This window comes from Cyrtonyx montezumae, unplaced genomic scaffold, assembly GCF_038088225.1.
Source record: "Cyrtonyx montezumae isolate F1298 unplaced genomic scaffold, pur_monq_1.0 scaffold_36, whole genome shotgun sequence".
In the NCBI taxonomy this organism is placed as follows: Eukaryota; Metazoa; Chordata; class Aves; order Galliformes; family Odontophoridae; genus Cyrtonyx; species Cyrtonyx montezumae.
Window position 1 is genome coordinate 4,420,214 of NW_027072041.1, and position 72,089 is coordinate 4,492,302.

The following is a 72,089-nucleotide window of genomic DNA, read 5'->3' on the forward strand; positions in this document are numbered from 1 at the left end:
AGCATTTAATATATCTGCCAAAATTAATATATGAATAATTATAGAAAATAATTAAAATAGTGAATAACAATGTGTTTATTTGAGAAATATCTAAAAAGCACTTGAGTAGTATGTATTAAACAGCACAGATAAGTACAAAATGCTTACTTCATTGAACAGGATATAGAAAAATGCTTTACTAACTTAAAGTAATGCGTGTTTCTCAATATTTTCACTCGTATTCATTAACATTAGCTTTCCAGTAGAAATCAGTTACTGACACATTAACTCAAACATCAAATGCAACAAAGCTTTAAGTGTATTGTTCTCACTCCCATCACCTTGACAGTATTCTTCTTTGATCTGTCAGATAAACTGACACTCTACTAACTTTTCTTAAATAAGCTTTATATTTAAGTACTGAATTGTAATCAAATATGCCAATAATTATTAATGACAATAGCTACATTTTATTGGTTGAGTAAAATATAATTTTTTGTTGTAAAAATACAATACAATTTTTATTGTAAAATATAATTCTGAGTTTGTAGTTTTCCCCTTGTTTTCAGATACATTATGAATGTAAGAAGCAATGGTTGCCCTGTCTTTAATATAAATGACATTCCTTGATGTTCATATGCCCAAATTTAATTTTAAAAGGTACTAATAAACTGGCATAACAAGTTTAAAGTGACAAAATCAATTTTGCTCTGTATCAATTCCAATATTCTAAGAAGCAAGCATATTAAGTATTGACTTTTAGTGGCTTTATAATTGATATGATCACTGAAAAATTATCTGAGCAACATTTATCTTCCTTCAGCACTTCTGAGGCAGTAACTGCAGTACTATGTCCACTTCTGTCCTCTCCCGTAGAAGAGAGACACCTAGTGCTTGTTAACATAGTTGGTCCTCCTCTCACCCAAACTGCTTTTGTGTAGTCTTTATCATAAACAGTAGTGAGGAAATAGTCACATGAGATTATCATTGTCACTGATGATAACTCTAAGCACATATACAGGTTTTTATTTTACTTTCATATTCCACCACAACTGCTTTTTTCTCCATATACATTTTCTTCTCTGCTCCCTAACTCTCTTCATTATGCTTCTCACTCTCCACTTCGAAACACGTCTGTATTTAGTGATTTACTTATTTCACCCTTCTCCACTTATCTTTCTGTTCTGTACACTTTTAAGCTAAGGCACTCAAGTAATGAACTTGCCTGTCTTTGACTAACTGGATTTCTAGTAAAACAACAATACATTTTTGGAACAGCTCTTGTTCTTGACCAAATATTTGCTACATGCTGACTTGTTAAAACAATCTGGTTTTAAAGCCCAGCAGATAGCTAAGTACCACACAGATTCTGTCTCACTCTTTCCAAGTGGGATGCGGGAGAGAATCAGAAAGGTAAAAGCAAGAACATTTATGGGTTGAGATAAAGACAGCTCAGTAGGTAAAGTATAAGCTGCACATGCAAGCAAAGCAAAGCAAGGAATTCATTTCTGACTTCACATTAGGTCTCACACTCATGTGTTTGGATTATTCCCTGATATAGAGCAGGGTTACATTGCATGTGAATTTAATACATAATGGGAAATTTCTTAGGATTCTTATTGCACTAATTTTCTGCAATTCAGGATATTGATCAGATTCAATGTATAAGGGCTGTGAAATAACCATGGATATTAATCCTGCTGTTACAGTTTTAGGTTAGAACTATTTATCCTTTATGTCAATTTATAATTTTAACTAATATCAGTTGAATTTTCAACTAACTGAAGTAGATAACAAGACAAGTAACTTGTAGCAAAACTGCAAGTTAAAAAGGTTAAAGAAAATGTTCCAAAATTAACCATTTCTATGTTTTATACAGTTGACCATCTTTTAAATTATGCAACCTGTGGGAGTATCACCATGGGGCTCAGCAAATTCCATAGCATTTGCATTTTCTGTTCCTCCCATTAATGCCTCTGAATCATACTGTCATTACCACTGGATGGTGCTACCACAAGGTGTGAAGAATAGTCCCACAACATGTCAACAATTCGTTGCTAATATCTCAATTTTTCAGAGACTACGACAACTTCTACATATAGCATTACATGGAAGATATCTTGATTGCAGCATCAACAGATCAGGAGGTGAACTTAGTGGCATCTTGTGTTGTGCCGTTTGCTACTGCATCAGGCCTTAAACTTGCTGAAGATAAAATTCAAAAGAACACTCCCCTGGTTATACCTGAGTTGGCAACAGAATATCCAACAGCAGTCCTTGACATTAGGGATGAATATCAGCCATTAAACAACCTGCAGAAACTGTTAGGCACTATAAACTGGACTAGACTGCTAATGGGAATCTACAGAAGACCTCCACACTCTTTTTAAGTTATTGGAGGGAGGCTCAGATTTATTGTTGCCACAGCACTTAACCACAGAAGCTAGGACAGCCCTGGATACAGCTATAACTAACATGACTCAGTAACAGGCACATTACTGACTATTAAATCAGCCCATTAGTCTTTTTGTCATTAATTCTCCATTCCAGTCATATGGATTGCTAGCACAATGAGCTGCAAGTGACTCCAACCCATTAGCACTAGAATCGCTATTCCTTCCTCACAAGTATACAAAGATTGTTACTACAGCAATAGACATGATAGCAATGATTGTGTAGAAGGGGCAGGAACAGTTGATGGCATTAGATGACAGTAAGCCTAATATTATTTATCTACCTATAGATCTGAAACAGTTGGGCTTTTTATTTTGACACTCGCTGCTACTGCAGTGTGCCCTTGCTGGGATTCCAGGGCGGATCAGTATTCACTTGCCAGCCCACAGGTTCCTACAGTCCCTCAGTTTCTTATACTTGTTGCCAATTTCCAAACTATCATTAACCCCACTTGTCGGTGCTCTCACTGTCTTTACAGATGGGTCAGGCAGATCTGTCCTCACAGTTATTGTGTCAAAAAACAATACTGATGCACGGGATAGTGATGTGTATACTGACACCAGCTAGCCACAGATTGTTGAGCTGACAGCAGTACTTGGTGTTTTTGAACACTGGTCAGAACCTGTTAACATAGTAACGGATTCTGGTTATGTTGCAGGCATTTTAATGAGGCTCGAACATTCGTGTCTGAAATAAACAAATAATCCAGCTTCTTTAAGCTTCTCCTGTGCTTAAAGTTGTTCCTAGAACACCGCTCACACCCCTATTTATTCAGCACATTTGCTCCCACTCCTTTCTCCCTGGCCCTGGCCCTGGCCCTATTTCACAGGGCAATGCGGAAACTGATCACCTGGAAAGGACAGTGGTTATTCCTGATCAATTTGCACAAGCATGTTTATCTCACTATTTCTATGATCAAAATGCAAAAGCGTTGCAGCACTCCTTTCAATTAACTGCTGATCAAGCTAGGCAGATTACACAGTCTTGCCCAGAGAGGACTTCCATCCTCCTCAACAGGTTCTAACCCTCAAGAGCTAAATTCCTTAGAAATTTTGCAAACATATGTAACACATTTGGTAAAATTTGGAAAATTCTGTAATGTTCATGTTTCAATTGTTATCTTTTCCACCTGTATTTTTGCATTTATTTACACCGGAAAAAAGGCAAAGGATGTTTGTAGACACCTTTAATCAGCCTTTGCGATCCTTTGGGTCCCAAAGACAAGTAAATGATGGGCCAGGCTAGGTGGACCATGCAACCCACCCTTTCTTTCAGCAGTGAGGTATTTGACATCTAATGGGCATACACCATTCTCCCATTGGGCCAGGTCATTATTGAACAAGTCCATGGCATCCTAAATATATACGCTTCAAAAACAAAAAATGAGAATATGAGTATGACTCCTGAGGAAAGGATAGCCAAAGAATGCTATGTTCTTCAGTTTTTAAATTGCTGGATGAAGATGGTCCTCCAATTCACAGACACTTCAATTGTAGTGCTTGTAATTGGTTAAAGAAATGGCTCATGTTATGGTGAAGAGTTTAAATACTAATCAATGGGAAGGACCTTACCCCCTAATAACTTGGGGTTGAGGTTATGCTTGTATTTCAACAAGAACTGGTCCAAGATGGGTTCCAGCTCAATGGGTCCAGCCATCCGTCTCCTCAACTGCTGTGATGTGATCTCAGTACTTGACGCAGTGGTTTGGATTCAAGCTCAACCAAAAAACAGCATATGGGTCACCCTAGCTAGCAGAATGGGGCAAGATGCACTTTGTCTATTGCCCTCCTCACTGAAAAACCCATTCTCAACATGCCTGGTGGGGACACCCCTAGACAACCCATTCCTGACTCCGTATTGAGTGTTCAAATTTGAGGGACATGGTTAATCAGTGGAGATAATGGTCGCCCTACCTTCAGCAAAGCATCCTTGAGCCACAAGAACTGGACCTGTTAGAGTCTGTTAAAATGAACTACTGTACATATTTCAGTTATAGTGGACAGAATCGATCGTTAATCCAGTGTGCTAATTCTAGCCTGGTTGTTTATAGTAATCATTCTGCTTGGTGTAACAGTACATCACCTAATATTTCAAGATCTGCTAACCATTTACTTAGTCTGCCAGCAGGCATCTTTCTTATTTGTAGGGACAGGTCATGGCCTGGTATCCCCACCCATATTTGTGGAGGACTGTGTAATTTAGGAAGGTTAACCTTATTAACACCTAACACCTCAATGACTGCTCATCACTGTAGATGCTCAAGGCACAATACTCATGCTTTTCAATCAGAATGTGATGATAATGTGAAGTTCTGAAGCCCTGGGGAAATAAGGCAGCATCCTTCTTGGTCCCTGCTTTAGCTTCAGCTAAAGCTTTAAAAATGCTTAACGAACATAGCTAAGCAATCTAATGCAACCTCTCTGGTTTTAAGTGAGCTGTTACTTGACATAGACTCTGTTAGGCATGCCACCCTGCAAAATCTAGCTGGCAAGATGGATGCCAAGACTTTGAGTTATGTGCTGTATGAATTTGTTGGATCATTCAGAATCAATACATAAAAGTATTCAGGATTTGAAAAATGAGGTAAAGAAATTATGGCTTGATGATGATGGATAGAATATTTTTAGAGGTCTCTTTGGAGGTTTTGCAGGGTGGATTCAAAGTCTGTTAAAGCTAGGAATTGTGTGCTTAGTAGCTTTTCTTTGCATCCTGATTTGTACTCCTTGTTTGCTACAGTGTATATGAAGAATGACAGATAATGCTATCTATTGTGTGTTTTTTATAAACAAAGAAGGGGAGATGTGAGAGTATTGCCTATGGGCTCAGCACATTCTGTAGCTTCCGTGAGATGGAATATATACTTAAGTCGATTACTTTCCTTGAAAAATACAGGACTATATTTGTGCATAAAAGACAGGTAACTCCTCTGCTACCTCACAAAAGAATAAATGACTAACTCTCCCTTCCCCACCCTGCTCCTCACCATCCCTCTCTTCCCTCTCCCTCAGTCTTTAAATATTCCTATTGATTATAGATCAAGAAACAAATTATCTCTCATGAGACAAGTAAACTTTCTTAAAATAGATGTTATTTCCTTTCATTTTCTTAGACCATCTAAGGTTTTATCACAAGTTATTAGGAAACTGTATTAAATCAAGAGAAAAAAAATTAAAACCAGTACCACTGAGAAGTGTTGTATGGGACATTTGATGCTGAGCAGAGCAACAACCTATTTTAGGAATAGATGTATATTTGGCTTCAGGAAGGAACTAAAAATATTCTCTTAGGCTCATGGGGAATTATTCAGATTTAATTCCAGAACTGAAAGTTATGATAGTTGACTTTCCTGGAGACTATCCCTATTTAGCATGGAGGGGAATTCAGATGCAAAATATATTCCCCTAAGTTGTTTCTAGAAATTTTTGTTTTATTTCAATGTTTATAGAAGATATCCTTACTGAAGAAATAATCACAAATTGAGGGGCCACTGTTCAAAATGCTAGAGAATGTGAATCACTTTAATATCCAGATCTTAGATATGCCTATACAGGTATCAAATACTGGAAAAAAAATCTCAGGAAAATACATAAATATAGTTCTTGTTGTGGGCTTGAAAACATACGTGACAGAATAACTTGAAGGTTTTAATGGATTGTCATATGCTAGGAGTACAACAGCTCAGAAGAAGCAGTCTAGCTGGTTTCTAGAGTGTAAGATACCTTCCCTCTGCAGCTGGTGAGGGAGCATTCTAGGGGAACTGCCCTGCTAGACCTGCTGTTCACAAACAGAAGGTCTGGAGGGAGATATGGAAGTTAGGGGCTGTCTTTGACAGAGTGACCATGAAATGGTAGAGCTCTCAATTCTTGGTGGATCCAGGATGGAGGACTGCAAAACTTCTTCCTTAGACTTCCAGAGGACGGACTTCAAATTGTTCGGAAGACTAGCAGGGGAAGGTCCCATGGGATTCAGTCTTGGAGAGTAAAGGGGTCCAGGATGGCTGGTTACTCTAATGTTTTTATAATACTTTAGCTCTAATATTTTTATAACATTTTAGTTTGAAAGACTTTGTTGATATAATGAACAAATAACTGATTAATTGGAACACGAAACTCAATAAGATATACAGATTTATAGAATAACAAAATCACAGAATTGCAGGGATTGGAAGGGACCTCAAGAGATAAGTGAATTAAACTCCCCTGCCAAAGTGGGCACTCTACAATAGGTCACAATGGTAGCTGCCTGTCCAGATTGGTCTTGAGTGCCTTAGCATACTATTTGTTTTGTTTTGTTTTGTTTTGTTTTCCGTTTAGATAATTGAAAGGTACTTTTATAACATAAATATTTTTAAAAACAACCTATAATGCTGGCAAATATATTTAGTAATATCTGATGCTGGCTTGTGTTTTCTAAGACCTTTTCTTTTTGCTTATTAATGTTAAAAAGTCAGATATCAAAAGCTCACTCTGGATTACTATTTTGCACTGGAGCACGGTGCTGCTGAGATATTCATAGTATTCCTCCTCAACTAATCTTCAGAATGATGAGTTAATTGGCAAGGTCAGAAATGACTACACAGAATTACACTATTGTGAAAGTATATGCAGCAATTTATTGTACAAAACAATCCTATTTCGCTTGAAAATTGGCTAAAATAAGAGTATAAAAAAACAACTTCCAAACTTGCATGGATATTAAATGATTTCTGAAAATATACATCCACATCTTCTCAGTGGCTTCTTAGTGTGAGAAGCAAAACTATCTAATATAACTTTTTTTTCTTTAACTCTTGATCTCAACATTATGGGAGGCCAATGACTTAAATCTGTCAATTTACAATGGTTGTTCGAGAACAAAGATTTTTTCAGAATAATTCTAAAGGTTTGACAAACTCAATACATAATGAAATTCAGAAGTGACAGTGGAGGATCATGTCTTTAACTCCAAATATTTACATTTTCAGAACAGTGCTCTAGGTCTTAAGCAGAGTGGTTTAGCTATACTGTTGTTACTTACTGTTGCAAGGTCACATAAAGCAGTATGAAGTGCTACATTTCATGCAGCACATACTAAAATTTCTAGGCTTTTAAAAATGTTTTAATGTAGTCTTTCTGAACTTTCCATTTCAAAGCAGTTCCATACAGCAAACAATAAAAACCTTCCTGGAAATATTTGAGTTTTAAGAATCCTGAGATGTAGCTCTGACTTTAATATGATAGGAAGAAAGAATAGCACAAAATTCCTTTGCAGTCTCCCTAGTCTTTCCTGTTTCTGTTACTATTCTGATTAAGGGCATTTTAGACACTACTCCTTGCCTTGGATTGCATTTGACATCTGTATTTGTTTGAAAATAGCTGTGCCTATAGATGCTTTCACAGCATGAATAATTTCATAGAGTAAAAACAGATGTAGGAAGAGGTGGACAGAATTTTCAAGATCTTTTTATGAACTGTGGTTCCCAATTTGTCACAGAATGCTGGTATTTGTGTACGAATACTTTGTATTTTACAGGAAATTTTACAACTGAGCAACTTATGGAAAAGGCTGAAAGAATCTGCAGTTCCTTGTGGTTTGTAAAACCAAGATTTACTTCTTTGTGTCTATTTGCCTTTGTGAAAATTTCCCAGTGGTTGACATTAAGGTGTATAAGTCTGTATCAGTTTCCTTCCTGTTAATTTAAGACATGGTTTGATTTTCTTGTGAACTGAATTCAGAACTCCCTTACCAAGGACATCTTGCCAAAGACATAAAATCCCAAATGTCCTCAGATTTTTTCTAAAAAACATAAGTGATGGAATTCCTAGGACATTTTGCTGTTCTCAGTAGCCTACTTCCTCTCAATTTGATGATGTCACACTGAAGTGTCAATTAAAGATGACATACACAAATAATTTAGGGTTACAAAGAGATAAAAGAAAAAGTAACAAAATGAGAGGTCAGAGCTTGGTAGTTAAGGAGGTAGTAAATGAAGATGATTTATGGAGAAAAATTAGAACAGATAGAAATGGAAAACCTTGATTAATTCACTCATATGGGCACATTCTGCTTACATACAACATTGTGATCCCTCTGTAGAATTGAACAACACAATGTTAAGCATATTACATGAATTGTTTGACAAATTGTTCAGCTAAAAATGATGGACTCCTTCTAACACTGAAAGGTAAGTTTAACAACAGATAACAATTGAACATTTTTTTCTTCAATTTTCTAGGATTCCCCACATGTGGTAAAGGACAGTTAATGTAATGCACACTGCAGAATGTAACGTTAAAGAACTTGAAGTAACCTTGGTTATCTTCAGTAGTAGCGATTAGTACCTTTTTTAATCAAAAACAGTTTTAAAACATGGGAAGTAATATTCAATGATCAGGAAAAGAAGAAAACACATGGGGTCAAGAAAACTGAATGAATTTCTTTCTTCAACAGTCTGAGGAAGCTTAGATAAGACAGTATCATTTTCATCACTGTTCACTTTCAGTCCTAGAGAGCAGCGGATATGATCTATTCCTCAGTCCCAGTAATTTGTATACTAGATAGAGGTCTGTTCACAAGGAACAAACTTAGCTGAGACTGCTCATAGCATCCTATTTCCTAACACCAACAGAATCTCCTGCAGACCCTGCAAGAAGAGTTTTTGACCCCTTGTTCCAAAGCCAGAAGAAAACTAATTTCCTGTTGCATCTTTCCCACTTGAGCTGGGCAGATGTGGAAAAAAAACCCTGAAAGTAGTTCACTCCAATTTGCAGGTGGGTGCAGGTCCCAAAATGGGTTCTATGAATTCCTCATCACAGTTTGTCCTCTTCACAGCTCCTTCCTGTGAGTTATTTCTATAGAGAAAAATCAGATTTGTGTTCAAGAAAGAATCCATTAACAAAATCAAGGCAAAATTGGAATCCAGAAATATTGTATTTCCTTAGATTGCCTGAGATAAATGATAAAGGTGGAAAAAAATTGCATCCAGAACCTCTTCTCTTCTTGATACCTCAAAACCTCAATAGCATTAGAAAACATTGAAACACTTCTGGTTATAAAATATACTAATTGAAATTAATCTATACTGCAATATCAGCTGCTGTAATGGTGTAACAATTTTTGTATTGTCTCACTACTGAGAGAGAATAATGTGTAATAGGAGCATGAATTCATAAACTACAATAACAGTTAAATGATATTAATTTATTCTTTTCCTTCTTCTAAGCATGTTTTGTGGGATATCACCTCAACCTGATATATTATATAGATTAAGTAGACCTTAGGGTACATGATATATTTGTTTCTCAGTGTGAAACCCCAATAGCTTCATCATCATACGCATGAGCATAGAAATCAAACTTTGTATAACATTCTACACTGAATCATGAACATACATTAGACATAGTAATTCCCAGTTAATTTAATAACAGAGGTTTGTCAAAAATTATGAATTTTTGACTGAGGTGGGGTCCCTGGAAGACATGTAGGGAAACTCTTCTAGTACGCCTAAGAGAAATATCAGTTTGTCTTAAGAAAACAAAGACCAAAAAATGTTAACATAAATTAAAACTCATGTTCATTGTAGTAATAAAAATATCCACACACATTAAAACATACTCATTATAGCAACAAAAATATATTTAGTCATATATGTATATACGTATTTTTATAAGAATATATACATCTCACTGCAAATGTGCATACATATATGGCGTATGTATTTATGTTAACATAGGATGGATATGTCTCCCTCATAAAACACAATTTTTCTATTCAGTAGTACTTGAGGGAGAAAGGGTTTGGGGATAAATTTTTTAACCCTAAAGCTCAAGCCTTTTCTCTTTTCTCCTTCCATCTTTTCTGACATAGATAACAAGCCATGAACATGTCTCTAAGAACTCTCCAGGTAGCTGACAGCAAGTGCTTTCAAGTTGCTCTGTTCATGTCCTAGAGCTGGCATATGACTTTTCTCGTCTCTCCTGTCACCTGAACACCAATTTTTGCTTTTTCATTCTGATGAATTTCAACCACCTGTGAATAAGACTTTGCCCTTCTGGGATCTTCCCAATTACCCCACCTCCTTCTGCCCCTCCCATTTTATAGCAAACCTCTCAGAGCTATTTGAAGCCATTGACACACTATTTCAGTACATATTCACTTCTCTGCACAGAAAATCTCTTTGGATCAGGTGTAAAACCCATTGCTTCCTTTTTATATCAAAGAGAATTCTTAAACTCTGAAGAATCTCTGCAATTTCTAAAGTCAGGTCAGAAAAAAAATTCACTGGTTTCTGTAGAAAGTCAAAATGTAAAAGTGTAAGCCCTTCTTGGATGTTCTGGATGTGGTTATCCTATATGTTTTAAAGCTATGTAATATCTAATAATGCAAAGGACAGAATATATTTGTATATATATATGTATATAAAATGTTACTCTGAAGGAACTTCTATTTTAGAGAGGGAGAGATAAAAATTTTTTTGGTAAATAAACACAGGAAATTATGTTAACACTTTAATTTGTACAGTTTATGTTTTGCTTCTTTTGATAGGTGTAAAATAAACCTTTCACAGAATCAAACACAGTATTGTAGGGATTGAAAGAGAACAGTGGAAATCCTCTACTAAATCCACTACTAAAGCAGGTTCCCTACCATGTGTTACACAGGTAGGCATTCAGGTGGGTTTTGAGCATCTCCAGAGAGTCCACAACCTCCCTGAGCAGCATGTTCCAGTGCCATGTCACCCACTCAGTAAAGTTCTTTCTCATGTTCAGATGGAACTTCCTGTATTGCACCTTGTGCCCACTACCCCCTGTCCTGTTGCTAAGCACCACTGACAATAGCCTGGCCACGCCCTCTTTACATCTTCCCTTTAAATATTAATAGACATTGATGAGATCCATTTTGAGACTTTACCAGGCTAGACTGTCCCAGATACCTCAGCCTTTCCTGATATGGAAGGTGCTACAGAGCTCTAATCATCATTGTGACCCTTCACAGGACTCTCTAGGAGATCACCATCTGTCTTGAACTGAGGAGCCCAGGTCTGGACAAAGTACTCCAGATGCGGCCACAACAGAGCAGAATAGTGTGGAAAGATCACTTCGGTCAAACTGCTGGCCACTCTCTCAGTAATCTAGCCCATTATGATGGCTGTTCTCAGGACTTCTTTTATACATAAAGGTCAGAAAGAGAAATAGATACTAAAATTTTGTTAATAGTGATAAGAAGCAGAGTATTATAGCAAAATGATATATGTTAGGTGTATCATAGTATTAAATATAAATCAATAAGTGTAAGTGGATGATAAATTATGGATCAAGTCATGAACTCTGTTTATAATCACTTGCATTTATTCAAGAAATAAGCACTATTGAGGCTAGTAAATTTACTCATACAAATAACTAGTGTTTTACTCAGTTACATTCATAAATTATGGACATCTAACGTCTAAATCCTCCCTCTATATTTGGTATAAAATTGTTGTGCTTTAGCCAAAATAAATGATTATTGGTATGTTTTTAGCAGAGATGGTAAAACCCTTCTAAAACCAAGATGGCAATAACTGGCATGTAACATAGAATTCATAGAATTAAAAAGCAGTATAAGGTTTTATTTTATTTTATGATAAAAATAATACTTATTTCTAATAGCAACTTTGTTTTCACAGACACTTGATACAATTTTCAGTCTGGTATCTTTAGCTCACCCTAAACTATAGCTAATATAAATACTGCTTATGGCAGGAAGCCTGACTTCTACTACTTTTTACATCTAGCAATATGCACATTTTTATTTTCTCTGAGTTTCCTAGCCTAACCTGATTTTACACATGAACAAATTCCTTGCCATCACAACCAGTATCTTCAATACAAGGTTCCAGTACAACACCTGCACTAGAGTCCTTCTCAATGGAGGAATATGTAATGCAGTTTGTGGAATATAAATGTAAAGAATGCACAATGTATAGACTGAATTAAAAAGGTGGGAAAGAAGAAGTTTTCCTCCAGGGATGAAATGGTTTGTTGGAATTCGTGAGTCGTTCTGTATGTAGCTAGAGGTGTTGAGCATTGACATTAAAGCACAGATGCTTTCAGCTTGCTTTCAACACTTGATCTTTCCTTTATTTTGTTCATATCTCTAATAAAAAAGGCAGCAGGAGTTTTACTGTTTCTTGACTAGCAGCAGAGGAAACAGAAATATTACAACTCCTGCTCTTCATGTGGTAGTCAATTTGAAATACCTGATGAATTTCATGTATTCATTCATCTGGGAGTCTAGCCTGCCTTCAACAATTTCTCATTCTTTTCAGTTAATTACCTTCCATGAACAGCTGTGATTGTGTCATGGTTCTATGATGTCTTGTATTCTACTTCATATCATCATATACTGCACTGGGAGTTAAAGAGTTAATGAGTTCTGTTGTCAGTAGTTCCAGGTATACCTGTCTCAGAAGAGAAAAACTACATACCCCAGAGGACTTATCATTACTTTTTCCATTTTCCACTCAGAGGGAAAAATAAAACCATTGGCAAGTCACAAGATCCTTGCTCTTTTCCTTTTCAGAGAAACTGAAGTTAATAAATCAAATAAAATGAAAGAGTGTGTCCAAAATCCAAAGGCCTTACTCTTACACTGAAGGCAAGGCAACTGGGGGGCTCACACACTGCTGGGATGATCTGAAAGTGAAAAAAACAGAGGGATCTTGTGACTTCTCAATGCAAGTTGTGAGTATCGTTAAGCTGTACTGAAGATACCTCACACAGATGTTTGGAAGCAGTACATCCTAGAAAAGATGCTAAATATACATAGAGCATTAGGAAGGATGTGTGTGTGATAAATGGACTTTCTATCTTAGTCTAAGATTTAGAATCCTATTCAGATCATCAGGATTCTCTAGCAACTGGTGAAATGATAGATAAATTGCATGAAATCTACCTGAAAATGAGTGAAAGGCACTCCAGGGCTTTAGTTTCATGAAGGAGTCAGAAGTGTAAGTAAAATAAAATCTGTGGAATGAAGGATTTTAAGACTCTTACCGTAAGATTTGTGATGAGGAGATGTCCAGATAAAAGCATTTAGACAGAAAATGTTTTGGTTATGTGTTGTGATGGCTACAGCACTGCCCATCTGAGCTACCTTTGATGAGCAGAGACATTATTAATGAGTATCTTATAGCAGGCCACATGTCATTCATAGTACTCTGAAAAGTCTACTGGAGGTGATGTTGCATCCTTGCACTTGGGGAGGGAATAATTTAGTTCTGTTATGCTTAATCTATGCTTTCACTCCAAATCACTTACTAATGAAATTTATAAATTTTCATGGTTGTTAAATCAGAATACTTCATTGCCATGCTTTTATGATTTTTGTTATTAGGATTCCACATCATAACATCATGTAGTACATTAGGAGTTAAAGAGTTAATGCTCCAGCTCCTTGGATCATTAATAGTTCTGGGTATACCTGTCTCAACTGCTATGTACCCCAGAGAACTTTGTGTTGCTTTGCATTTTTCCATTTTCATAATAGAGGGAAAGATAAAAACTGTTCACGTGTCATGAGACCCAGCAGCAGGTGCTCTGTAGCTATCTCACCTTCAGCGTTAGCATAAGGCCTTTGGTTTTCGGTTGCTCTCATTTTTTTTCTCTCATGCTCATTTTATTTGATTCATTAGCTTCAATTGCAATTATATTGTTTTATGCTGTGTTATTTTGCATTCCAATATCTTATTTAGTAAATTAGCTTTCCTCCTCAGATTGTTGCCACTGTTTTGCTTTTAGACCCATCTCCCTGTCCTTTTTCCCTTTTTCCCTTCCCCTTTGCTGGGCCATGGGTCCATTGCTTCCCCGCCTCAATCATCATGGTATAAAGCCAAACCAGCCCATAAAATGTTGATATACATTTTAATTTAAAAAGTCAAGTAAAAAAAGAATTAGGAAAAGGAAGATTAAAGAATATGGCTACAAATTTAATTTGTTTCTCTTGTGACTATATAAACTACATTTATTAAAAAAATTTCTCATTCCCCTTTGCTGCTTTGGACACTCCAAGCATGAAAAGCTTGCTATGGTAGCAGACTGGTAGGCTTTATCATTTGGAAAATTGTCCATATTTGGGTTGAATTGCTAGGATCTTTCTCTTCATCTTTAGCCTTCCAATACAGTATTTTAGAAAAGACAGTAGACTTATTTCACTTTTATACATATACAGTTTTATACTTGCAGGTGTAGTGTGTTATGACAGAAAAAAAACCCAACCCTTTTCTAAAACAGTTTTGAATGTAATCCTTGAAGCATATAAGCAAGAACAGGCTTTCAGACAAGTCTAGTAAGATAACTGACTCAGATTTTGGGGTATCTATTGCTTGGGGCATCATAACGTTATGGACTTTGTGTGTTGATTTATGTAGAAGATGCAGGGCTTCATGATCCTTTGGAATTTTGATGGTAGTGTCAGTAGAAATATTACATCAGTAACAATAGAAAAGTTACAATACATTTAGTGTAACTGTCAGTGACAAAAATGTGTTCCAAAATAATATGGTAATTGTTTGATAAACATTCAAGTAAATAAATTCCCTATATTCCAAGTTAAGTAATATATTGATCTGCAGCAATTTTTTTTCTTTCAGAAATCATTGTAAAGGTTTCTGAGAATACACCAGAAATTATGTTCATTGATGGGATGTTTCCCCAAAGTGAATAGTATTTTAATCTTGACAGTGACATCTTTGCTGGATCTTTCTAAAGCAAGTTATTTGCTATGATATAATATCTTATGTTTGCTTTTTAATCTCAGAGTGATTAATATATTTGAATAATAACATTTCTGAGATAGTTTGATAGCATCTAAATTTAATTTGTACTTGGACATCTTCAAATCTGAGCACATAAGATTGTAAAACTATAAGATTTAGATGAAACTATCATATTTTGTTAATATATGAGGACCACCTGTGATTCCATTCAAATTCAATTGAGGATTTGCCTTTTTCTCAAATGAGATAAAAATTCTGTTTGTATTGTTTACAAATGTAGTCTATTGAGACAACTGCATCTATTGAGACAACTGTCTAATTCCTCCTTCTATCAAGTTGTCTTTTTTTTTTTTAAAGAAACAACAAACCTCAAGTTGTTGACTAGAGACCAACACAATAATTTATACTATTTTTCCTGATAGCAGTGTATAAAAATGAATGTTAGGGTTGTTTTCTTGTACGTCACAGCCACTAAATAACAAAAGATATAGTGGAACACAGTGACTTTTTTATTGGTTAACTTCACAGAAACAAAATTTTAAGATGATGTTCTTGTGTACCATTATTTTTCTTCTTGAAATAAAATGTAGTGGTTAAGTAAAGCCTAATATTGAATTCAGTTACAGCTAACAATTAGAAATTAAGGGTTATCAGCTGGTGACTCTTTTTTGTTTGATGTACTGTCTTTGAAAAGATGACTTGAACCATAGAATATTCATTTGATAAAAAATAATTACATAAGTGAAGGCAGTGATTATTACTTCAAGTTCTAGTAGCTAGTTTGTTTTGAAAGGAATTACACAGCTATTTACTGTAATTATAATAGTGTGTGTCATTTCCTTTGCAATCTCCTTAGTGTTCAGATTATTATGATTGGGACAATATATCTCAACTGTCCAGTAGGTAGCACATCTGAACTATTTTCATCATTTCTAGATGAAGAATGAAATGTTGAACTGGAGTCAAGTTTTGACTCTAATGAGTTGTGCTTACACACCAAATTTTACACACAAAATTTGCAGTACAAATAATTCTGGTAGTATGCAGTTTAAGGGATTTGATGAAGTATAAGTAAGAAAGATTCTATAATAAGTTTAAAACTTCATGACACTGTGTTAGAGTAGATGGGAAAATGTTTCTCTGGGAGCCCTGATAATGAAGTTCCTTTCAACATTAATGTTTACAGTTCCTGTTTTATTATTTATGGGATAACTCATAGGAAGATCCCCATAGGGAAAATACTGTTAACTTGAATAATTATTCATCATGAAATTCCTATTAATTCTTAACACTTAGTACAGAGGGTACAATAAACATGGTGTATCTATTAGGCTGACTTTAAAATCATGCAGGCTAGAGTAATGAAGAGAACATTTAATAACAATAAGTAGGTTAACAATAACATTCAGTCATTGGGACTGTTGTCATCCCAAGCTATTGTAACCTGTATAAGAGAGAGATGGGACTAGATTCACAATTTCAAGTTCTGGGGTAATTCTATTGACTTTATGGTCCCTTCAGGCCAATAAATTATTAGTGAGCTATGAACAAATGAAAAAGGCCCAGAACACTATAAAAGTCACTCCAGTTGAGAGGGTATATTAGCTGTCATTCACCTGGAAATGATTATGCTGTAAAGACAGGCAATGGGATTAGAACATTTGGTCTCTCTTTTTCTCATGAATCTTTCTGGCCAGAACACCTTTATTTTATTTCTGTAGATGATCTCCTTTGATTTCCATTTGATAAGCACAAATGTTTTATTCAGGCTCATTAAAGTGAAAGTATCCAATCTCTTATCTTAAAAATGCGTGGTTGTATACATACATGTGTACAGCCTTTGAGAACAGTATGCATAAAGATATCTCCCTCAAAGCATTTTTATAGCTGTAGTTCTCTACCTTTGTAAGGCTGGAACTGGAGGATCTTTCAAAATTACTAAAAAATTGTTAAGTAAATGGAATTATATGTCTAATTCACTATGGCCTTGACAGGCCCATGCACCATAATATTTTATGAATTTTATCTCTTAAATATGCTTATCTGTTCTCCCTAGACATTTCTGCACTCACTGCAAATTCTGCACCTCTTTTCTCAGATGTCTAACATTGTTATAGAATTGTTTTCTGTCTGGAGACAGAAATGAAGACAGATAATGGAGATTATCATACTAATGATTTTGATTAATTTTTCTTTTTTTTTTTTTTTTATAAGTTTGAAAGACACATTTATTTATTTATTTATTTATTTTTGTAATGATTCCTTTCTTATCTCTCCTTGTACTTGCTATGTGGATTAATATGGTCAAACATTGTGGTAATTGTAGTGATCCTGTCCAAAGTTACAATTTAGCACATAAGCAAATTTTCTTCTCACTCCTCAAGATCTAGTTAAATACCAGTGAATTTGTCCACTAGCCTTTTCCTTCAAAGGATGCTCAATCTTTCACGTGCTTAGTACACGTGAAATTTCAGTGTACCTTTCTCTTTATTATTTCTCATCTTATCCAGACCCTATTAGTCTCTGAGTTAAGGGTCAAACCTGATATCTGAAGACACTCGTATGCTGTGAGCTTCCATTATCGTTAATGAATGGACATGGCCATGACTTAATAACTAACTGCTTTGAGAAGTGGTCCTGGCTGCGTTCTGGTCTGCTCTGTTAGGCACATGGGTTTAGTAGAATCATAGAATGCCTCAGATTGGAAGAGACCTTGAAGATCCTTGAGTTCCAAGCCTCCTGCCTCAAACAGGGTTACCAGCATCTAATATAAATCAAGATGCCCAGGGTCCCATTCAACCCTGAAAACTTTCATGGACAGGCCATCTGCAACCTCTCTGGGCAACCTGTTACAGCATTCCAGCATCTCACTACCCAGTCAGTGAAAAACTTCCCTCTGACATCTAATCTAAATCTTACCTCCTTTAGTGTGAAACCATTTCTTCTTGTACTATCACTATCTACCCCTGTAAAAAAATGATTTCTCTCCTTATCTCCCTTTAAATACTGAAACACTGTAATGAGATGTTCCCTCAGCCTTCTCTTCTCCAGACTGAAAAGCCCAGCTCCTTCAGTCTGGTTTCACAGGAGAAGTGTTCCAGCCCTCTGATCATCCTCGTGGCCCTCCTCTGGACCTACTTCAGAATCTCAACATCTTTCCTGTGTTGCAAGCCCTAGGTCTGGACACAGCAGTTCAGATGGGACCTCACAATGGCAAAGAGGCACAGTCACCTCCCTTGCCCTGCTGGTCTCCCCTCTTCTGTTAAAACACAGGATACTGTTGTCTTCCTGGTCTCCAACTGCACATTGTTGGTTCATATAAAATTTTTCATCAAGAAGGACCCCTAGGTCCTTCTCAGCAAATCTACTCACAGAGTACTTCCCCCTGTTTGTTAATATACCTGGGATTACTCTAAAACAAGGGCAAACCTTTCACTTTGCTTTGTTGAACATCATTAGGTTCACATATGCCCATCTTTTGAGTTTATCAAGGTCACTCTGGATGGCATTCCATCCTTCTGCCTTATCAATTGCACCACTCATCCAGATATCATCAGAAAAATGACTGAGAGTGTACTCAATTTATGTAACTGATAAAGAGTATAAATTCCAAGACTGACCTCTGGTGGAAACTGCTCATCACTGGCTTCCACCTGGACATAGAACCAATGACCTTGATCCTTGATGAGCTGTAACCTTACATCCAGTTCCTTATCCACTGAATAGTTCATCGTGCAAATCCATATTTCTCTAATTTAGTGATAAGGATGTGGTGAGGGACCATATCAAAGGTCTTTCTTAAACCCAAGTAGGTGACATCAATTGCTTTCCCATTGTCCACCAGTGCTCTCACTCCATCATAGAAGGCCACTAGAATAAATAGACAACCTTCCCTTGGTAAACACATACTGGCTGTCTCAAATCACCTGTTCTTCACTCATTTGCCTTAAACATGTATTCCAGGAGGATCTTTTTCTTTATCTGCCCAGGTTCAGACATGAGGCTTACAGGCCTGTACTTCCCTGAGTCTTTCCTCCTTCCCTTCTTTTAAAAGGTAGTGATGTTTTCATTTTTTGCAGTCACTGTGAGCTTCACTTGACAGCCATGACTTTTCAAACATGATGGAGAGTGGTTCAGTGACCACATTAATCATCTCCCTTAGGACTATGGGATGCATGTTGTCCACCCCTACGAACTTGTACACCTTCAATTTCATAAGGAAGTCTTGAATTTTCTCTGACTTTGTTTTAAAGTAGGGGGAACTTTTCTCCCCCAGTTCCCACCAAGAGTTTCAGGGATGTGAGGAATATGAAAATTCTGTCTGTCAGTGAAGACTAAGGCAAAGAACTCACTGAATACCTCAGCCAGCTCTATATCTGCTGTAGCCAGTTCTCGTTTCTCATTTACCAGTGTAAGCATATTATCCTTGTCTTCCCTCTTCTGAACAGTGTACCTACAGAATACCTTCTTGTTTTTAACATCTCTCAACGGGTTCAATTCTTTCTGTGCCTTGGCTTTCCTAATTCCATCTCTGCATGTCCAGACAGCATCCCTGTGTTCTTCCCAGACTACACATCCTTGTTTTCACTGCCTAAACATGTCTTTCTCATCCTCCATTTGACCAGCAGTTCCTTGCTAAACCATTATGGTTTCCTTCCTCTTTTGCTTCTTTTCCTGTACTGAGTTACAGAGAGCTTTCATGCTCTCAGGAAGGCATTTTTACTGAGTAGCCAGCTTCACTTCATTTCTTTGTCTCAGAGACATTCTTTACATAACTAAAAAAATGTGAAAAACTGCAAATGATGCACTGATGTGTTTGAATGTCAATAAAACAATTGCATAAAACCAAACCTTATCATTTTCCTTGGACAACTTTCTAGAGCAGGAGAGTGCTATAATTTGGTACCATAGCATGGTTTAAATTTGTTTTGTTGCATCTGCTGTGCCATCCCAGACCCAGAAGTGTGTGCATGTGAACTTAATGAGATTCAACAAGGCCAAATGTAAGTAAGGTGTTGCACTTGGGTTGGAACTATCCCAGATAGCAGAGGAATCTGAAGCACAAACACAGGTTTGGGCAGAGAATGGATTGAGAGAAGCCCTGACAAGAGTTTGGGAGTGCTGGCTGATAAAAGACTCAACATGAGCTGGCAATGTGCTCTTAAAAACCAGAACACCAACCATATCTTGGATTGCATCAAGGAAAGTGTGACCAGCATGCTGAAAGAGGTAATTCTACCCCTCAACTCTGCTTTTATGAGACCCTACCAGGGTTATTGCATCCATTTATAGGGATCCCAGTACAAGGAGGATATGGAGCTGTTGTATCAGGTCCAGAGTGAATGCCACAAAGACTATCAGAATGCTGAGCACACCCCTGTGGGAAAAGGTTGAGTGAGTTTGGTCTGTTCAGCTTGGAGAAGAGAAGGCTCCAGGAAGGACCTTATAGCAGCCTTCCAGCACCTAAAGGGAGCCTAGAGAAAAACTGGGAAGGGATTTTTTGTAAGGGCATGTAATTACAGGATTAGAGGAAATTGACTTAAACTGGAAGAGTGTAGATTTAAACTAGATATTAGGAAGAAATTCTTTACTGCGAGGGTGGTGAGACACTGGAACATGTTACTCAGTAAGGTCATGGATGCCTCTGGAGGCATTCAAGGCCAGGCTGTATGGGGTTTGAGAAACCTGGTCTAGTGGGAGATATCCCTGCCTATAGCAGGGGGTATTGATCTAAATGATCTTTACAGTCCTTTCCAATCCAAACCATTCTATGATCCTATGATACTACAATATACATATAGACTAGGAGAAAAACTCAGCCCTGCTTAGAAGGATTTGTGGGTCCTGGTGCACAAAAAATCCTGATGTAAGCCAAAAGTGTGTATTTGCAGTACAGAAAGCTAATACTACGTTGTGATGCATCAAAAGAGAGATAGCCAGCAGGGAGAGGGGATTGATTGTCCCCCTCAGGTCAGCTGTTATGAGGCCTCATCTAAACTATTGTGTCCAGGTCTGCAGCCTCCAGTACAGAGGGATGTGGAGCTGTTGGAGTGGGTCCAGAGGAGAACCATGAAGATAATCAAAGAGCTTTAGAACCTCTCCTATGAAGAAAGCTTAAGAGTGTTCATCTTGTTTAGCTTGGAAAAGAGAAGGCTACGTTTCATTGTGGCTTTAACACTTAACATCAGAAGGGAGACAGAATTTTTATGTGACCTGATAGTGATAGGAAAAGGGGGAATGGTTTAAAATTAAAAGAGTAGATATTTAGATTGGAGATTAGGAAAAAATGTTTTGCTCAGAAGTTGGTGAGGCACTGTCACTGGCTACCTGGAAAGTGGTGGATGCCCCAGTCCTGGAGGCATTCAGTGACAAGTTGGATGGGGTTTGGAGCAGAAATCTATAATTCTACGACTCTCAAATAACTATTTCAGTCCCAAGAAAATCATCAGCAATGTCTATTTAGCCTCCCTAACTTCCCTGTACTCATAGGTGAGTTCTGCCACTGAGTGGCAGCTCAGGTGACAGGAGAAAAAACTTCAGTTTCTTTTATCCCGCTGCACTTTTGTCACAGATAGATTTTCAGGAATTATCTACTGAAATTTTCCTAATGTTGACAAGCTTGTAAACCAATAAGAGAGCTGCTATGTTTCTAGGGCAAAACGTTTTCCTTTGTATCCTTTCTCCAGGCTCCACATTCCTCTTACCTGTTCTTGCTTGCTGCTTACACTCATAAGACCTTCTTCCATCCTGTCTTGTTCCGTGAAATTCGGAATGTTCTAATAGGGGTGATAACATTAATATAAAACGTCCTTCTCTCCAGACTTCTTTGTGTCCTCTTCTCAGAGCTGTTTTGTCCTAACAAAAATTTAAGTCATTGAGTTCTACTTGAACAGTGCAAAACCAGTTTGGAGTCAATGATCTTAACAGTACAAAACAATTTTTGTGTTATTCACTATGTTATATTCTAGCACCTGCTATTATCTTCACAATACAGAATTTTCATTATAAAATATATATATTTATATATTCTCACAAAGCAATGGAGTTTTTCAGTGTTTATTTTGATTATTGTCATTAGTTTTTTCTTTTAGTTTGTATTTTTAATACAAATATCTGCTGCCAAAATATATTGTCATCCTTGGTGTCATACAGTGTAATAAACATGAGGCCTAAAGCACCATCTTTTCCCTTCTAGTTGTAGTTCCAGTTTACACTCTTGGAATCTAGCAGTTCAAATGCTCTTTTGATCTTGCCTACACCTTGCTCCTGGAAAAAAAGTTGGGAAAAAAAAAGCCACTATTCAGGTGATTGGGAATTCTCATTTGCATTTAAATGGTCTCTTTTCTAGTTGGTCTGCTTATGTTTCCCTGAAGTGGTACAATCTAAAGCAATTATTGTTCAGCTATGTCTTTAAAGCTGCACTGATCATTTAAAGAATATAATTTTAATGTAACAATAATTCTGATTGCTTGCAAACGTAATTTCTCTACAGCCAGCTTTCAACTGGTCTCCCTGACAGGTTTAGAGTTATAATTTACCTTCTTGTAAATTATCTCTACAAAGAATAATATTACTGTTAATGCCTCATATCTTTTTGCAGTGATGTGGTCATTTTGTGCAAGTATATTTCTGTTCATGAGCTGCTTACAGACAAATTTGAACTGACTGTGTTTGTCTATTTATTGTCATTTCATCTTCAAATTGTTTAAGTCAGGTGAAAGTTTTTTGTCCCCTTGATTATATGACACACTTTATGTAGAGGAAAAAAGTACTTGTAATATTAATTTCAAAGCTGTTATATTTTTTTTTTCTTGGAGATACTCCATTATTACTGTATATGACCATTAATAATCTAAGAGTGACTAATAGGTAACTCGACAACATCCCACAGAGTGAGCTGTAAATATAGATTAAGGAGAAGGAGGAAAAAAAAGAAAAAAACAGACACTTTGAGATCCCAAGCAGTTTTTCATAATAATTACAAAACCTTATCAGTTGATTTCCCTATACATGTTGTTTCAGTACTTAACTACTCAGGGAAGTTATTCCATGGTAAACTGGGGTGCAAATTTACAGTACACTGGTTACTCTGCATTAACTCCCTGTGAGGAAACAGCGTGAGGCAACTTATTCCACTTTAAAAGTACCTCACATAAAGGTGCTTTTAGTATGGAGGAGTTAGTGGACTGTAAATTCTAACTCAAGCTTATTAACATTAGGCTGTCTGAATAGACAAGTCCTTATTTGTCTGTCATTAATTTTCAGACATCTCAGCACATCATTGTTGTTCTTCTACAGTCACAGTTATGAACTTTTTAGGTTCAGGTTTGTGTCTGTGCAATGACTGATATATTACTTGACTACTGATGGTCACTTACATCCCTCACTGTGATCCTCATATGCTGCACAGTAACAGCAGTGGGCTTCACCTATACACTAGATATAATAAGGAATATGCTTGCAAATGTGCTTCACTAAAATCAGTGACAGTTAGATACGAAGTACTTTTGATATTTTTGACATGGGAATTTGAGAGTTAACACCTTTATAAATTGAGCCAAAATTATGAACCAAAAAAAAAAAAAATCATGAACTCCTCCAAAGTTTTGAGAAAGTTGACACTGTAACTCATGCCTTTCTCAAAATGTAGATCGTGTAGAGCACACATATGCTTCTGAAGACAGTGGATGATTGTGGTGACAGTCAGTGATTGGATTTGTCTTATTATTTCTGAAAGAGATTTGGTATCTCTGTAGACAGGAAGTCCATTGAGAGTGATTGGGAATCATTTACCACTGATTACCATGACTATTTTTTGAACAAATAATGAGCTGTGTGAAAGACAAGTACAGCAGGTATAGATTTTCCAGCACTAACACATTGAACATTCTCAATTCTCTTCCCTCTTCATAATTGAATGGATTGTAAATCCACCATAAAGTCTGTCAGTACATGAAAGTAAAGAAAAAAAACCTGTATATAGTTTGGAATTTTTTTTCATGATCATCTTTTGACAAAACCTGGGAAATAGTGAAAGAAAATAATTCTCATTTTTTCCTTCAAATGAATGGGACATACTAAATATATAGAAATATATTTAGTATTTTTATATACATATAATATTTACATATTTAATCATCCCTCAGATGGGAAGATTAAAGTAGGTACTGCATGAGAACTGATTTTAAGATATATTGAAGTTTTATAGGAAATAATAAAGCAAAGGGTTCACTTGCTGAAAATTTCATATTTTTTTCCTGAGTTATAGAGTTAACTAAGTATTAAATACCAAAATCTTCTCAACTATTAATTTTTTTTATTCATTACATTCTTTCCTTTCTTCTGATTAACTGTTTGTAAAGCTTCCTATATGAAGTAAGAAAAATTAAACTAATATATTACAGGACATTGTAATTAAATCCAGGAAAGACACATGCTTCAAGCCATCACAGATCCTGACTCATTGTTTGTAGCTGAAAAGAATCATATAGGCTTTGTGTTTTTGTGATATCCTAAGGAGATAGCTAATAAGAAATAACATTCATATTGGTACCCTGCTTAGAATCACTTTAGTTTTCAGAGAATGCTCTGGGCTCGACAGCTCAGGAAAAGGGCAGGAACAGAGAAAGAGTGTAATATAAGTCTGAACACTGCTTTGCTGGTTCTTTTTTCCTTCTCAGTATCTAAGTAAAAATACATTATCATAGATCTTTTAAACCCAGACCAGACATTTGAACTGTCATTTTCACCTCTGATTTCCATCAAGGTTCACAAACCTTTTTATAGACACTCAGTAATGTATCCTGTATATCAAGATCCAAAAAAAAAAGGCTCGCTCAGTGTTTCTGTTCTATGGTAGTGAGAGGCAGCGCGCTGGACACTTTGTAGTCCACAACTAGGGAGTTCAAAAGCACTAACAAAGGACTTCTATGCAGCCAATACTTTTTTTCTGTTACTTTCATTCTGAGCAAAATGTATTCAGCTAACAAAGAATGGGAAATAGTGGTCTTAAAACAATTTTAATGCCAGAAGCTGGATTTTTGGTGGTATAATGAACTGATGTCCTGTAAAAGGTTGAAAATAATTAGATCAGAGAAAGCATTTGATAGTTAGGAAGAATGAAACCAAACTGTATTTATGCATGCTTTTTCTCTAATAGAACTGCCCGGTTACTTTAATATAATACATAGGTAAGGTCTACTGCATGAGGAAAACTGATTCCTATTCAATCCATACAAATGCCACAAAAACGGAGAACTACAGTTTAGATAGGCCATTGGAAAACTGAGGTGAAAACATCCATTCAACGAGCAAGGACATGAATATGCTCAAGTTATTAGTATTTGCACAAAAGCTTTGTATGAGAGATTTGAGGACTTATAGGTTCATAGGTTCATTAGGCTGGAAAGGACCTACAAGATCATCTAGTCCAACCATCCTCCTATCACCATCCCCACCCACTGAACTACTAAATCAAATCCTTTAGCACCTCATCTAAATGCTTCTTGAACAGCGCTAGGGATGGTGCCTCAACCACCTCCCTAGGCAGGCCATTCCAGTGCCTGACCACTCTACTTCAGAACTTACCAATCTCCTGATGGTTTATTCTCCAGTTGAAATCCAAACCCTGGTGGTAAATGAAAGATACTAGTGATATAGAACTGATAATTATAATTAAAAATAAGCTATATGTTAAACACATTTAACAGTTTCTTATTAGTAAATATGTCAGTCAATAGTTATTTTAAAAGCCGAGTTCTTCTCCTCAGTAAAGAGATAAGCAGTTATATAGATGTTCTGCATTTTCTTATTTCCCAAGCCCTTTCTTGAATAGCGGTGGTCATTTCCACAGATTTTGATCTAAAAGCCTTAAAACTCTGACAGATTGCTGCTCTGCACTATCTCGTATTAAAAAGTGCCTTGTAGGAATAGTCAGAATTAAGCTTGAGAATTGGGTTTGCCAGTCTTTATACTATCATCACTTAGACCTAACAGTATATTTTTAATACTTGGTTATGAACACGCTAGAATTCCTTAGAGAATAATCCAGCTGACTCATTATAGCATGTGCAGTCCGTTTGGAATGAATCATATTAATGGAAGCTTCAGTCTTGAATTTCAAAGGATTCGTAGATCCCTGTTTTTGTGAAGGGGAAATATCAAAGAGAAGATATTAGAGATTAGAAATGAGGTGAAAGAACAACACTGCAAGATAAAAAGTAAATTTGAAACATTACGCATGGTTTGACTTGCTTATTCTTGCTTATTACTGATGGCTATTGCCATCTGAGAAAGGTGTTATACATTGGTCATAGTCATTTTGTATATCTCTATTTAAAATAATGAATGCTTTTCATATTCACAGCTGTTTTTCATTCACTACTGGCCTGTCCATGGACAAATGTCATATAAGGATGCACTTCTTGAGTATTCCATTCAAAAATTTTCAACCAGTAGAGGACAGTGTTTTCAAAAATATCACAAGTGACCACACTTAGTTGACCAGATAATGATACTTTTCAGAATCACCTTTTCCAAAAATGGCTAAAATTTTAATACAGACTCCACATGATCAGAGGCAGCATGGATGAGCTTCTTGGCTAAATGTAGTCTTTTCAGAAAGTCTCCAAATTTCTGGCTGGTTAAAAAGCTTCCTCATCTCACTCATCTCCATCATCTCATTCAATGCAATGAAATTCTTCTTTGAATATTTTTGTCATGTTTTTTTCCTGCCTGATTTGAAACCAAAAGGACTAATTAGATGGTTCTTTTTTCTTTCATAAAAATCAGAACTCACATTTAATAATAATTAAAAATAAAATTGAGGTGCGTGCTGCAAATGATGAAATCTGAAAGAGAAAAGAAGTAGATAGAAGGGGGATAAAAACCCACAGGAAAATTACAGCAAAGAGATTAGAATTAAAATCCGCATGAAGTTCAAAAATACAACAGTTTTCTTTGTTTAAAAGCAAGCCTAAATTAAACATAAAACATTTCCTTTCTTCCTTCCTTCCTTCCTTCCTTCCTTCCTTCCTTCCTTCCTTCCTTCCTTCCTTCCTTCCTTCCTTCCTTCCTTCCTTCCTTCCTTCCTTCCTTCCTTCCTTCCTTCCTTCCTTCCTTCCTTCCTTCCTTCCTTCCTTCCTTCCTTCCTTCCTTCCGAGTTCCTTCCGAGTTCCTTCCTTCCTTCCTTCCTTCCTTCCTTCCTTCCTTCCTTCCTTCCTTCCTTCCTTCCTTCCTTCCTTCCTTCCTTCCTTCCTTCCTTCCGAGTTCCTTCCTTCCTTCCTTCCTTCCTTCCTTCCTTCCTTCCTTCCTTCCTTCCTTCCTTCCTTCCTTCCTTCCTTCCTTCCTTCCGAGTTCCTTCCTTCCGAGTTCCTTCCTTCCGAGTTCCTTCCTTCCGAGTTCCTTCCTTCCTTCCTTCCTTCCTTCCTTCCTTCCTTCCTTCCTTCCTTCCTTCCTTCCTTCCTTCCTTCCTTCCTTCCTTCCGAGTTCCTTCCTTCCGAGTTCCTTCCGAGTTCCTTCCGAGTTCCTTCCGAGTTCCTTCCTTCCTTCCGAGTTCCTTCCTTCCGAGTTCCTTCCTTCCTTCCTTCCTTCCTTCCTTCCTTCCTTCCTTCCTTCCTTCCTTCCTTCCTTCCTTCCTTCCTTCCTTCCTTCCTTCCTTCCTTCCTTCCTTCCTTCCTTCCGAGTTCCTTCCTTCCGAGTTCCTTCCGAGTTCCTTCCGAGTTCCTTCCTTCCTTCCGAGTTCCTTCCTTCCGAGTTCCTTCCTTCCTTCCTTCCTTCCTTCCTTCCTTCCTTCCTTCCTTCCTTCCTTCCTTCCTTCCTTCCTTCCTTCCTTCCTTCCTTCCTTCCTTCCTTCCTTCCTTCCTTCCTTCCTTCCTTCCTTCCTTCCTTCCTTCCTTCCTTCCTTCCTTCCTTCCTTCCTTCCTTCCTTCCTTCCTTCCTTCCTTCCTTCCTTCCTTCCTTCCTTCCTTCCTTCCTTCCTTCCGAGTTCCTTCCTTCGGAGTTCCTTCCTTCCTTCCTTCCTTCCTTCCTTCCTTCCTTCCTTCCTTCCTTCCTTCCTTCCTTCCTTCCTTCCTTCCTTCCTTCCTTCCTTCCTTCCTTCCTTCCTTCCTTCCTTCCTTCCTTCCTTCCTTCCTTCCTTCCTTCCGAGTTCCTTCCTTCCTTCCTTCCTTCCTTCCTTCCTTCCTTCCGAGTTCCTTCCTTCCTTCCTTCCTTCCTTCCTTCCTTCCTTCCTTCCTTCCTTCCTTCCTTCCTTCCTTCCTTCCTTCCTTCCTTCCTTCCGAGTTCCTTCCTTCCGAGTTCCTTCCTTCCGAGTTCCTTCCTTCCGAGTTCCTTCCTTCCTTCCTTCCTTCCTTCCTTCCTTCCTTCCTTCCGAGTTCCTTCCTTCCTTCCTTCCTTCCTTCCTTCCTTCCTTCCTTCCTTCCTTCCTTCCTTCCTTCCTTCCTTCCTTCCTTCCTTCCTTCCTTCCTTCCTTCCTTCCTTCCTTCCTTCCTTCCTTCCTTCCTTCCTTCCTTCCTTCCTTCCTTCCTTCCTTCCTTCCTTCCTTCCTTCCTTCCTTCCTTCCTTCCTTCCTTCCTTCCTTCCTTCCTTCCTTCCTTCCTTCCTTCCTTCCTTCCTTCCTTCCTTCCTTCCGAATTCCTTCCTTCCGAATTCCTTCCTTCCTTCCTTCCTTCCTTCCTTCCTTCCTTCCTTCCTTCCTTCCTTCCTTCCTTCCTTCCTTCCTTCCTTCCTTCCTTCCTTCCTTCCTTCCTTCCTTCCTTCCTTCCTTCCTTCCTTCCTTCCTTCCTTCCTTCCTTCCTTCCTTCCTTCCTTCCTTCCTTCCTTCCTTCCTTCCTTCCTTCCTTCCTTCCTTCCTTCCTTCCTTCCTTCCTTCCTTCCTTCCTTCCTTCCTTCCTTCCTTCCTTCCTTCCTTCCTTCCTTCCTTCCTTCCTTCCGAATTCCTTCCTTCCGAATTCCTTCCTTCCGAATTCCTTCCTTCTGAGTTCCGAGTTCCTTCCGAGTTCCTTCCTTCCTTCCTTCCGAATTCCTTCCTTCCTTCTTTCCTTCCTTTTCCTTCCTCCCCTTTCCCTCCTTCCTTCCCTTCCCTCCTTCCCTTCCTCCTTCCCTTCTTTCCTCCCTTTCTATTTAAAAAGGAGAAAAAACTAAATGTCTTCTAGGACGTTGTCAAGAGCTTTTTGTGATCTGGTGCTACCAGAGCATAAATTATGTGTTTGACCTGTGTGATCTTCTGGCAAGTCAGTTGGGTTTCCAAGTTTGAATGTTAACATTATTAATTTATTGTATTAGGTTGAAAATTGAGTTGAAAAAAACACAGAGTGATCACCTCAAATGCTTTTCACAGCTTAGACACTTGAAAATAATTTGAAAAAATATATTTTTATTTTATTGTTTAAGAGTTAAAAACAGACTCCTGTTTGTGGAAACAAGAAAGCAATCCTACATGAAGACTATTTGTTCAAGTTAATGCTTTCTGCTTCAGACATGCATGTTCCTCATGTTTACAGTTCATTCCATATGGTCACATGATAAGAAACAGAGTCCCCTCAATACAGTCTGTCCATTGTAACCAGGCCTACGTAGTTAGAACCATTTTTTAAGTCTTATGATTTAAGTCTTCAGTTTATATTGGCAATTTGTCAAAGGGATCAGTTTTATTATCATATAAAGGAATTGAAAGTTTGAGGCTTCATTGGGAAGTATAACTGTTTCTCCACAAATTTTTCAAGCCATCCTGAAAGTGAGATTACAGTGACCGTACGATTTAACATGATCGTCTTTTTAATTATTGTGTAAAGCTATTTGCATAAGAGAACAGTGCAGTAATGAAAAGATTAGACATAAGTGATGAAAACTTGAGAGTGCTACACATTAAATCTATACAGTAATATTTCTCATCAAGTGTTTTAACTGATTTTATTTTTCTCCCTTCTTTTTTCTCATTTATATCAGGCAATTATTGTGCAGAAAGACACTTCTAATTAGATCAGGAATTTAAGATTTAGCAATTGAATAATATCAATAAAAAGTAATAAAAAAATAATAATTAAAAAAGTATTTTCCTGTGACTAATTTCCCTGCTTATGTTTACTTGTTCTTTTTTTGGGGGGATTTTATATTTCTAGAATTGAAACTGAATAATGTAGAAAATGACTGGGCTTCTCTCAGTTAATTATTTTTTTTTTTTTTTGTGAGATGTTCTGTAATAGGACCTGACTAAACATTTTTAAGCTTGGTTCTGAATTTCTCATTTTTTAAAACATATTCTGAAACACATACTTTTGTTATCTGCATCTAACCTTGGCAAAATAATTTTTTAAAAAATATTACCAAAACATAGCATGCTGGAAATGCTTATATCCAAAAAATCAAACTTACTTTTATCATGATTGATAATAGAAAATGTTCCAAATGTACATATCTCAAATATGACACCTTACCATCATACAGGGAGCTGAAAAAGCATTAGTACTCAGCACTACAATCCTGACTTATGACATCTGGCATTTCTATAAGTAACCACAAGGATTTAAGGGGGATTACTCTATGAGCAAATGCTGCTCAGTGTGCAAGATGCCTATAGAAATTAGAAATTAAGCTCTGTCTTGCATAATTGTTTCTTGAGAACATTTCCTATGCCACTTCCAGCTTCAGTTTTTAACATTTAAACATACCCTCTTTTAACTGTTAGCAAAAAGGAGCCCTCTTTAAAAGTGTATCTATCTATCTATCTATCTATCTATCTATCTATCTATCTATCTATCTATCTAAAATAATTTGCATCCACATGAAAATCCTTATGGTGTTCACATTTCTACTAAATTTTTTGTGTTGTACTCCATGTTAGTCATATACATATCTAAAATACAGATCTACACTACATGTTAAACAGCATTTATTATTATTATTATTATTTTACATAACATTAACTCTTTCTTTTAAAGTGTTGCTAAACGTTTAAAAAATCATTGTGGTTTTAGCCTCAGAAGAGGGCATTTCACAGCAGCTCAAGGATCATCAGTCTGTATAATATGGGTAACGTTATATAAAATTTGTATTGGTAGTTTGCACAGCAAACTGATGATTATTAACAATATATTTTCTCTACCTTGCTTGTCCAACTCTGTTATTCACGAAGGGTTATAACTGAGTTAATTTTCAGAAAGAGTGGGTTGAAAGGGGTCTTGAGCTGAGTTGTTTATGAACACAGCCTTTTCTCTTATTTCTAATTAGTGTGAAATTGTTCCAAACAGGAGTCAGCACTGCAGAAGTCTGTGCTGCACAAAGCCAGCCTTGTTAACGGACACAGGGAACAGTTTGTTTTGCTGAATAAACAACTTCGTCATACTGCTTTTCTAAAAGAATACAATCTAGTTTACCAGCTGCCCCTTGAATGTTGAATACTGTTGATGTGCATCTGGACATCTCTCTTAGGGATTAAAAATCCTTATTTCTGTTTGGAATCCCAGGTCAGCTTAGTTAGAAATTCAAATGAGAATTAGAAATCAGTCATAAAAGTGCATTTCTTTTAGCTGATATATCTATTTTTATCCATAGAACTGAAATTAAATCTTCCTTTTCATAAATTTTCTTAAAACTTTTTTCTCTTTCAGAGTAGAAGCTGCACTGTCCCACTGACTCATAATAGATGAGTAAAATGGGGGTGATAATATAAGGTTTGCAATGTAAAATGTTCACCTGTTTCATCCCAAGATTGGTAGTAGAGATATTCTTTGGGAGTTTCAACATTAAAGAAGATTATATGAATTTAATTATACAAGAATAACAGACTTGATCTGTCATTTTACTAACATCACTGTTAATACAACAGAGGAACTTAGATGTTTAGTGGGCAGAAAAAAAATCCAAAATTCTGTATATAGATGTCTTTCTCTCATTAACTTCAACATTGCAACAAAAAGGTGAAAACTGCATAGAAATTGTGAAAATCTAGTGTACAGTTTCTGGTTTATATGGTTTATTCCCTCAGAAATTTATAAAGACTACAGCCTCAGACTATATTGCATGCTTGTAGCTATCTCACATTGACAGGCAGCCTGTAATCATCCTACAGTATATCATACAAATCATACAAAATGATGACTACTTCAGAGGCATAGCTTGATGCCAGCTAAAGGTTATTGCAGTTTACTGATCACTTTCTCTCTTTAAATGAAGTATGACCCAGGAAGAGAAGCAGAACTGAGTGTATATCAATGCAAACACAGTTGGTAGTAAAGATTTTGGTATGCTCATTAAACTTTGTGTGCTCAATTATACTTCCGCTGTAATTAATAAGAGGTTTCCTGTTTTGTAAATGGAAGCAGAAGATGACCCTTTAGAACTGAAAATTACTCCAGGCACAGTTCTGAGGCTGAGGGGGAGAAAAGGAAGGGGGAGCTTCTCCTATGGAGAGCTGCACCCATGTGAACTCCAAAGTGAGGGATGCTTGTCACAGTAGCAGGACAAAAAGATAGAAGTGTGTCCAATCTGGTCTTTTTCTCGGAGAATCAAAAAAGGCCATTTCCCTCTGAGAACCACCTTGTGCCTTGCCAAGCTCAGCCCCTCTTGCATATATTACCTTTCTGTGTGCATGTTAATTCTGATGGAGTAGAAATCTCCTCAGCCTACAATAACTTATTCAGCTTCTGCTGTTTTAAAGGACATTTTAGGAGATAATGAGTTGTTCTGACTGTAAAGCGTGGAACAGAAGGAGAAAAAATGATATGCTGTCAGAAAGGAAAAAAAAACACCCTTCACTGAAATTAAACAGAAAATACATAAATAAATAAATAAGTGCTTGCAAAACATGGCTTTGCTTCCTAAGTCACATGACCAGATTACAAATTCTGATACTGTTAAGTGTTATGATAAAAAGTGAAGAAGGAGTTGATCGTAACGAGATGAATGCGAGCTCCGCCTCTCGACTCTCCCTCTCCTCGGCCTCGCCTCTCCCTCTCTCTCTCCGCTGAAGAGCAGAGAAAGTCGAAGAAGAGAACGCGACAGCCGCAGAGCCTCTCTCCGCTCCTCTCCTCAGCCTCCTCTCCTCTCCTCTCTCCTCAGAAGAAGAAGAGAAGACTCCTCGAGAAGAGCAGCCTCTCCTCTCCTCTCCTCTCCTCTCCTCTCACTCTCCTCTCCTCTCCTCTCCATCTCCTCATCCTCTCCTCAGTCCTCTCTCATCCGCTCCTCTCCTCTCCTCTCCTCTCCTCTCTCTCACTCTCTCCTCTCCTCTCCTCTCCTCTCCTCGCCTCGCCGAGAGCCGCTCAGCTCCACTCCTCCTCCTCTCTCTCCTCGCCTCTCCTCTCCTCTCCTCTCCTCTCCTCTCCTCTCCTCGTCCTCTCCTCTCCTCTCCTCTCCTCTCCTCTCCTCTCCTCTCCTCTCCTCTCCTCTCCTCTCCTCTCCTCTCCTCTCCTCTCCTCTCCTCTCCTCTCCTCTCCTCTCCTCTCCTCTCCTCTCCTCTCCTCTCCTCTCCTCTCCTCTCCTCTCCTCTCCTCTCCTCTCCTCTCCTCTCCTCTCCTCTCCTCTCCTCTCCTCTCCTCTCCTCTCCTCTCCTCTCCTCTCCTCTCCTCTCCTCTCCTCTCCTCTCCTCTCCTCTCCTCTCCTCTCCTCTCTCTCCTCTCCTCTCCTCTCCTCTCCTCTCCTCTCCTCTCCTCTCCTCTCCTCTCCTCTCCTCTCCTCTCCTCTCCTCTCCTCTCCTCTCCTCTCCTCTCCTCTCCTCTCCTCTCCTCTCCTCTCCTCTCCTCTCCTCTCCTCTCCTCTCCTCTCCTCTCCTCTCCTCTCCTCTCCTCTCCTCTCCTCTCCTCTCCTCTCCTCTCCTCTCCTCTCCTCTCCTCTCCTCTCCTCTCCTCTCCTCTCCTCTCTTCTCCTCTCCTCTCCTCTCCTCTCCTCTCCTCTCCTCTCCTCTCCTCTCCTCTCCTCTCCTCTCCTCTCCCTCTCCTCTCGCATTAGAAGGCAGTTCTGAACACAAAGTTATTTTCTCATTTCTAGGTACTTTCCAAGATGTATATGTGAGATTGTTGAACATGTATGTATGCAATATAGGTGAAATTAGGATTTACACAAAACTTAACGTTTTTTATTCGAAAAGCTGCCAGCTTTTCAAAGCTGCCTCCCATCCTCTCAACCTCTAGTATCAGGGAGATAGCCTGGGGCTTACAATATCAAAGTCTTGATAGTGTAGAGTGTGTGATTCATTTACTTTCTAGCCTTAAAAGGGTGAAAGTCAAGCACTAGATACCTTTAACTCTGTCACAGTGGAAGAGGCAGACATGAAAGAGATACATGAGATAGTCTCTCTACTGAATGCCCTTCCTTTTACCATATGATTCCCTTACCTGTAGTTAGCCTAATTAAACTGAATAGGGGGACTGTTCTTAATTGGCTCCCTGCTCTATTAAGTAATGCAGATTACACAATTTAAGAAATTTGCATTTCTTGGAATCTAATCCATCCTTTAAATGGTAGGTGTTTGTGGGGTTTTTTTTGTTTGTTTTTGCTTGTTTTGTTTTTTAATTTTCTTCACTTAAAATATTTGCATGATGGACAAAGGTCAAACACTTTCTAATATTAATTTTCATTCTTTAAAAACAAAATTTCTACATGAAAAGTGTGTTATTGAAGGAATCAAGAGTACAAATGTCCTCATATTCCCTCAAATCTGAATTTACGGTCTATATGTGAAAAAATCAACACATGGAGATCAATGTCTTATTTTAGCCACTCTATTTTTGATTCAGAAAAAGCTTCAGCTAACTAGAATGTTGAATTTCAGGGTATGCCCTGCATTACAGACTGATTACAGGTTGCATTGCATGTTGACAACTTTACTATTGCACTGTCAGAGTATTTTGGGCATTGAAATACGTTTACAACCAAGTTTTGTAGTCAATAATAATCATAGAAATTTAAAATGGAAATTACTCTTCTGACTATTCATGCAGTAATGTTCTCTAGCTCATTAGACCTTTCCAATGCTTTATTCAGTCTATATTTTCATCCAGTTTTCCCATGTGTAAATATGACTAGGAACATGTGTATTAACTTCTGCTAAATAATTCAGGGAGAAAGATGTCAGGTCTTCTTACTTTAGAGTTGGAATACATTATTTCTCTAGTTAGATTTTGTGCTTCATTTCACACTTCAAATTTTCAGAGAGTTTTCCTCATGACGTCATTATCCAAAGCCAACTTCAAGAATTTCAAGCTGGAGACATTTTGTTGTTCCTATGCCTGTTTCAACTGAAATTCTTCTTCAAACACAGGGATCTCCTCAAAAGAGTCCAGCAGAACACTATAGAGTTGATAATGGGTCTGGAACACTTCTCTTATGAGGAAAGACTGAGAGACCTGGGTCTGTTGAGCCTTGAAAAAAAGACAACTCAAAGGTGATCTGATCCACATCTATAAATATCTAAGATGGAGGAGGGAAAGGGACAAGGGTAGACTCTTCTCAGCAGTGTATTATGATAAGATGAGGGGAAATGATCACAAACTGATGCATAGGAAGTTCTGCACAAATGTGGATGGGAACCTTTTCACAGTAAAGATGACAGAGCACTGGAACAAGTTGCTCAGAGGGATTGTGAAGTCTTCTTCTCTGGAGGTGTTCTAGACCCACCTGGACGCCTACCTGTGCAACCTGATGTATGGAGCCTGCTTTGGCAGGGGAGGTGGACTAGATGATCTCTAGAGGTCCCTTCCAACCCCTGAAGTTCTGTGATTCTGTGATCACCATGATCATTCATCCTTCACTGTAGGGACTTTATTTTTCTTCCACCAATTACTTCCCAGTTCTACCCTAGACTTTCTATAGCATAATGTTTTTAATTTCCTTCAGAGATTCAAGAATTATTCCACTGCTACTGCTAAGAAGGTGTAGGGAACACAGGCTAAAGAGCATAAGCCACAAGTTGAAAGCAGGGGAAATAAAAACCTAAAGAAGATGATCAGAGGAAATGTTGCTAGAAGAGGAATATGTTAACAAGATATTTGAAGGAAAGAGAGACAAAAACTTTAAGAAGAAATCAAGAATACTATAATGGAGAAAGTTAAAAGGAGTAGAGAGTACAAGAGGTACCTTAGAGGGTAGAAAGTCACACATAAAGAACACAGGTTTAAAGAATGTTTATTAATGCTATTTAACAATATACTAACAGTATACTGTTTGTATAACTGAGGGTTCATAAATAGTTATCCAATTGTTTTGATATGTGTATACTTATTTAAGAACATGCATATATTTAATTGCATTGATAGCACTGGCAATATGTCTCCATTTCATTAGAAATGAGGACTATGGAATGCCATAGCATTGCTACACTTCAGATACAGAATATCCTTCTTTTACTACTGAGATACTTTCAGAATCATTTACATATACAGGACCTTAAAATGAATCAAATTGTGAAAGGCTGCATTACTTTTCTTCGTCCTGGTTAGCAATTTGAGTTTTTACCATTATTTGAATGAGGAAATGTCTCTGAAAAAAATCCAATGATTAAGGATTAGTTCCCAAGTTTCTTCACTAAGTTAGCAAACTTTGAAGTTATTTCTGAAAGAAAAGCTTCTCGATTTGATAACATCATTACTGTACAATGGTTTTGATTTCATCTACCATTACTGAATTCCTAATGATATAACTCTGAATAGGAAGAGTATCTTAAATCTTATTTTAATGGGAGGTGAATAACAAAACACAGACCTTCATGCAGTTTTAAGAGAAAAAGTATTTTGATTGGCAAAAGTAATACATTTGTTTTTGTTGCAGTCAAAAAGATTCTCTTCTGCTAATAAAATTGCCCATTAAATCTACACTGGTATTATATTAATAAAAAAATTGTGTAGAGTCAGTTCAATAACATTGCTCTCACAAAAGAGTTTGACAGCATTGAAGATACTGAGAGCTCATCCTATTTGTCTCTTATGCCAGACATGTAATGCACCCTTGTGTTAAAGAATGGCTTAATATTGTATGCATTTAAATAACTTTTTGGAGTTCATTAATAAGTTTTAAATATTCGGTAGCTTATATTCAAATGTAACAAAAGGTTTTTCTGGGCAAAAGAAAGAATAATAACTAATATAAGAAACTGTCTTCAAATGTGTGTGTGTATAATTAGTAATTAAATTGGCAAATACTGAGTATAGTTGAAAATAAACTATTATTTGCTTCCTAAATAAACTCTTATCACCTTGGATATCTTTGTCTTTCCAATAACTTTGTCAGTTTTGGTGACATTTTTGTTTCTTTTGTCCTCCATCACTCAAATCCCATCAATCCTCTTCAGAAAATAAACAATCTTAATCCTTTCCTTTCAACGATGAGTGGGAAGACATTCCTCCATGATTTTATAGGCCCTATCTCTTCATTTATGTAAACTTCCTTTGTCTTTCTAACCAGCATTATTAGTATGCATAACATCTTGGTAATACGAAAGGCTGATGTATTGGATAACATTGTATTCAATTCCTTGATAATTTCTCCTACAGTTGCAAACACCCCCAGATTAAATAATTATCTGTGAAAACACACAGTTAACTAGCTTGGAGATAGATGTATATTTGCAGTGAGATTAATTTCATCTTTGTGAAGTTCTTGCTAAAATTATAAGAAAATATTCTGGAATTTACTGTTTAGAATGATTTGTACTCACTCCCTTCATGGCTACTCATCCTTGCAGGGCTCTGATGAAAGTCAGAACGGTAAATCTGTAGGAATAAAATGCATACTTAAATTTCTCTAAGGAGGACATTCTACTTTATTCACTCTTTAGATATTGCTAAATCATCTTCAAATTAAAGTAGTCTAGATTGAAAATACTTGTTGAGTGGCATACTTATGACACAGTACAGTTTTACTCCGCTGCTTGTATGATGTTACATGCAGCCACCAAATGAAACAGAAGAAGAATATACTGAGTAGATGTGGAGATTGAGATGAAGAGGTAGAAAGATTTAAGAAGTAGACAGATGTTGGACTAAAATAGATGCAAAATGAAAAATCAGGCACCCAGAGATGTAAGAAAATGTGATGAATAACAGATTTTGTAACTCTTTTGTCAAATGAATTATTACAGTGATTTGCCCCTTTATTTTATCTGGTGGACTCAAAGAGCTTATTTTACAGATTGCTATGATAACATAACAGCAAAATACTTGTGGAATTTGTGCTTTTAATTCATATAAATTTCAGTATTTTCTTTGCTGAACATCTGATCTGACTCATAATTTTCTGTGACTTTATGCCTGCAAGATGTTCCTGGAAGAACAACTGATGTCTTGAGTTCACTGTCCATTTTACATGGATCTGGAAATGAAAAAAAATCCAGTCTTTCCCAGTATTTTCTATATCTAACCCTATTCTTGTCACTTTCATGGAAAAGATGTCTCTCCTATGGTGTATGACTCTGCCAAGCTTTCAGCATTTTTCATTTTCTTTCTGTCCACAATCTTTATTATCTGTTGAATGTATCAGTGGAAACAGGGAAGGATTAGAATCAGAGATTAAAGGATTTTTTATGTTTATCCAGCAGCCATATGGGTTTAAAGGGGCACTATTTTGCTCTGTGGAGCCTCATATATATAGAATGTGGTGACTACAAATTCCTGTATCCAGGAATATACTGATCAGTGTCTATCATAGACACTCCATCTCATCACAAAACTTATAGGCATGAACTTTCTATTCTGGCATCTTCATGAGGATATTAGCTCCAACACCAGCAGCTGCTCTTTATCTTCAGACAAGATCCCTGCATGCATATATCCCATTTTTGTGTTAGACGTGACTACCTTTAGAAGAACAGCACACAAATCCTTCACTAATCAGAGATTTCTTCTCTTACTGTTCCTTACTTTTTCACTTGCCCTGTAATGCCCTGTCACTCTATCCTCTTCTACAATTTCTTTCTTGCTTCCTTAAATTAATCTCTGCATCTATTCCACTGATGTAACTAGGAAGTGACCATTCACCCGTAAACTTTCTAGCTCCTTCTCATAATGCCCATCCTCAGGCATTTCTCTCTACTTGCTTTTGTCAAGGTCTTTTGCCCCCTCTTAGATGAAGCAGAATCTCTAGTTTGTCTTCATCCGCAGCTGTTCAATTGCTTTTGACAAATTTGATCATATATTTCTTTGTGAAATGTAGCCCTCTGGGGCTCAAACTAGTTCATCCATTCACCTCTCCTCCTTCTCAGGTATGCCTCATGGAGAAATCTTAACTCCCACTCCCTCCCTTCCAGTGCCTTTGGATCTCTTAATTTGTTTCCTTCATAGTTACTTTTGTGTGGCCTTGTCTATTTAAATATCTCAAACTATTACCTCCATGATGTCATCTCATAAAGATAGGAAAGACTGTGATCTAAACAGAAAATCTCAACCAAAAATTGCTATCACTGTCCAGAAAAATATTTTAAAAAACAAGCAAGCAAATAAGAAAAAAAATCAGCACATTAAAACAAAACAGTGTGTGCAAGAAAGATCTCAGAACCATTTTCATTTTTTTAAGATGAATTTTAAAGACATGTATTTCTTGTAATTTCTTGATTTAAACAGTAATAAAGATCAAAAAAGTGAAAGAAAATAACACTTTAAAAAGGTTATAAAGATAATTAATGACCTTTATCATATTTTGTGGCAAAAAAAAAAGAAAGAAAAAAAGAAAATAAATAGTACATAAATCAGTATATTGAATTTTCAGAAATATTTTTCTTTAAGGCAAATTCAAAAGTGCTAGCCTTTCTCTCTGACATCTCCCAGTTGTAGAAGTAGTATTTCTGAGAAACCACAAGGTCAAAAGTGAAAATCCAGTTAGCTATGATTGCTTTATCCTTTTGTCACTGGGTTTGCTGTGTATCCTGATATGATTTTGATAACTAGTACATTTTGATTACTCTTGCAGTATGTAAAATGCAAATCATCACTGGATCAAAGTCTCAGGTGATATCAGAACAAAACATCTGAGGGCAATGGTACTTTCAGATGCTCAGCACTTTTATAAATCAGGCAGGTGCCCTAGGCTTCTAATTTTGAATCTCATCCCTACAAAAAAACCACTCAATTTTCTGATTTGTATGTTCAAAATTAAGACACAGACCGGCAGTAAAAGGAGCTTAATGTTTTCTGTGACAAATCCTTTTCTAGCAATTTTTTTTCTCTAGCACGTATAAATAGTTTGTTATCCTTTACTCTTCTATTACCTTTTGTATCAGTATGTGCACTCCTGAAAAACAGTTGACGAGATAAGCTGACAATTAATTGAAAGAAAATATCTTCATGCGTGTATGCATAGTACTGAGGTAGGTAACTTATAGTACACAAACAGTTACATATTTTTATAGGTGTTGAAAATTCCTCATTTAAAAATTATTTAAAGAAAAGTTTCCATTAATAATAGCTGTCTGAAGAAGTTAGCTTGTAACAGTGAGTTGCAAAGACAACAAACAGCTTTCCAAGTATGTATTTGTATTGAAGTATGCACGTTTAATAATGAGCTATGCATTTTTATCAAACTCTTACTCTGTACAGTTAGTTTTTCTGTGGCTCGTGGTGGGAGAATTTTTTGCATATTTTTTTACTTCTGTTTCTGCTTTTTACACATATGACAATAAATAATTTATATTTATGAATGAGAAACTATAAAGTTTCATCATATTTCATTTCCCAGTAGAGTTAGATAAATTCAAAAAACAACAACCTTTATCACTTTTGCACCCACAAATACTTCTCCATAGACTCCTAAGATCAAACAAAATCTCAGTTTATTTACTTATGTTGCACATTGGTAAAAAGCAATAGTGCTGTCTCTTTTTTGCAAAATAGTACAGGAGGATGGGGAATTATTGTTTTTTGTTAACTCTTTATTCCATAATCATCAAAATAAAAAGCACTATAGAGTGCTCCTGGCTCCCTATTTTCTTGATCTATCTGGAAAATAAATAGACTAGCAATGAAGTATAATCTGACAGACTATGGCAGGAGGTAGGACTAGGGAAGCTGATTCTTAGAATTAAAAGCCTGTACAATCCTGCCTCTATAACGGTGTAATTAATCAACTGGGTCTAATGCATAATCTGATTAAACCCTTCTTTGCTAGAATGTTATAAAACATCCTCCAAAACTAAGACTGAGAAAGATGTAGAAAGTCTGAAAATTCCAGAAGCTGCCTCCCAGATCTTTCACCCAGAAACTGAATAATTTTTTAATACCCATGGAAATTAGAGCTTCTTCATACAGCATAGTTTTCAGGAGATTTGCCTTGAATTTGCAAAAGATAAGAAACTAGACATGGAACTTTTAAATTGGTATATGATTCCAGTGGTCAGATGACTGATTTTAAGTAAAATACATCTGACCATCGAATGTTGTCTGATCATCAGGTCCTGGAGCTGTGTAGTCGTAAGAGTATACATGAGTAAATTGTATTTGTGAATAGCTTGATATTGTTTTCTGAAATCACATCGCAACCCATATTAGGGCACAGAAGCACATTTTATTTTTTTTGTCTTAGCGCTATTGCAAGAACTACATCAAACTGCTGAGTATAGCAAAATGTGTAGACCTGCATAATATGAACTATGACAGAATGTGTTTGGATTAGCAATTTTCATTACTGCTTAGTGTCGGAAAATCTCAGCTACCAGTGCCCAAGGTATAATTCCACTTCATAATGTCGACAGGTAATGCATAAATTAACCAGTAAATCACAACAGGGCATATGCTACTGACTAATGTAAGATGAATATTAGTCTGTTGCAATTTGAGTTCACACAGAAGATCAGGTGCTTAGCTGAAGATTCCAAATCTCTTTATTCTGCAAAACCAGGCATAGACACTTTTTTTTTTTTCCTAATAAAGCTTTATTTCTATACTTCTAGTGAAAGAATGCAAAAAAATAAAGTATGGAGGCAGAAAGAAAAATAAATTAAATTTTCATGGACTTCCCTTCCAAACTTAGGACATTTGAATTTGGTTTAGAGTTTACCTAAAAACTTCAGGAGTTCCTCTGATTTCTGTCCGGTTTCAGCCATTTCAGCAGACAACAATATGATTTGAAAAAAAGGAAGCTAAATTCTAGTCATAAATCCTGGCAAACTCATCATATCCAAGGTGAGGTACAATCTGTACTACTTGTAGATCATGTTCACATGTATGCTCTCATAGTTAGCATGAATTAACTCTGCCTACCTTTATGTAGTGCACTCTTTTGCTTTGGATCACATGGTCTTAAGGTTCAGTAATACTAAACTCAGTGTAAACAGTAGAATAGTAATGCCATGAATCTGTCCTTGTGCTATAATACAGCCTAAAGTTCATTCGAGTTAGATCTAAAGTTCACTGGAAATAAGAAAAGGTGTGACGAAGTGTTGGAAGGGAAAGAGACAGCGTAAGTGGAAAAGTCACAGTACACATAAATACAATGGAGCCTTAGAAGAAAGCATAAAGGGAAAATTAGCCCTTGGTTTCTTGTCAGGCTCTAAGATCTCCAGGGTCAAGCTGAAAGTTTCCAAATATTGGAATATAATTAAAATTTAATTTACTTTTTCTTCCTCCTTTATTACTTCTTATTTTTGCATTCCTTTTCTAGAAATATAAAAATAAAGCTTTATTTTAAAATGAAATAAATAAATAAATAGCAAAGTAAATCTTGAAGCCTAGACTGAAAGAAATGGCAGTGTGGAAGCCCTTTATTCAATTTTTACAGTGGCAGTAAAATTATGCTATTGCTTCCTAACATCTACAAATGATGATTTGCCAGCAACCTAACCACTAATTAATAACCTTATTTTGCTCTGACTTTAAATTTGGTAGAGATTTTTTTGAAAAATTTGATGATTCTTTTCTTCAGCATTGAACCTATTCAGTTCAAATCCAGGAGTGTCAGTGGAAAGAGGGAGGTTTTGTCTTTAAAATATTATTTGTATACATAACAAAAAATTGAATTCTACCTTCCTTTTACTTGATAATACTAGCTTTGATGACTAATCAACCAATCAGCTGTTACGAAATTTGTTTTAGACACTAAAATTAGTGTCATTTTTATTTATCACAGTAACATGGGCACAGTGTTGTCAGTCATGTCTCTTTATCTATCTATCTATCTGCTTATCTACTTTTTTTCTTTTTTCTTATTTATTTATTTATTTATTTATTGTTTTTATTTTGGCTATATTTGACCTTCTATCAGTACCAAGCTACTGATACCTATATTGGACTAATTTTCAATAGGACAGTGAAGTGCAATTTAAAGGCATTTTAAATTCTCATTGCACTGAACAGATTTGGAAAGTAATCAGAAGTAATCTTCTACATGCAAGATTCTCACACATAAAGAAGAATGAAACATAGACAAATGGGTGTTTTGTATGTCTGCCATATATCACTTAAACAGAAGTGGTTGAAAATTAATATTGCAGTATTTCTTTCTAGTGATCAACAAGCAGTATTGTTCAACTGAAACAGACAAGAAATTAATTTAACATGCCCAGATATGCAACACTTTTGAAAGTTAAAATAGTGACGATATAAATATTTCCCATGATTTCACTTGCATTATGTAGTTCATAGCCATAGCTAAATCTCATACATTATTTGAAGTGTTTAAAAACAACCCAAAACAAAACACCCTTACATCATGTCCCTTCATTATTTTTTAGTCTATATTTCAATATCAGTATTAAAAACAGATATATGAAAAGTTCTAATTAAAATGACTTACTCAATAGCTTATAGTTAGGATATTGATGACTGAAATACACTGCGAGGAAGTCACACATTTATCTCTTTCATATTCTCCTATGTGAGTTGGAGTTTGGTGTACTTAGTGGGAGATCCTGCTTCATCTTTCATTACCCTGTGTTGTTCTAGGCTTACTCTCATATTGTTCTTCCTTGTTCCAAAGCCAGAGGTCTCCCACTTCATGCTTAGTATAGGAAAATAAGTGTTTGATGACAGCACAACAAGAGAGATAGTTAAGTTGGTACCAAAAAGATCATTATACATAACTTACTTTTTAAACTGTCAGTTCTTACCAAATCACACTGCAAAGTTTTGTTAATATCAGCAGTACCAAGATAGCCATAAAATAGTTTTAAGAGTTTCACAACAGCTGAGTCAATGCTCCTACTGGTTTGCTGGAAAGGTCTTGAGGATTTTGGAGACAATTCTTTAATAGACTAAATAAGCAATTGTTATGTAGTATCAAGATCTTTTATGCAGCGAGATCTTTTGACAGCTTGTAAGATCTTACAGAATCATAGAATGGTTTAGATTGTAAAGGACCTTGAAGGCCACCCAGTTCCAATCCTCCTGTAGTGGTCAGGGCTGCAACCCATGAGATCTGACTGCCCAGGAACTCATCCAACCTGGCCTTGGGCACCTCTGGATCTGGGACATACACAGCTTCTCTGGACAGCTGGTGCCAGTGCCTAACCACCGTATGAATAAAAATTTCTTCATATTATCTAATCCAAGCCTCCTCTCCTCCAATTTAAAGATATTTCCCCTTGTCACTATCAGCCCATGTAAAAAGTCAGTCTCCCTGCTGTTTATAAGCTAGCTTCAATCACTGGAATGCCAAAATTAGGTCTCCCTATAATACAGCTCCCTGATCCTGTAGATATTCAGCAAAGTGTATGAAATAGTATGAGATGCTATATACAAGATAGTACTCCGTAATAATATGAAAGTAAACATGTTCTTAGAAGTCACGTTCTGCCCTCCTTTAACCTATTAGTCATGAAATATGTTCAGCTATTCAAAGAAGGAAAGATGCGAAGAAATGATGTTCTTGGGAAAGATTAAGAAATATTATTAAAAATCTGATTTAAAATTTTACTTGCATTAAATGTCATAACACATTTTTAATATATTCACAATGGATGCTATTTTTACTGTACCATGTACACCTGGCATTTCCCAGTTGGTTTATTTCTACTTAAATAGAAAGCAGTTATTAAGCTCAAAACTAAGGCTCACATTTTCAAGTTAAGTTCCCATAGTGAGTTCTCATTCTCCCTCTTTATTTTGTTATTAGTTATCATAAACTTTGTCGACATCACAGAAACCAGTATTTGATGTTTTGTGACTTAGATTTATTTGTTTCTTTCCATCTCTTTCAGGTAAGCAGTGGTGTGCCACTTGTTTCAAAAGTTATAGATTTCCTACCAAAACTAAACCAAAACCAACCACATGCTGGTAGACTGTGGATAATTGAAATTCAAACGGCGAGAGATTAGTGGTCTGACAACCTGCACTTGCAGTGTTATGAAAGGATCCACACTGAAATGGAAAAAAGCCAAGAGACTGAGTGAGATTTGGTACTCAGTTTAGAAATATTAAGTACAAGAAATTCTGAATATAACATGAGTAACATTTTAGGCAGAGACATATTGTCTTGTGTTATTTGTGAATTTATGAATTTTCTTGATATTCATCGTATAAATATTATTTTTATCATTTAAAACAAATTTTCCATATTAAAAAAAAACAAAAACAAAAACAGAGCATATAATGAAAAATGTCAATTAGTTGATTTTTGTAATTTTTTCCTAAACTGTTAATATTAATGACACAGGCGTACAGTGATACAAGATAGTACATTATCAAGCTTGGGGAGCTAATCAGCAGAATGCCATAGATTCCTGCAAACAAATGTACAGTATGAAAGGAAAATGTTTTGCTCCTTCAGTGTGACAAGACACAGTCCCCCTAAAAGTAAGCAGTCTGTACAATGCACACACTACACTCGCTACAATTGATCATGGGTCATTTCTTAACACAGTCACTGAACACTGTATGAAACAGTTTTTTGGACAGTCAGAAGGTCTCTGTTAGATGGGAATGTTTATAAATGTTGCTCTTAATGTACACTGTTAGCACTCAGACAGATATACATGAGAGAGAGATTATAAATATATATCTTTCTCTTAGTGACTGCAAGAAAAGTTTTAATTCCCACTACATAATGGTCCATTTGCCTGGAGTGTTTCAGAATGGTTCAATAATCACTAGCCATGTGTGCAGTTTGTTGAATTATTTAAGTTTATTTCCAGGGGGAAAAAGACAGGGAGGAAGGCAACTGATTCAATGCAAATGAAAAGCTTTTGAAGCTCCCTATGGTGAAGATGTGATTACAGTCAGACAGTTAATAACCTAGACTTAGAAATATCTGAAGGTTTTAAAACTGTCTGGCCAGTCAGTAAATGAGGTTTTTCCACACTATCAACCAACTGCCATGCGTCATAATGGTTTCGGATTTGTTTGGAGTGTGAGTGGACCCAGAAATGAAGAAACAATTCCCCCATTTCATGATTAAGAAGAGCAGTTGGTAAATCTCACATGTTATCCTCTGGATGCCTTGTGTACTTTCTTTTACAGACTTCACAGGTTAGGAAGAGCTATCCAGTTCTATTGGTTTTTGTTGTTGTTGTTGTTGTTTGTTTTTGTTTTTGTTTTTGTTTGTTTTTTGTAGGAAGTAGTTGTTTCATGTCACGCTTTCTCTTCATGGTTAGCAAGATCTTTCCTCATCCCTTTCCCCAGTGCTCTTTCTCTGATGTTCCTTGACATAGACAAGCTCTCTTGCCCAGACACTTTATATATTTACTTTATATATTTGGAATCTTTGAATAACTGACAGTGGAGGAAAAAGAAAAAAGTAGTAATACATGAACAGCTTTGACTTCCAATAAATATAAGCAGATCTGAAGTATTCACAGTCCCTGAACAACAACAAAAGGTGAATCTTTATCTATGCATGCTACACAGTTGCAATTCTAGGAAGGCGCTGCTAGCTAGCCACAATGAACAATCTCCATTTATGGGCATCCCAGTGAAATTAAGCCACTGCAGTCTGAAACTCATCTCCAGTGATCTCCATTATAAATCATCTGTCCTGATCATCTTGTACAGAGTGCAGCCACGTGGAAAGGCATAAACACTTGCCATCTGTGCAAAATGGTAGGAAAAAAATGTAAAATACTGTCTACGTTTATGTTTCTTCCCATGCAAGCAGCACCACACGGGTGTGTGCTGCAGAGCATGCTGAAGATTTGCTGTCTGAAAATAGAGGGAAGCATTTCCTTCAACAAAGGAAATGTGTTCGCAGGAACCTGGCCAATGCGTGTAGCCCAGGGCTAAAGCAGCCATGGATGTCTTTAAATTGTCTGCCAGTCTGTTGGTAGACAAGAAAACATGAGCAATATCAACTGATGGATATACCCACAGGGAATGCTTTCCACGTCCTACCCTCCAGAACTGGTCTGCAGAGACACCGACCTTTCTACCACTCCCCCTGTGACAAACTCGATGATGGTCTCCTTCAGTTCTTGCTTCTTTTTTCCCAAAAATCAACTAGGAGGCACCCAGTCTCCTGAGAGCTGACTGCAGATTTGACAGTGTTGTTCTTTCTCCTAAACAATGGGGTGTGCTGTTTCTCTATGCCATGGCTGATAATTATCCTGAAATTTTCTTTTAACTATTTTCTACTTTCTTGCCCAGTTTGCACCAAGTTTCCCTGACAGATTCACTATTGCAAAACCCAGCTAAACACTGCAATTGTTCCAGTTGATAGAGGAATGACAAATTGTTCTTGTTAATGTCCAACATTAACAATGATGTTTTTTGATGCAAGCATCTTTTTTCCTTTATATATAGTCTCACACTGAATTCAGATGCTGCCTAGAAGCAGAAATGCATTGCTGAAATTAAAAACCTGACATCTGAATCAATATTCACTCTTTTAAAATTATTTATTTACACTTGTTTACCATTGGATATTCTGTGGAATACTTCTCTGATTTTCTCATCCTGCTGATAAGCAGATGTACCTTGTATTTTCTCATTGTACAAAAAAACAAAAAACAAAACAAAAAAACACCTGAAGTCTGACCTCTAATAGATCTACTATGTCTGCTGATTCAGTTTACAATAGACCTTCAACTTTATTTTCAAACCTGAAATGAATACGTTTTTTCTGTTCAGGTTTTCTAATCCAAACTGCCCATCTTTTGATCTTTGGAATACATTGGTCAGGATAGCATATTCTTATTTGACAAACTGCAGTTTGTAATGTGTGTTAATAGAATCACTAACAGATTTGAATCTTCTCACGGTATATTTCTGTCTGGTGAACAGTTTTGAAAGCCACTCCAAACATTACCTTAACTATTTGCCATCAATTTACATTAGGTGTGTGGATCAGTATCTATGTCACTTTTCAGATTTTGTGCATAGCAAGACCTAATATTCTATCCACCTCATATTCTATGATGTAAGAAGAGAATGACAAGAAGGGAGAGAATTTTTCTACTTCTAAGAAAAGGAGAATTTTCTCTTTTCAAGAGAAAATTAGAAATATGCATATCTAAGTGAATGGACAATGTTTAGCAGATAATAGACAATGAAGTGGTCACATAATCCATTCGTATATAAATTCATTTAGCTGTTTCTGCAAAGCATTTTTTAAAAGGCAGAATATCCATGTATTACAATCTATTTCATGCTGACATTAAAAAGTACATAATAAAATGCACAAGTAGCAAAAATGACTCTTATTAAACCTTAATATTAGTCTCAAAATATCTGATTTCAGTTTAGTCTTAGGGAGTTTTACATGGCAGATGCTGAGCTACAAAATTCAAGTGATTTAATGGCACTATTAAAACTAACACTCAAACTTTAGGACAGCATATAGTGATGCCACTGGTGGCAAATACATGTGTTGTAATAAGATTGCACTTTTTCTCTTCAAAGTTACATGACGATCCTTTGCAGTATGAAGCACGAGTGTGCAATATGGGATCCCTATAATGTGTTAGCAAAGGAATAGTATTATTAATAGCAGTAATACTGAACTGGTGGGACTTGAGGCTCTGAAAAACACAGAGTGTGACTTGGAGAACTTGGATCAGTCCCAGTGGCAAAATTGGCATCTTGCTCTTTAACTGTGCAAGTTGCTTTACCTTTCTTTAAGGTCAAATTCAAAATATCAGTATTTGTTGGATAATTTCTAAATTTTTTTAAATTCTACCAAGTGTTTTAATATATAATGTTACTTATATTCTAAATAATTTACTATTAATAAACCTGTGACGAATACTATATGAAGAACTGCTTCTGTACAGACAGTAATTAACTGTGGTAAAGTAATGCTAGTTTAATAGATTTTATTTGTGTGGGAGCATAGCTGCTTATGTTGAGACAGTTAATAAATTCCAACATGTAAACTTCCCTGTGCAGTAGCCTGTAAAAAAAAAACAACCATTTTTATAGGAAGAGTCATTTTACTTCCATTGTTTGTATTCTTCCACATAAAATAAAGAAATAAGTAAATAAATAAATTAAAATTTCTTTTTTTTAATTAATTTGTCTTATTGTGACTTCCAAAACCTCATTTCTTAAGTTAAAACTTAGAATCACATTATTCAAATACTATTCTAAAATTCGTATTCTAATACACTAATCTTAGCAGTAGTGGAATACCTAATTATGTTTACAATGCAGGTAAAACTAACACAAAAATTATCAATAAACAGGCTTAAAATCAGCAACATATCTAACTGAAACCATTTGGCATTAACAAGGTTACAAGTTTCCTTTGGCTTCTCGGTTTATTTATCTTGAAAAGTATGTAGTTACGATATACCATTTTTTTTTCTTCTTCCCCTTTTTCCTTCTCCTTTTCCTTTTTCCCCTTCCCCTTCCCCTTTCCTTTTTTTTTTTGTTTTTCTCTTACAGGGGTAAAAATGGTTATAAGCCTCTTGATTAGCTTCTATTTATTTATTTATTTATTTATTTGTTTATTTATTTGTTTATTTTAAATTTCATGCAATAGCTATAATCATTTTTTTTTCCAATGGATGAAAAAAATTTTGAACCTTGGCCTCAAAGAGGCCAGGTGTATTTTGAACTTAATCAAAACATTAGTACTTGAAAAGAGAGAAGTTGAAGGGATTCATTCTAAACAATAATCAGACATTCCTGATGAATAAAGCAAACAATCTTCATATCTCAGGACACATTACTGCTGTATGTAGAATTGTTATTTCAGGCTGTGCATTAATGAATATATCTTTTAAATGGGATAAGAACACAACTGATTTCTAGATTTCAAAATGTGATAGCATATCTACGCAGACTTCTGTGATCCAGAAAATAAAGGAATATGTATATTATATATGCTTAGCTGTCTGTGCTGCATTAAAAGCCCTGATTGTTGCCTCACACAGAAATGAAGAGGCAAGTCTGCAAACCAACTAGGGATTCCAAGAGATTTTTATATTAGCCAGTAATTAAATAATAGTTCATGTTGCCTTCTTCCACTGGGAATTACATCCTTTTCACCTCTTCTCTGCTAAAGCAGAGACATCCATTACGATGAGTAGCTACAACACTTGTCAGATCCAATCAGCTCCAAACGAATGAAGGCCAACTGACGTGTGCTCTCTTAAAGCATGGTTTCTTCTCCCCCAAAAGCCCACTGTCCTTTCACGTGCATGTAACAGTCAGAAGAGATCACATCACACAATGAAGAAAAACAGAAGCATATGGTACTAAGGGGCCTCTACAGGAGATGGCTAAAATGCCAAGGCTTGCACATAAACAAAATATATGCAAAAATATGTGTTCATATAGAATGCCAGATACAAGCAGATGACAAAAACAGCATAGAAATACATAATTTTGTCATCATTACAGTTACCTAAGAATTCTTTTCGTACTTTATATTTTTATTTTTTGTCTAAATACACAAAAACTAGCAGTCAGTGACTTAACAATGCATAAATTGTTGCAGACTTAACTTTTCAGTATGCTATCAGTACATATATTCTTCACATCACATTTTACTAGTGCCTATTCTAAGTTGTGACATGACAATTGAATTGTAAACTCTGACTACACTGAATACTCATCCCATTGCTATTAAATAGTATATGTAAAAGAAAGGTCATCAATTCACTGAATATTCTTAATCAGCATGTGCTTCTCCTTCTCTCATCTCTCTCTCATTCTCTCTTTCTCTAAGGAGATAAGTATCTTACACTTATTCCAGCCCACAGAACAATACCCCCTGAACTAAGCAAACTATTATATGTTTTATGAAGAAATTTAATGAGAAGTCTTCCTTCTCTCCCTTAATTTCATACATTTAAGGTACTTCTTCTGCAGTAATTCTACTTCAAAGAGCGGTACATACCAGAAAATTCTTCTTTTGCCACATTTCTATAAACTGACACAGCAGTTGTTACAGGAACACCGGGATGTGTAAACTGGTAGATACAGAGAATGTTATGTAAAGCATAAAGTAAGAAGAAGCTTTAAAATGACCAAATGGGTTATGTGGGCAGGATTACAATTTCAGTGGGATCAATGACTTTCCTTGACTATGTTTATAAATCTTCACATCTGCTTTCCCTGATATCAGTACATCTTTGAATGGAAAAATCAAATAAAATTCCAACAGAGCAAACAAAGGATGGACCATGATTCACCTACTACGGCAAGATTTTATGAGGAATTTTCTTTCTGACTGACACAAATACACACTGTCTTTGTAACAATGATCACTTCTCTAATTCAGAACGTAAAAATATTATTGCATTTTTAACACCCACATGTGTTGATTTGTACAAATTAAATTTCTTCCATTAACAAAAACAACCCAGGTCTGAATATTTTTCTTAAATGAGTTGAGATATCTGTTGATTTTAATTTTTGGAAGATTCTCTGCCTCGAAAAGGTGCATTGGATTATGTAATACTTCCTTCTAATCTAGACTTTCATCAGGACTTCAATAGAATCAGTCTGTTAAAAAGCAGCTGTTGCAATGTCAAAAGTTATACTGTGAAAACAATATATGTATATACATATATATATATATACATATAAAAAGAATGAATTAATTGAATTCAGATAATTCTACACACATCTATCAGTTCGGTAAATTCAGTTTGTTACTATATGCTTCAGTAAGAAAAGCAATTTTATAGAAAAAAGAGCTGCAGACGTATAATGAAAAATGTGAGATTTGGATGATTTCTCAAATCAAGCTGTCATTCAGCTCTGAAACTCTGTGACATTTATGTATAACATGGATTTCAAATTGGGCAGGTATTTTTTTCTTCATCTGACAGTTGGTGATATGTTCTGGTTAGTGTGTTCTTTATACAGAGGTTTCTATCTTCTTTGCAATAAATATGGCATTTTGATGAAAACTGTAATCTTGTTCACATAATTTCCCTGTGTTTATCCCCTTGTATTCTATTACAAAGGAAACTGGATACTAATGAATAGTATTGCAAAGCAAGCTTAGAAATGTCAACCATCCTAGAGAAGTGATGCTGCTAAATAATTATGTAAGCCAAAAAGACCACAAGACTTCCTCCTTAAGGTATCTTTCAATTTAAAGGCCATAACTGTGGGTAAGGGAAAAGTCTGTTCAAACAAACAAATGAAGAAAGAAAAAAACACCCTCAATAACATATTTCAATGCAAAGTATCACAAGTTAAACGCCATTCTCCTCTACAGAGTGCAATAAAACTGATTTTTTTTTCAAGTTCTATCCTTATTGTTTAAAATTTGAATTAAACAGAACAAATAACAAATATTCTCTTTTACTGACAAAAAAATTCAATAAAATGGGACTATAAGAAAAATTTGGATGAAAGTACAAAAAAGGCTCTTCTGTATAACCAATTAATAAAAGAAAAATCTTCTAAAATCCAAGAAGAGGCTTCAAAAACTAATCCACCTCTGTTTGTGTGATCATCTTTTTTACTTGTTAGTCTTTGCTACTGGCCAGACCTAATCTTATTGCTGCCCTCTACCTTCTGCTCCAAGTTAACCTATGGATTGTTTTCCTTGGTTTAGAACTCTCTTCAAGGAAATAAACTATGAAGTAGTTCTATAAATCTCTGAAGCAAAATTGAAAGGTGCATATGTAACATGGAAATGCATTTCTCAGGACAAAAATGTACTGTCAATGCCAAGAGCTGATGGTACAAAAGATTTTCTTCTGCTATCCTGTAATCACAGTGGTGAACTAGAAAGCTATACAACTTTTTCAAATCTTGATTGATCCTTTGCAAATGACAGAAATATCTGAGACTGGGGCAAATACAAATTATAGAAAGCTATGATCATATAATATTACAGTTTTACTACCATGCAAACTGCAACTTTATGTATACAGTAATAAGATCCATTATATTCTTATTTATTTATTTTGCTTTGCTGAAAGTAAAACTGAAAATGCCTTATCTTTATGAACAAATCCTGCTTAGCAAAAGAGAAGGCGCAGAACAGAAACACTGAAGATACATAGCAGATTTGGTGCTGTAAGAACTTGTAAATTCAAAAGGGAAAGTAAAATAAAACTATGTTTTGTGTTTAGCCTAAAAAAAATTATGATATATTGGCTTCTCCAGAATAAAAACTAACTGGCATTAGTACAAATGCTTTTATTTCTAATACTTAAATACATTTTTTTCCCCTTTCCAGGGGAAAATATTGCCAATCTTCACATCACAAATCATTTTCTCTAATACCCAAACATGAATATAAGTGGAAGTTGCTATATATCAATGAAATCCATTAGTTAGTGTTTATGTACACTTAAGGTAGGTTTTGTCACAGTTTTCATAACACCCTGAAGATCTTGTGCACTTTTAGGGTGTTTCTTTTTTTTCATATTTATATGATGTAGAGTGTACAGTTCAATGAGAAATAGAATGATATGTGTGATTATGAACTGCAGGTACTGAAACAGATTGTTCTATTTCTTTTGTAGTCACTATACAAGATCAAGTGGTTTTATTCCTACAAATTCTCTGCCAGAAACCCACTGGGTTGTAAATCAGATCAATTTTGTTTCACTGACTAGAATAATGGACTAGAATTAAGTAATCTTAATGCATGCCATAAGATTCTAAGGAATACAAGTATGTACTAATGCAAAGAAATACCTCAAAGAGTTCCAGGGTATTTTGTAATCAGTATAACATGGTGATCAGTACTTTCTTATGACTACTGAATTGTTTTTCACATTTTCTAAAAATATGTGTTAAGAATTTCTAGACTAAAGAAATACTTAATACAAACATTAAAATTTAAAATAATGGTGGATAAATGCATATTGAAATATCACCATAATTGCTTACACACTGTAAATCCTAACAATCTGTTTTACTTGAAGTTCAGCTAAATATTCAAATTGAAAAGAATTGTCAAAATATTGATATGTAGAAGTGCTCAGACTGCAGGACTTAATTTAATATCTTAGCACTGAGATATGAATCAAGATTTAGCAGCTGCTATACTAGGTGCAAACAGGGTGCAAAATGCCCTTTTAGAATGATAGTAACAAAATAATTGCAATGAGATATTTCATTTCTGTATTAGCTGGCAATAAAACTCTAACAAATTACCATATAACATTATAATCTGTTCTGTAATTCAGATGTGATATATGCCTGGATGTTGCCCAGCATGACAATTACCTTAAAATAGCAAGTAGTTTAAACTAATATAGTATATTTATATGTTTACAGGAGTTTTTCAGTAAGAGAAGAAGGTTAGAAAGAGACTACAGAAAAGCCCTTTCTTGCTATTAAGTTCAATGATTCAGAGAGAAGAATAATTTCTGAAATGTGTGCAAATTCTAGTCCACTTGACAGTGGATTAAGCTGACTATGCAAAGTTGTTTTCACTGTGGACTATACCCGTAGAGAAGTCACACAGAATAATTACAGTTTCAACCTACTATATACTTCGTAACAGTGTTTGTCTGAAGACACAGACCTAGAACTTACAACTCTCTACTTTCTTATCCATCTTCTCAGCTTGTTTCAGCCTAGTTGTTCTTTGATAGCAGCTACCCATCTGAAAAGTGCTGACAGTCTTCACCCCAGACCCAAAAAATACTTCATATTTATGTCAGTTCACTACCCTAGATTTGGGCCAGGTTGCATAGAATCTCAGAGAACTGATGCTGTTACAGTCATACATGTCACTTCCACTGCACACAAAGTAAGGCAGTGAGGTTTGGTGTTTTACAGATTTGTCAGTGCATTAAAATAATAATAAAAAGGCTGATTAATGATAAAAATATATATAATAGGTTAAAAGATGCTTAGGATTATGTGTATGTGTAAGTTGTATGTGAAGGGAAACAGGTTTTATGCAAGCATAAAATGAAATACAATATATTTTAATTAATTATGTACAGATATTGTAGTTTCACACCCTGACTCTTTTCACTTGATAGTTAAATGGTTGAAGACTGAAGACTTATTATAGATTTTTCAACCAGCCTATGAGAATTTGGTTTGATTCCATGGAGCAGGTTCAGGTCAGCTAAGTCCTTTCTTCAAAGAGTCATGGGTGTCTCTGAGCATCATTGCAAGCTTGTTCTGGCAGTAAGCCAGGCTTCAAAAGCCTTTCACTGTGCAGTCACTGACTCACTAATGGGCAACTGCAGGCTTTCTGATTTTGCTTTCGTTTCATGTGTTCATTTGACATAAATTTAATTAAACTAAATCTAGTGTTAAAGCAAGACAAGATAAAAGTGATATGTCGCAAATTAAAGAAATGTGAAAGATACAGGAAACGTAACTTTTTTTTTGTTTCTGTAAAATATTGTCAATTTTATTAAGCTCACTACTTTAAGTCTGAAAAAAAAAAAAACACCAAAAAACATTGTACAGATATGCATTATTAAGAATAATGTGCATCCAGGGTTAGATGAAGGTCTCAGCCCTATATTCTCTGTAGTAAAACCTTTCAGAGAATTCTTATGCCTTCTTTCATACCCACACTTCAGGTAGTCACCTCTTCACAGGATATGAGACAAGTTTGCCCTTCTGCCAGCTCCCTATCCATAGTTGTTAGACAGCTCAAAAGCATACAACAGCAGAAACATGAAAAGATCACGTATTAAATATAAAAAATCATCAGTTTTCAAAGGTCTCTTTTGGTTTTTACTTAAGGCTAAAGAGGTGATAGTAAAAATGAAAAAGATCACGCTGTTAAAAAGGTTTCATTTAATTGCTTTGAATGTTGCTTTAGGAAACATCCAACTTTCTTCTTGTTCTTTTTAAAACTCTTTAAAGAAAAAAATTAAAAGAATATCTAGACTGGAAATATACTAATGTGAACTGACAGGAATATTTGCAAGCTGCCCAGAGATATACTGAGCCAATCACATTCAAGACAGTTCCAGTACTGTCAGAGCTGCATCTAAGTTCCTAGCACTGAAAGCACTAGCAAAGCAGGAAATGAGCAGTGGAAGGTGGATCTGATGTCCAGTGAGTAGCTTTGCTATAAGATTCCTATGTTTCTGAGCTGTAGAGAATAAGAACAAGGAAATTAATGTATAGGACAAATCCTGATGATGAAACAAATACAGAATTCTTCACCAGCATCAGCTTTCTGACCTCCTTTGTTTCATAAGTGGTCTTGGGAGGTGAGTTTCTTGAGTTTTGTTTTGTTTTCAATGTCAATGTAGTTGAAGGCTCAACAGTAATTCCTGTGGCTACTGATCCCTTTGCACAGAGGGCAGCCAACATAAAGGAAGCCACATCATAACTGACAGAATGAAAGATCTTCCTTGCTTTGCCCGTAATGAGGGTGAAGGTGGCAGTGGTGGTTTCCTTTACTGTCATCTCCACCTACACCCTCACTCCCACACAGATGAGGGTGCACATCACCCCCCAGCAGTCCTTGTCACCTTGTGGAAGAAATCTCAATACCATCTACTGTCAGGACAATTGAGAGCTGAAGAGAAAAAATTATGTAGAATACAAACACAGGCTCTCCAGTCATGGTCTCTTAACACCTTCTTATCTCTGTTCCAAAGATCACAAGAAGCTTTTTCAATAGGAAAATGGCAAGCAGCTTTGAAGAAAACATACAGAAAAGAATGTTGTCTAAGTAATACTGTTCTTGTTTTGTCCAGTTTGCAGAAATCTTTTTCTTCTTAATGAAACAGAAAAACATTGAAGGTATTAAAATAAAAAATTTTGCATAGAATTATGAATTTGCTTCATTTGTAAAATTTAATTTAACAACTAAATATTCTAAAACTTCAAGTAGTGCAATCTAAAGTTAAATATTTTAGAAATTAGAAAATTAATTAGTGGAATTATTGTAAACCCCAAAGTGTACACAAGAAAAATTAAGATCTGTTTATGCTAATTTAATTTAAAAATGAAAAAAATGAGGTGTTCAGTTGTGATTTTTTTAACAGAAACTTTCCAAACTTTTTATCACCCTAGTTCTCAATGGGCATAAATTTAGCGTGTGACATAAGCAGACATTTATGGTATAGATTTTTAAAGCAACTACTGCTGTTTATTTGCCTAGCTCCTTTAGCTCATTCTGACGTGAAGTACTTACCTCCCCCATCACTTAAGACAATCTGTTTTTCACAAGTAAAATATTACAAGAGGATTGAAAACAGGGACTATGAAAGAAGATTTACAAATAGTGTTATTTTTGCTTCACACTGTAAATAATGCAGTGCCATAGTTTGATCTTCTTTAGAGAAAGTTTTTTTTTTCCTTTCTAGCTTAACAGTGTAGCAATGGATAAAAATGTACTAGATCAGCAAGATGAAATATATGTTCCTCTTAGTTCAAAACCTCACTTACACACTGATTGTACGTGAATAAAGATGGTCCTACATAAAAATGATACCATCAGTTAGGTCTATTATTTTGATACGGACACTTAATTTTATCCAGGTGAAACATTTTGTACTACAGAGTCATTAACAATTGTCATTTATTGCCAACAAGGTTATAAAGTATCAAAGGACAAAAATCACCCCTCATATATATTGGTTCATCTTCCTTCAAAATCTATTTTTAGACAGACAACATTGGATAGAGGCATTTTGATGTTTAAATGCTAGTTTTAATGCAGAAATGCTGCACCTCCTCACAAATATTTAGGTATATAAAAGAAGGCATGAAGGATGCCATTAACCAGCTTTACTTGCTGCATTTGATGAGTGTCAACAGAATATCAGCGCCAGCTGGAGCTGTCTCCAATATCACCAGATAGAACTTTCCTGAAGTGTTCTCCTCTGCAGAAGCTAAAGTTTTTTTGAGACTAACAAAGGAAAAGAAAGGAAGAGAGAAAAAAAAGTCAGAAAGTATGAGAGAGATAGAGTGAGAATAATGAAAAAATTGAAGAAAAATACAGACAAAAGAAAAAATAGTAGCAGTCAAGTTTAGTGTGTTAATATAATTAAAACAGTGGGTTTTTATACTTATTATCTATAATTAACAAAAAATACAGAAAAGACTCATTTTTCTATATTGTTATTCTCAGAGAAAACAGTCAGTTCTGAATTTCACACTGAGAGATTTTACTTCACCTTTCAAAGTTGCAAGTTGTCACCTTATGCAGTAGGCATCCTTCAGTACATTTTTTGCTTTTTGTGAGTTTTTTGAGTTTGAAGATCTTTGTTCTTGGTCAAAATATCTTCTGGACATCTTAAAATGTATAATAAATTTTGTACATAGACACCTTGCATATTTAGGTATTTCATTCCTACTCTAGTTGTCTCCCTGAAATAGAAGTGGTACACCCAATTCAAAAGGCCATCAAGGTGAGATAATAAATCTATAGTATCTTCCTGTTTGTTGCAGTGAACAAACTTATGGTATCACACGTCAAATGTTTAAGGATTTTTTTTTTTTAATGAAAGACTCTGTGGATTATATAACAATTGGGAAACTATTACGATTGCTAGGTGAAAGGGGCTGATGTTTTTGTTGTTGGAGTTGTTGATGGTTTATTTTGCTTGGTTTGGTTTTCCAAGATTTCCATTAGCACTAGTTTCAAATGTGAATACATGTTCATATTTTTATATTTTCTCCTCCAATTGAGTGGCTAAGTCGTACTGTCTCTTCTGTATTTGAAGTCTGAGGTAGAAGTCAGTAATAAGATGAATGACACAGTTTGTCAAAGAAGGAAGGTGGATGCTTCTTGTGAAGTTTCATATCCACTGGCCTTTCAAACAAAACACAGAGTTTTTAGATCAAACTCCCTGTTCCTGATCTTCAGTATGTTCATAACATTCTCACCTCCCCTTCAGCAATGACACTGCAGCAGGTCTTTACCCATTGTGCTTAAACACAACCTTTCAGTAAAACTCTTTCTCCTGCCCCTTGCCAGAAGGCATGATCTATTTTAAGGTTAGGTGGAGGTAGACACCAGCGAGCTGTTACAGAACTGTGACATCAGGAGTGGGAAGCTAATGATTTATGATAAAAACTAGAGAAGCAGTGCAGAAGAACTTCAGAAAGTCTTGTGAGTACTCCCAAAGACAGACATCCTGACTATTGCCTTGAACTCTAATCTAAAGTCAAAGACTTGTACTCAAGAGTTAATAAAGCTCCATGCAACTTCTCTTGAGAAGAAATGTGTTCTGTGGACATTGTGAGTTTTTACAGGATGAAAGCCCAGGTTCTGGTACAGAAGTAATAAAATCACTTTGTTGCCCTCTGATCTAAAGTAGATCACATATATAATACTTCTCTAAATAGAAATACTTGGAAGGAGGGGAATAGCAGTGCAGAAAGATTAAAAACATTCAAAGATTGTGTATATATATGATTTTGATATCAAAATCGCCTTTTATAAATGTATATTTAATGATGCTTTTATGAAGTTTACCAGGCTCTAGGCAAGAAAAATGGTAATGTTTACATAAATATCACACAAAATTTGTTTCTAAATACACGTAATTCAGAATAAGTAGAGCACACACACAGCAATCCTCTGAAGTTTCACAAATTACACTGTTATCAATGTCTTCTCATCTCTCCTACTGTGTGCTTTAATCACTTGTCTGTAATTGGACTATAGAGATATGTCAAGGAGTAGGTCTTCCTGTACATGTACATACAGGACCTAGCACTGTGGGATTTTGATCCTGCCTGGAACATTGAGGTAATACTTCAAATAATCTGTATACTACTTTCAGAGTGTTATATAGCCACCTGCAAAAGTGGCCAGATAATGAATAGATCTGAATAATTTATTTTTAGTAAAAGGTTCTAATTAATCTGATAAATTGCTAGCAATTAATAATTTAACAAATCTAACTGTTCAGTGCCATTTTTCACTTGCAGGAGAATGAACCAGATGACCCAAGATATTTCCAATTTCTAATTCTCATCTGCTATAAAATGACAATTAAAAACATAATCAGTGATGATTATTTTTGCATGACCAAAACATTATTCAGATCCACAATTCTCCTGAAGGCAAAATAGCACATATACAAAAGGTCATCATGAAGGGAAAAAACCTCTAGGGAAAAAAATTTTCCTTCATGCATTTGAGAGAAGTTAAAAAGTCAGTCTGTACTACTACTTCTCACTTCACACTGTAGCCCCAGACATAAGAAACTCTGTCTTCCAAAGATCCACATATAACAACCAAACTTAAAATTCTCACATATCTTTACACACAGCCTTTCCCATACAAATTCTCATAATCTTCCACTTTTATGACCACAGTTTCACAACCTGCCTTCTCTGAATTAACAAATTAATCAACAACAATAACAAATTGGATTATTAGTATTTGCTTCATTCACATAATAACATATTTCAAAAAGCAGCTTTTGAACACATTTGTTTGATGAATATGCAGAAAAATCATGATCTACCCTTAGATATTCTCTAAGCAGAAGGCTAAATTTTCTTAAGTGTATAATCTGCTAAAAATTATTCACTTATCTCTATTTAGACTCAAAATACCAAGCTTCTTTATATCTGGACTAAGGTCTGAACCCATCTGACAGATGAGGCAGTTGGACTGTGTTGATGAGCTGCAAAGAGAGCCAAACATCTGTCCCCATTTTGCTGTTGCTTGTTCCTGACTGACATTTATACATTAAGACTATTTATCAGACAACACTTTGTCTAAGCCAAGATATATTCAGCCATCATAATAGGATATATCACTAATATGGGAATATGAATGATTGCTAGTTTGATAAGATATTCATATCAGAATGCAAGCATTGCTATTTAGCTTATATTCAGTGTTCACTATTGCCAGATATTTATCATCATTTATAAACCAGGTCTCTTATATGAGTGATAATATTCAGATTTAGTCAGAATATCACTCCCTTTAGGATGACAAAAATGAAATTGTGCTCTCCTATGCTCTATTCTCAGACTATTTTCAATATGGGAGACATATAGGCTGTTTCTATGCATGCACATAGCACTGCCTCCTCCTTGTATTTATGCATTCACTGAGCATTTAATATAAAATAATGAACATTTAGCATTCCATTACATGTTGCTATAGGAAAAGATAGTAACAGTGCCCTCATAGCCAGCTGCATTATGCATACATTGTTTTATTTGAGATATTAAACAAGAATGGTGAGTAAAGGAAGTGTGTTCTTACTGGAGATATCCCATGGTGTATTCTTTTCAGCAGTGGCAAGGTGAGGTGTAATATATGATGATATTGATTTTGATCAACCCTGAAATGAAGTTCTGTTTCCACATCCTGAAGGTAGTCTGATCTTAAAAATATGTTAAAATGGTGGAAATGTCATCTTTTAGTACTACTACTGTATAGTTAGAAGCTCAGATATTGTGGATGCAGACTGACAGAAATATTCTCTTCCTGAACTAGAACTTAATCTTCAGGAGATTTAGCATGAAGAGGGCAGTCTGTCAAAAATTTTGAGGGATACTGGGAAAGTTTTTGCATCAATTCTATATCAGTTTAGCAGTTTATTGAGATGCAAATTACTGGTACAATCTCAATTCAGTCTATTCCCTGGTTAGGACAGCATATTTTGTTTAAGGAGGACTGAAATGCTTCAGTGCCGCTAAGGTTTTTGGACTTTCTGTGGGATAAAGATGATATACAATGAACAAGAGTTTTTAATGATTCTCTCTTGCATTATACTTTGCAAACTTCAACAAATTTACATTAATCATATTTACTATGCTTGTTTTCTACTGTACTGATATTTCTCCATGATAAGACCTTAAAGTATTTTTGGTTACATGTGTGTCAAGGAATAAATTTTGATATAGTAGGAACTACCAAATGAAGAAATGCATAAAAAAAAAATCTATCCTAGGAGTCAGTATTATAAGAATCAGATTTCTGAAAAATGCTTACAGTGAAATGAACTGGAAAGAAATTGAAGGAAATACTGTAATGAAAATCATAAATATGAAGGATAATAGTGAGAAATTAAGATGTGGGAAGTTAGTAGTTAAGATAAGAAGACAACCCCATTTAAAGTGTTTTATAAGCAATGGATAGAACATTTTGCTTTTGAATATTCTCTGAGTCAATATAGTACTTCAGCTGAATACAGAAAAAAAATAAAACAGAAAAACAACTCTAAAAATATATAAATGGGGTTTATTCTTAGCTAAAACAAGACAATCGAAGGACAATAAATTAAATCAAAAGTATGCTAAAAATATACTTTTTTTTAATTTATTTTAATCAGTGAAGTAAATAAAGAAAAGTACAGAATTGTTTTGGGAGGCATCATTAGATGGACACGCCTGAAATGTGCTGTGGCATTTCTAGATGCGGAGTGTAAACACCATGTTTTGTGCAATCATATGTTTTGTAAATACTGTTCAGAACACTTCAAGAAATCAATTGTAGAAATTCTTGGTTAATAATTGAGATTTGCAGCATTTTGTGATTATTCTGAAATAATATTCAAATATATATATATTTTAAATTGAAGTTACTAGAGAAATAAGTTTTGTTACAATTAATTTTTTTTTCAAAATTGCTACAAATCTAAGCTCATGAAAAAAGTTATAGCACAATCAATCTTATAACAAATAAAGTAAAATTAAGGACTATTCTGTATGTATTTTGCTTGGAAACTCCTCCATATTACTGTTTCAAAAATCTTGCAATATATACATATATATATAGTAAGGTAAAGAACTGGAGCATATTGCATGTAACAGTTGTTGACAGAGCATTAAAACAGAGAAACATCCCCCTTTCTCCCTGCACTGCTCAATTCCAAAACATAGTTTAAATTTAAAAATCAGTCTTCTGGTCTTTATAATCACTTTCCCATATACATTTCACAGAACTGTGCTGATATAGTCCCTACCTTTTAAAAAAATTGTGGGTAAAAAAACACAGTGAGTACAGTATTCCTGCACAAATTATATCTGAACATCAGGCATTACACCTTCAGGGCAATCTATGCATCTTTTTAATACAAACTCTCTCAGATGGGCTTGTCTGGGAACACTAAAAGCACTTGGGCCAAGGATGTCAGCATTAAAAATACAGAAGTGGCTGGAAATGCTGTTGGGTGTCAACCTTTATTTGTCCTTTAAAACAAGAAGAAAGAACAAATGTATGCCTGTAGGCCAAATACAGAAGGTTGTTTTCTTTTTTTTTTCCTCTCTCCTTCCAACTTATATGAGATTTGTACAGTGAATTGTAATAGAAGGTTCAGATGACAAAAATTACAGTGGTGTAGCCAAGAAAAATACCCATGGGGCTTTCTGCCTCCCTTGTGCCCGGCCTGAACTATCAGATCAGCCTTCTGGACTCAAATGCAACACTGTCAATAGGAATACATCATCTTTTTTGTGGTGTAGAAGAGCTGTCGGTTGCAATTCCCATTATTCCAAGGCCAGGATTTTCCATTAGTGTAGCCACCTGCTGGGTTTCTCTGCTCAGGTTTAATGGAGTCTGAATTTGAATTTATCACCATCTGTGGGAAGACAGGAAATGAGAGGAGCATCACTAATTCCTTTCTTCATTTACTAAGCAGAAGCATAATCTTTATAAGGAGATAGGCAGAAGCAGCAGTGATCAGGGAGACAGAGAGAATATTTTAACTCATATTGACATCAGAGTTCCAGACCAAGAAAAATGCTGTCTGTTCCTTAGCCAACTCCAGCAACAAAAAGAATGTTTTAATTTCCTATGTAATGTTGTACAAAAACATGCAGATAGATATGGGATACTATTTCAGTTTTGCTTCCAAGGGGGTCAGTAGAAATTTAATAATTTAGATTGTTTAAAAAAATAAATTAAAGGCTTGGAATGTGAATAAGTTCTCAGAAAAAGTTAGGAACTCTAAATGTCAGTGTTTGTTTACTAAAAGAGATTTTAAAAATCAAGAGTTTACAGATTTCATTCTTAATCTCCCTTGCCTAAAATGAAAACAAATAAAATTAAGAGAAAATGGGCGTTCAGTTGAAAGAACTGTTCATTAAAAACAATGAAGAACTCAAGAAAACAAACAAACAAACAGAAATTCTGGATAAAGATAAAAGGAAGATTTTTTATTTCCTGCCTAAACATAAATATGAAGGCATGGTCTACACTTCCAATCTGTCTAACTGTACAATTAGTAGTTTTTATGCTATTAAGGCTGAAGTCTACGTGTTACTCCTATTTGAATACAATAACTTGTACTTTGGGTTGGGCAGAAGTGAAGGAGAAAGTTTAAAAATACATATTTTCAAAAATCTTATGTATGTGATATCCATCTGCACTCATCAAAGAGGTTCTGACACCCAGTCTGCATCCATGAAAGGGATGCCATGAGTTCAAGGTTTTCTCATGAATTTTGCCCCATGCTTTTAATCTTTGGATTTACGATCTTGAACTTGTGAGGTTGCACTCTTGTCAAAAAAGGAGTCTGAGGAACTCAAATTAGATAATTCAAAGGAATGCTATTTATTGCAGTGAAGAAACAATTCCAAGGGAAACAAAAAAGATGAGAGAGTGAGAAAAGATATCTGTTAAAGACTCCACACACACACATCTTTTTTATTATCAAACTATCTAAATAAATATTTCTTCTTCTATCAGAGGAATTTTAAATATTGAACTGTGACAAAGACCTTCAAGTCGTCTGCTCCTAGTCAAAAATTATTTGACATTTTATCCATAATGGAGCATTACAAATAAACAATATTTCTAACAATATAATATATTTCTGATTGCTTTAGGAGTAAGTCGAATGGCTGAACTTTTCTTCTCTGTAGTACTGACAATGTCACGACTCTGATTTACTGGAGACCCCTTTGTTTTGTCATAACAGCAAATGTTGTTGTATACGTAATTGTCCAACCACATTTTATTTTGCAGACTTGGCTCAGCCATAGGAATGACTTCTTACCATTCTTAGTGGCCTGATTTCCTTACAATTGTTTCACACATTTGTTTTTAAAGCAACTGTGGTGTATCTCTATGCTTAAAACAGTGAAAAATGTAATGCACATGTTGCTCAAATGACAGCTTTCTCATTCAATATTATGAACTGCCTTTCATCATATATACCCTGTGTTTTTTAGATTATTTTTCATTTATATTAGTGCCACAGAGTTACAGAATCTTAACAGTCCTTTGAGATGGGTACCTAGAAGCTTTTAGTCAAACTGACTGACTGGCCATTAATCAGAATTTTGCAATGATCTTTGAGTCACTGGGCAGTTTTCATTTAAAATTGTGAAGAATCTAACACAAGAAATAAAGTAGAATCTAATTTTCAAAAAGCAAAGTCAAATGAAAACAAGTAGGCAAGGGTGGGTATTATCTTTTCTATGACAAGAATTCCAGTTATCCCAGTATTTTTGTGGAGTTTTGTAGAGATGTTTCATTATTCTGTCTTGTACAGTCATATTTTTATTAGTGATTTTTCAATCATTCTAGATCAGCTTCTGGATCAAAAAGGGTAATGAAAATAGAAACATTATCTGTCAGTTGGCTGAATAATTTACAACACACATTGGATCTCTTGCTTTTAAGTGAAAATGTACACATGTGTAGGCTTTGGTGAAATACTACCCAAAATTCTGTATCTGTAGACCTAAAAATTTTATAGTTATGTCCTCTCTACACATCATAGAAAGGCTCAAAATCCCAGTCTACTACTGGGCTGCATGCCTGGACCTTAGTATCAGAGGAGGAAAACAACTAAGGAAAAAACAGCAAGCTAAATGATTAGTTAACTGTGGTTTGCCTGTTTTGTGTGATGTCACACATATGGCTATGGTTATTCATACTGAGGGTGGCAACTTCAGTGATTCAAGACTAACACAAGAAAATCTGTCAGCTCTAGTTAAACAAACATTGTTATTACCTCAGGTCAAGCAGATGGAGGGCAAACTTCTCTGTTGGATTCTGCTGCTCTTTAATTAATGTCCACATTTGTTATGTCAACATGATGCATCACATTTCTTTTAAATGTCTTTTCTATTCCTATTAAAAAATGCCTGTGTTACAGAATTTCCTGTTATCTATAACAGATCTGGAAATTAGAGATCTGAGGCACAAGAATATTCTTTTAGTTGTATTTTGGAAGGAAATTGTTTAAGTAAAATTTTTAAGGAGTGTACCTGTAATATTCCTTAAATATTCTGTTATTCAGTATGAATTTTTAATGGATTATGAAAAGTTTACTTTCTAACAATTATTTTCAATGCAGAAGGGCAGTATTGTTTTGTAACTCTGTATCTATACTGACATATTTCAGAAGGTGAGATAAATGGATTAGTCTAATTTAATGTAGAGTAATACCTTCTATTGTGTTAAATGTTTCTTTGCAACATTCTTTCTCTGTAAACAAAAGCTACAGGAAAAGAAATGCATTACTGCACTTATATGTACACTTCACTTTTCTCCAGTATTTGCAGGTACTTACTATTAGATGTTGGCAGTAATTTCAAGAGAAACATTTTCTGGAAATTATTTATAGCATTTATGAATTGACTTGCTTTTTTTTTTAAGATTTCAGTCAAGATCAGGTTGTTGTAAAGACCACCTTCAAAAGCATTGCCAACATTGATTAACTATGGACTGATTGCAGGACAATCATAGTTAGTCTGTAGTTTTGGACAGAATCCTCCAACTGAAAAGGGAAACAGTGGAAGTTCACAGTGGTCTGATTGCAAATGATCAGTTTCACCTTTATATGGAATAAAAAAAAAGAGGAGTGGTTTTAAGCTCAAGGTTTAGATTGGATATCAGGGAAGTTCTTTATAGGGAAAGTGGTGAGGTGCTGAAACAGGCTGCCCAGAGAGGCTGTGGATAACCCATCCCTGGAGGTGTTCAAGACCAGGTTGGCTAGGGCCTTGGGCAACCTGGTCTAGCACCAGTTGTAGGGTTGGTAGCCCTATCTGTGGGAGGAGAGCTGAAACCTGATGATCCTTGGGGTCCCTTCCAACCCAAGCCTATGATTCTATGATATCTGATGCAGAGGCACATTCTTAACAGAATAGTGACTTAGCTTTACTTTTTCTTTTATCCTTTTCTTTACAGCCTCCATGAGCACAGTAAAAGGGAGGGAGGGAGGTTGTTGTAAAAATATTAACTAGTTTTCTTGTTTGGCAACTGCGCATGTATATCAAGTACACGCTATATTGATGGATATCCTCAATATCCATCAAAAATTACTTTATATACACAAACATATATAATGATTAAGAACAAATACACATTTTCAAAACATTACCAAAACTCCTGAACATTCTTTATGATTTTTCACTAATATAATCTTTTAATGAGCTTTCATTAATATACTCATTTCCATTCGAATCTTGTCTAAAATATTCTTCTTTAAATTGAAGGATCCCTTCCTGGCAAGCATACATAAATGACTCTTATTTTTGGAAAGCAAGGGAAAATGTTGTTTCAGTTTTGGTGTGGAATTACAGGAAATTGAACACAAATACTTATTTACCATATCAAAGAAATACAACCTAATCCATCACATCTTCTGCTAGAGGAATCTTAACAAAACTGTTGCAGACTAATTACAAAAATAAATTTCAGAAATTCCATCTGAGATTGGCCTTGAGTGACTTGAGAAATTCATATACAAACCTCAATTCACAAATAACTTTCAATACGTAGACAAGATTGATCACAGAATCTTGCCTTTGTATCTTGTATTTTCCTTCTTTCTTTCCACCAATTTTCCAAAACAAACACTTAACAGCAAGAAAAACTTTTCCTATCATTGCCTAACTTCTCCATAACATGGACAATGTTAGTATGAAGAAGAAATTTGCTATACTTAAATTGAAAATTCAGAATTATATTAAACTGGTTTGTAAGGTTGATTATAATAGACTTGTCAGTAGATAAGATGGTAAAACATGAAATTCTTGTGAAGTATGTAAAAAAAAATTGAATTTCCACATAGAACTGGAAATATGTATTCTGTGGAGGCACATGCCTGGATGAAAATCTTCATCGTCTCCCCATGCCTAAAGTGCAAAGCCAGTATTTTCCATCCCTTGTCCTTCCTTAGAATATTCTGCATTAATTATTCAGTGTGATTTTTGTAGACATATTGTCACTATACCCCTTGTTTATGCTTAGCCTGAGTATGTGCTGTGATACACACAGAAACTGATAAATCATCAAGTCTCCAGAACACCAGTAAAACCATTCCAGCTTCACTATCCCAACCCAGCCCTACAATTCCTGACCCTACTCTTTAATGTCTACTGTCAGTCTATTCTTGCCTTTTCTGACGAAAGAGAAGTGGAATGAAGAGACAGGTGGCATTTTGCCTCCTTTCCCTTTGTTCAAACTGGTACATGCTTTTTTAGGATCTGTATTTTATGGATCTGGTTACACTAGGGTGGTAGGCCCTAGATGCAGAAAAGAACAGAAGATTCCTAGGACAGTATTTATATTATTTTCATCCTGGAAGGTTGGAGGCCCTGGTCCTTGAACTTCAGATCAACAAAATGTCAAAAATATTATGAGGAAAGAGAATGAGAATTTCATTCCTACCCAAAGTGTTCTGAAACTTCATTGACCTTTATCCTAAATATTTCATGATATGGTGACACTTTAATTTCAGTAATCATAAACAATTTCAGTATCTTTAGTCTCACCTGTCTACGCTTTTTGGTTATCACAAGCTGTAACATCTCCTGATTTTTGGCAAAATACTAGGAAATCTCAACAGCTTTGGCATCATTAGTGATGTGTCTATTTCAAATGCACAGAAAAACATGTCCACTATGAAAGCTAGGGGTCTGTCAGAGAAACAAGCAAACAAACAAACAAGAATAAAAGAAAAAAATCTAAAAGTAATAAGTAAAAACAATTTGAAATATCTCCTTCATTTACAAGAGGGGAATGAGATTAACTTCGCATTATGATATGCATAAGATGTTTCATGTAAACTATGTGATGGCAGTTCATGAACTGAATCTGCTCACAGAAAAGCTTCCACTGGTGATCATCGCAGTAAATATATCTATTTCAATCTCTCTTCAGCATAAAGGATTATCTGCATCGATCTTTACAGTCTTCTGCCATCTCCACTGTTTGCTAACTAAAGAACATCACAACCCACCTGAAAATTGAGGAAATTCCTGCCCATCCATTTTCCTGGCTCTCGTTTGTTTGTTTTGGTTTGTTCTGAGTACTTATGCCTCATTTATCTTCCCTAGCTTGCTTTCTTCCAGCTGTTTAGGAGAAATTGGGAGAGGACTTAAATTGAAAGTTAACTCTAGAAAGCCATCAATACAAAGTAAAAATTCACTCTTCCTTTTTGATCACTTTTGAAGGCTTGCAAATAAAATTTACTCTTAAGCTTTCTTAAAGTTTTAGATATATATTTAAACCTTCCATGCACATGATTTCTGTAGGAACTTCATTTCTTCAGACTGGAAATCTTTATAGAGGTCCAGAAACATCTCAATAAATAATTCAAATGGCATTTTTTTTCTTGAATTTCTTCTTGTGAAGTTATTGATTGTTTGACTAGAAAAATGTCATGGAATATTTATTTTCCATTCAAGTATAAATATGTTACATTTTGAAAGTACATTTAAAAATAAAAATAAAAAATAAAAGAACATTAATCCTACATTTCGACACGTTATATACTTTAGCCATATTCATAACATATTCTTCATATAAACATATATGTTTAGTAACATTCATTAATATTTTTTCTAAGAATTAAAAATATACATATATATTCACTTTAAGTCAATAAACAATTTAATATAGCTCAATTCATTAAATAGATATAGTTTAGGCCATAGAACTCTAATATAGGTTTATATTGGTAATTTAATGTTGTTCCCAAGATTATGTTGGTAAGATATTTTATGTAAGGAGAAAAAAATCCTCCAAATTTTTTTAATACAGCTGAATGAATCAGAATTCTATTAAAAATATGCTATTGCAATTCAGACTGACAGAATCACAGAATTGCAGAGGTTGGAAAGAGATCTTTGAGACCAGCTACCCTGCTAAAGCAGGTTCCCTACAAAAGGTTGTACAGGTAGGCATCCAGATAGATCTTGAACATTTCCATAGAAGGAGATTCAACAACTTCTCTGGGAAATCTGGTCTAGTGCAGCATGTTTTTATGGAACTTCCTATGCCCAAGTTTTAGGTTATTGCTTCTTGACCTGTCCCTACAGACAACTGAGAAGAGCCTGGCTTCATCCATTTCCCTGTGGTCTCCATTTAGATATTTATAAATATTAACCATATCCCCCTCCCCTTTTCCCAGGCTGAACAGATATAGATCACTCAGCATTTTCTCATAAGGGAGATGCTGCAGAGCTCTATCATCCCTGTGGCCCTCCACTGGACTCCTTCTAGGAGATTCCTATCTGTTTTAAACTAGCCTAGAACTGGGGACAGTACTCCGCATATGGCCTTACCTGTGCACAGTAGAGCGGATCACCTCCATCTGCCTTCTGGCTACACTCTTTCAAAGCACTCCAGGATAACATCAGTTTTCTTGGTACCAGGGCATACTTCTGGCTCATTTTCAACCTGTTGTCTACCAGAATATCCAGATCCTTCTCTGCATAAATTCTCACCAGCAGATCATCCTCTAGCCTGTACTGATGTATGTGGTTATTCACCAGTCCCTCTCTACCCAACCCTCCAGTCTGTCCAGGCCCTTTTGCACAGCCTTCCCATGTGTCACTATCCACTCCCAGCTTTGTAACATCAGCAAATGTGCTAAGGATGGACTTTATCCCTTCATCCAGGTCATTGATGAAGATGTCAAACAAGAAAAGATACTTGAAAAACAAGCCATGTTATGAATGGCAATGCATAGATGGAATTCACACCACAAACAAAGAACATCTCGATCAGCTCACCCATATGAATCGTCTAATGGTGGTTACTGTGCTGAAGAATAGTGTGTTTTAGCTGAGAATTTGCTCTGTCAAAATAGTGTTATTGTGTTCTCTGTATCTATTGTTATTTCTATGGAAAGAAATAAGAGGCATTACTTTCATGGCGACCTACATACTTTTATAATAAGCATGTCTTTGGAAACAAACTGGAGATAAATATGTTGCATAGATTCTGAGGTACAGGCTCCTGGCTTAAAGAACAAAGAGCTTGTGGAACAAAAAATAATAATTAACAAATTAGGTGCCATATACTCAGAAGACTATGGAATTTATGACAGCAATGGAGGAATACCTCTGTATTTCTCTATAGAAATATTGAATAAAAGGAAAGGCAATATGTTTAATATGGAGGCGATGGATTCAACACTGTTAAAAAACTATGTGATGAAGTGTCAAATTATGTAAATGCCATATTTTTTAAACACCCAGGATATATGAGCACTGCAATGTATATTTAAAAGAAAAAGCAAGGGAAAGCATGTGTACATAAAAGTGAGTTGAAACACCATATACCAAAGACTGTGAGGCTAAAGGTGTAGAGTAGCTGAATTTTGTTTTTACAGCAAGAAATATAACAAGAAGTGAATGGAAGTAGAAGAAAGCAAAGATATGAGAAATGCAGTTGAGAAACAGTAAAAAGTACAAAGGAAAACTGACAAGCTCAATTCTAAAAGACAGTTTACTTATCAAGATGTCTCAAGCTTTGCTACGTGGATTTCAGCTGCTATGACTTAATTCGATCTTAG